Source organism: Crocodylus siamensis, chromosome 1, assembly GCF_052110815.1.
Source record: "Crocodylus siamensis isolate JL-2025a chromosome 1, ASM5211081v1, whole genome shotgun sequence".
In the NCBI taxonomy this organism is placed as follows: domain Eukaryota; kingdom Metazoa; phylum Chordata; order Crocodylia; family Crocodylidae; genus Crocodylus; species Crocodylus siamensis.
Genome location: NC_143395.1, coordinates 341849477 through 341921565, shown reverse-complemented (window position 1 = coordinate 341921565; position 72089 = coordinate 341849477). Strand labels below are relative to the sequence as shown.

Genomic DNA, 72089 nt, shown 5'->3' with positions numbered 1-72089 from the left:
GAGATAGATCTTTTATGTTTCTTGAAAGCTTTAGAGATAACATAGATCACTTTGTTTTATGGAAGTTAATAGTAACAAAAATGAAAAACTCCAGAATATGCTGCATTTAGCAAACAACAAAGATTGATAATAAGCCAGAAAATAATCCAGTTGTGCAAAACATTGAGAACTGATTAATGGGAATAAATGTAGTGTAGTCAGATATTGTAAGGTTTGTGAAAGGCCCAATGGGTTTGGACCTATTAAAATCAGGGAGACAAGGGGGGAAATTTGTTGGCCAATCATGGCACCAGCTACCATTTTTGTGTTTTCTTATGGCAAGCCCCTCCCCCCATGCCACCAATTGGCTGAGATGTCCCGGCACTGGCCCTGCCCCTAAACACTGATTGGCCAAAAAGGCTGCCTTCAGGTGGCCCCACTCCTGGCCACTGATTGGCCAAGAGGAATACCATTCATACAGTTGATGAATTGGCAGAGAGGGTGGGGCTGCACAATAGGTAGCCCTCTCAGCCAACCAGTGGTGGAGGGAGGAGAGGGCAGCTGCCATCATGATTACCTTTGTGTGCTGACAACCATGAGCATTTTATTTTCAGTATGTTGTTTAATTTTCCTTTCCAATTCTGCCAAAAATCATGGGGAGTGATGCTTTTCATGGAAACTGCCTCGAATTGTGTTTTCTGCAAAAAATGTTAATTTGCGATTTGAGTAGGTTCCTACCAATGGGTAAATAAGATGAAGTCCTTGAGCCTTCTGGAGCACAAAGACAAGAGTTTTGCCTGGCTGCTATGAAGACTGTAAAAAGGAGGGGAAGCTCCTTTGTGATTTCATACAGTCTCTGCACCATGAAGAGTATAGTGTAACAGAAGTGTGATGATTCAAAGAATACATCTAGGTAGACCTTAAGGATTCTGGTTGAAGTTAATAACTTGTTTTAATGAAAAATAATTCTATAATAGAATATTTCATCACATGTGGAATTCACTGTTTGCTGACAATAATTAGTTGTTAAACCATAGTGGTTGTCTACTCAGGTAGAAACACCTTCAGCAAGGGATTTACCAAAGCTTATGTCAAAATGGGGTTGCCATCCAGGAACTGAAAAATGCCCAAAGCCAGAAAATAAGTGTCATATATAGGTAGGGAACATATAAACTAGAAAAGATGTACAAAGGCATACAGAAAGCCTTGGACAGGACCAGGGAAGAGATTGGTATGTTTTCATAAATATGGGGAGGTCCCGTTTAATTGTGGGACCTACCAAATTCAGAAGACCTAGCTGATGCTGAAGAGCTATAGGTTTTACAGAGTAGTCTGGCAATACAGGAGAAGGACCCCGGACACCCAAATGACCCAACGAATGCTCCAGGGTGAAGAGAAAACTAAGGCAAAGAAATATTTGAGCATAGAGGTAGATTTATGCCTATTTAAACTTCCGTTTTTCTTTTGCTGCCTTAGTAAAGATGGATATGGATCAGAGTCCGCAACCAGGAGTCTGCAACCAGGTCATTTAAAGAACCAGCTGAATGACAGAGATACTGTATCAGCAGTTATTAGGCAAGACACATTTCCCAAGTGAGATTTTAGGTACATGCTTTCATTAAAAGGGGAATTATGTTGTAAATACGCAGCAAGTATTGCGCTTCTTTTTCCCCCCACAAATACTTCATTAGGCAGATGCTTTCCTGCAGTTCCCAAATGTTAATATCTCTAAGGTATAAACAGATGTTGTCAAATGAAGTGGATCAGCTGTAGCGGGATATATCCTTCCACAGCTGATCTGCTTCTCTGGGTGAAGCCAATTCATAGATTCATAGATTCATAGATGCTAGGGTCGGAAGGGACCTCAATAGATCATCGAGTCCGACCCCCTGCATAAGCAGGAAAGAGTGCTGGGCCTACATTACCCCAGCTAGATACACATCTAGCCTTCGCTTGAAGACCCCCAGGGTAGGGGAGAGCACCACCTCCCTTGGGAGCCCGTTCCAGACCTTGGCCACTCAAACTGTGAAGAAGTTCCTCCTAATATCCAATCTAAATCTGCTCTCTTCTAGCTTGTGGCCATTATTTCTTGTAACCCCCGGGGGGGCCTTGGTGAATAAATACTCACCAATTCCCTTCTGTGCCCCCCTGATGAACTTATAGGCAGCCACCAGGTCGCCTCTCAACCTTCTCTTGCGGAGGCTGAAAAGGTCCAGTTTCTCTAGTCTCTCCCCGTAGGGCTTGGCCTGCAGGCCCTTAACCATACGAGTGGCCCTTCTCTGGACCCTCTCCAGATTATCCGCATCCTTCGTGAAGTGCGGCGCCCAGAATTGCATGCAGTACTCCAGCTGCGGTCTGACCAGCGCCCGGTAGAGGGGAAGTATCACCTCCTTGGACCTATTTGTCATGCATCTGCTGATGCACGATAAAGTGCCATTGGCTTTTCTGATGGTTTCATCACACTGCCGACTCATGTTCATCTTGGAGTCCACTAGGACTCCAAGATCCCTTTCCACTTCCGTGCCACCCAGCAGGTCATTTCCTAGGCTGTAGGTGTGCTGGACATTTTTCCTCCCTAGATGCAGCACTTTGCATTTCTCCTTGTTGAACTGCATTCTGTTGTTTTCTGCCCACTTGTCTAACCTGTCCAGGTCTGCTTGCAGCTGCTCCCTGCCCTCCGGCATGTCCACTTCGCCCCATAGCTTAGTGTCATCTGCAAACTTGGACAGAGTACATTTCACTCCCTCATCCAAGTTGCTGATGAAGACATTAAAGAGTATCGGTCCAAGGACCGAGCCCTGCGGGACCCCACTGCCCACACCCCTCCAGGTCGAAACCGACCCATCCACCACGACTCTCTGGGTGCGACCCTCCAGCCAATTCTCCACCCACCGGACTGTGCAGTCATCCAAGCACAGCCCCTTAACTTGTTCACCAGTATGGGGTGGGATACCGTATCAAAGGCCTTCCTGAAGTCCAAGTATACGACATCCAGCCCTCCTCCTGCGTCGAGGCGTTTTGTAACCTGGTCATAAAAAGAGACTAGATTGGTCAGGCATGATCTGCCTGCCACGAACCCATGCTGGTTTCCCCTCAGCATAACTTGCCCTGCCGGGCTCTCACAAATGTGAGCCTTGATAATTTTTTCAAAGACTTTGCCAAGGATGGAGGTGAGACTAACTGGCCTATAGTTGCCCGGGTCCTCCTTCCTCCCCTTCTTGAAAATGGGAACCACATTGGCCCTTTTCCAGTCCTCCGGGACTTGACCCGTGCGCCACGAGCGTTCAAATATTCCCACCAGTGGCTCTGCAATGATGTCGGCCAGTGCCTTCAGTACCCTCGGATGGAGCTCATCCGGGCCTGCCGACTTAAAGGCATCCAGTTCTTCCAAGTGACCCTGCACCACCTCAGGGTCCACGCATGGAAGTCTGGTGCCTTGCTGCTGCCTCCCTACACTCCCAGTGAGAGACTTGTCATGCCTCTCGCTTAGGAACACTGAGGCGAAGAACCGTTGAGGAGTTCAGCCTTGTCCCCTCTGTCCGTCACCAATTGTTTCTGCCCATTTAGCAGAGGTCCTATTCCTCCCTGGGCCTTCCTTTTACTCCCTATATATCTAAAAAACAATTTCTTATTGTCTTTTACTTGGGTTGCCATCCTCAGCTCCATGGTAGCTTTGGCCTGTCTAACTGCCTCCCTACAAGCACGAGCAGAAGAGGTATATTCCTCTTTGGTGATCTCTCCCTGTTTCCACTTTTTATGTGCTCCCCTTTTGGCCCTTAGTCTGCCCTGGATTTCTCTGGTCAGCCAGGGAAGCCTCCTGGCCCCTTTCCCTCTTTTACCTCTCACGGGGATCGTCTCGCTTTGTGCTCGAAGGATAGTTTCCTTAAGGCACAGCCACCCTTCTTGGGCTCCCATCATTTCAAAACTACTACTCTGTAGTGCATCCTTCACTAATCGCCTGAGTTCACTGAAATCAGCTTTCCTAAAGTCCAGCACGTTCACCCTACTAGTTACCTTACCCACTCGACGCCTTATGTTGAATTGTATTTTTAGGTGATCACTGTCCCCCAGATGGCTACCGATCTGTAGGTCCCCTACTATGTCATCCCCCATTGCCAATACCAGATCCAGTAAGGCATTCCCCCTAGTGGGACCATGTACCTCCTGCGTCAGGTGGAGGTCCTGTACACAGGTTAGAAATCTGCGTGAGCGGTGGGACTTTGCTGTCTGTGTCTCCCAACAGATGTCCGGGTAGTTTAGGTCCCCCATGACCACTGCCTCTTTAGCTTTTATGGTCTCCGAGAGTTGCCTCAGGAGCCCCAAATCTATTTCTTCCCCTTGATGTGGGGGTCTGTAGCAGACCCCTACCACCAAATCCTTTTCTCCTTGCCCCCCATTTAGCCTAACCCACAGTCCTTCTACTTCCTCATCCTTTGATTCTGTCTTGATGAGGGTTGATGTATATTGCTCCTTAACATAGAGCGCAACCCCTCTCCCCTTTTTCCCCACCCTGTCCTTTCTGTACAATCTATAGCCCTCGATATGTACCGCCCAGTCATGGGATGAATCCCACCAGGTTTCCGTCAGCCCCACTAAGTCATAGGCATTTAGTGCAACCAGGAGCGCTAGTTCATCCTGCTTGTTCCCCATGCTCCTAGCATTAGTATATAGGCACTTGAGCCCTGCAACTGGTGCCTTTGCTGCCCCCCTGCTCCAAGTCCCAAAGGGCTCTTTGTCTCTTACCTTCTCGTTCCTTACCTGTGCCGTATTGCTGTCCACCCCCTGTCTTTCATGTTCCCAAAGCTCTCTTTCTTCAGGCTGGGCTGTCCTTGTTGGTGCCACCTGGTTTGGTGGTCCACAGCTTCCCCCGCCCTCATCTTCCCCTCCCCCCGACGAGCCTAGTTTAAAGCCCACGGGAGGAGATCCGCCAACCTGTAAGAAAACACACGCTTACCTTTGGGGGACAGGTGAAGCCCATCCCAGCTGAGCATGTCCCTCGTTGTAATGTGTGGGTCATTGTCCAGGAAGCCGAAGCCTGCCTCGAGACACCACTGCCAAAGCCGCCAGTTGGTCTCTCGGATGCAGTTCTCATGCCGTCTGCCGCGTCCGTTCACTGGTAGGATGGAAGAGAATACCACCTGTGCACCAAATTCCCTCAGCACGCTGCCGAGAGCCTGGTAGTCCGCCATCAGGTGATCGGGGGTTCTCCTGGCCGCATCATTAGTACCCACATGGACAAGGACCATGGGGTAGCAATCGGTGGGCTTGATCCTGGCCTGGATTACCTCCGTCACATCCCGAATCTTAGCTCCAGGCAGGCAGTAGACCTCTCGTGCTGAAGGGTCCTGGCGACAAATGGGCCCTTCCGCACCTCTCAGGATGGAATTGCCTATGACGAGCACGCGTCTCCTCCTCTTCTGGGTCTTCTCGGATCTCTTGATCTGTTTGGAGTGTGAAGAATGTGGCGTTTCTTTCTGCCCAAGGGTTTCCTCCTCCCTTTCCATCTCCTGCAGAGTCGCCAAGGCCTCGCACCTGTTCTCCAGTCGGACTGGAGAAGCTGGTACCTGCTCGCTGCGAGCTGCTCCGGTCCTGGCTGTGACAGTCTGCCACTCTGCTGTGGAGGTCCTTCCCTGGGCTGCTTCTTCCTTGGGTGCCTGGTCCTGCAGGGAAAGGAAATAAATGTCAATTTCCTCCTCCGCCTCCCTGATCCCCCTCAGCCTGTTAACCTCCTCCCGGAGCTCTGTCACCTGTGCCTCCAGAGCCCTAAGCCGGGCACCTGCCGGACAGGTGTGGGGGCTCCCAATCTCTGCCCCCCCCGGCCCTGCTGGGGATCCCCCGCAGGCCAGGAGGTAGGGGGACATCAGCTCCCCCATGGGCTCAGTCTGGGTGGAGGCCTCAGACCAGCCCCAGTTAGCCTTGTCCCCCCGGGCAGAGGCCCTAGCAGCACTCCTCGTAGACACCATTCTAAGCTGCTGTTTGTAGACCTGTGTGGTGTCTACGTCCTACCCGTACAGGAGTCCCACTCCTGGCCCTCCTGGCCCGCCCGCCGGCACGAATGCCTGTGCAAACGCTGGCGCGCTCTTACAGAGCGCGCCTGTTTGCGCACTCTGTTCATGCTGCGTGGCTCGGGAGCGCGGCTCCCTACCGGCTCAGCTATATGGGACCCGGGGGGCTTCCCCTCCGGATCTGGCTCAGCTGTGCCGAGGCCTTCCGCCCCACTTACCTTCGGGAGATCAGCTGCTGCTGCCCCCGCTGCCGATTCCTCTGCTGCTGCTGCTGCTGCTGCCGCCGCCACTGCCTCCGGTCAGAAGTTAGTTATGGGGCACACGTGCGTGCGGGACACACGTGTGCCTGATTCCTCTCCTTCCCGCTGCTGCTTCCCAAGTGAGGGAACTACGTCACCCTGCGGCTTTGAAACCTGCGGTTTGAATTACCCGCCCCCGCTCTAACGGCCAATCAGGCGCCCCGGTCTACCCGGAAGTGCCTGCCGGCAGTTCTGGCCCTTACGCTCCCCTGCTGGGGGGATCCGCTGCCGCCGAAGCCTGCTCCTTAAGGGTTAGCCCTGGGGGGGCTCGCTGGCCTGGGGGGACAGTCCCCTCCCTAGCCCTCCCTGTTTGCGCGCTCTGTTCGCGCTGTGCGGCTCAGGAGCGTGGCTCCCTACCGGCTCAGCTATATGGGACCCGGGGGGCTATGTCCTATTGTCCCACATTGGGCATGGGTCTGATCCTGTAGGACTATGTGCAATGTGTTCGCCATTTACAGAGTGGTGCTTTGGAGATGGTGCCTATACAGAAGTGCCTTGGAGATATGCAATGAAGGAAGCAAAAATGGTATGGATACATCATGAGAAGGGTGGAAACCCTTGCCAACGCCATAATGCAGGGCAGAGTGGAGGGAAAGAGAAAAAGTGGTAGACCCAAGAAGAGCTGGGGAACCAATATTAAGGATTGGATGGGGCTTCAATTGACAGAGTGCACAAAGCTGGCCAGAAGGGTGGAGTGGAGGAGTGACTGATGTTACAGCATCTAAGGTGCCCCAATGGTCACAGTGAACTTGAGAGGGAACTGACTTGACTTGTCTTGGAGAGTCCCAGGGGCTCATCTTTGTAAGAGGGGAAATCTGGGGTTTCCTGTGTGCAGAAATGAACCCCAGGTAATCTCCGGGGTGTATCTCTGTAAGCAGGAAATCTTGGCTTTCCCCACTTAGAGATATGCCTTGGAGATTCGCTGCAACATGTCTCCAAGTAAAGAATCCTGGCTTTCCCTACTTACAGAAATACACCTCGGAGATTCCCTGGGACATGTCTTTAAATGTGGAAACCCAGCTTGCTCTACTTACAGAGACACGTCCCGGAGAATCTCCAAGATGCATCTCTAATCGGAGAAAGCTGGGGTTCTGCGCTTGCAGAGGGACACCCAGGAGATTGTCCAGGGTGCATCTTTGTAAAAGAGGGAAGCTGAGCAGGTGTTTGTGGGGCTTGAAGGACCTGATCCTGCATGAGAATTTCTGAGATACACAGGATCAGACCCCTAAAGCTATGGAAGCAAACAGATATTTCATAATAAAGTGGCAGAAACAACTACCACTTTTGTCATGGCCACAAATTTGGGGCATTTGTGGTGTGACAAGGGGTATGGATGTCTGCTTGGCTTTTGTTCCACCATAAAAAATATTATGGTAGCACAAAGGCAATCTCTGTTTCCATCCTATGGTTTGTATTGCTGCTGGGAGAAGTGTGCCATGCCCAGCAGATGTTGATGTGCCCTATGAATTTCATTTTTAATTACTTTTTCTGAATATGGAATTGGTCACAGGAGTGAGACTAAGGCAATATCCCTCTAGCCCATTATGAATGGGCAGAATGAATTTTGCCATTACAGAGGCCTAGTTTGTATCTCCATATTAAGTTCTCAGATAAGTTTAATGGAAGCAAAGATTTCAGGATAGTACCCCATTTATTTTAAAGATATCTAAATATCTGCTGTGCTGATAAGAAGACAAATACTTGTTACTTGTGCCCTACTTAGATTCTGCAAATACATGCACAGATTAATCAGTACTGATCAGGCTACCTAACAAAGTAATTCATAAGGAAAGCTATTGTACTTGCATAAGGAATCATCTTTCTTCTTAGCATGAAAAATATAGATAGAAATATATACTTATTTCAGTACATCCCTAACAAACCCAAAACCTCTTTTTATTATTATACTTTTGAAATGTTATGTTGCTTAAGATGATTATCTCATAAAAGAGAATGGGAATGTAATGATCCTGTAGATAAGTGTTAGAAAGAAGATTTAAAACACATGGTACCAATCCTCGACTGGTGTAATCTGTATTGGATTTCCTTTGACAGAGGGATACCACTTTATATCATCTGAGAATCTGTGCCCTGAGGCCCAAGTCCAGTAAATTCAATGTAAATCTTTCCACTGATTTAAATGGATTTTACATCAGGCCCCTAATCTCTTCTAAAATGTACTATTGGTTATACTGCTGATATAATCCTACCAGTTGCAATATACATACCAACCTTGATGCTGATCCACAAATGATTTGTAATTTGAAGGACTGCAGTTTCATACCTGCTGTCTTTTTAATTCCATGAATTTAGTGTCGTGCATTTTTAATGGAATGATTATATCATGAACAAAGCATGTAGTATATTTTTCCTGTTTTTATGTTGATCTGCTATTTGTGGCAGATTTTAATTTCTCCCAATTTATGCCTCATCAAAATGATCACTTGTCATTGTCTGTAAGTATTCCATATTCACCATTGAAGTCACCTTGGTCAGCTGTGAAAGGTATTATGAGAGATACAACGTTTTTTCTATTCTCTATCTAAAGGTGCCTATACACATGCTCCAACACATTCATTCTAATTAGCATGCATCATAGCAGGCTTGATTAATTTAATTCTATTTGGAATGCTCCAGTGTGCTGCAGGATCATGTGTATTCAACATCCTGTGTTTCAAACTGGCAGTGGGGGCACTTTAACTAAAGCTCATTGAATAAGCTTTAGTTAAAACACCCCTGCTGCCATTTTGCGATGCAGGACACTGAATGTATGTGGCGCTGCGGCTGTCTCAGAGCACATGTATAGACACCCTTAGACTGCAACTCATACTGAAATAAATGGATGCTCTTTCAGTAAAACTAGAGCAGGTCACTACTCCTGAAAGGACAACCTGTGCTTTAGAATTTACCCTCATCTCTGGAAGTATAAATGCTAATATTTTTTTTTGCATAACCATGCACTAAATATGAACACAAACATGACATGAGCCATACAGCAGTCAGCCATTTAAAATAATTGAGAAAATATTTTCAGAAACATTTTGTTTTTGTTTTGCAGTATTCATCTTGGTCTAGTCAAGAACTTCCTTGGCTGACATTGTTCATTTATATTTAGCACTTTACCGGAAGATCTGCCCTGCCCTTCCCTTAAATACCTTTTCCATTTAACAAATGATTATTTTTATTTTGGCAGTCCAAGTTTTCCTTTTTGAACTGAATGATAGAGTTTGACTTGAAAATAAAACCTTGTCAAGTGAGTAGAAAGTGTTAGGAACTGTACTGACCCTGGAAAAAAATATGGACAAGGTGTGCTTGATAATGCAAGAACTTCTTTAATTAGACTGACATATGTGAGGATTCTCAAGATAATTACAGGGTCTGTTTCTTCCTTTTAAAAATGTAGACATGAAACTGAATGAGCAGAGTATTTAGTAGCACATTCTGCTGAGCAAAATGCCTTAGAGTGTTGACAGATTGTCAGTACTAAAGTTTTGCTACATTTGAGTGAATTCTGTAGTGAGTTTATTAAAGTGATTTAGTGCAGTGTGAACAAGTGTAGCATGTGTTCCACCCATTTTGATTAAAAACAAGGCAGAACACTGGAAACACGCCAGATTTTTTTTAAAGTAATCCATTCATATCTTTTTATGTATCTTCCACAAATAGATGCCTGTTTCATGAATGTTTAGCAGGGATCCTGGCTTTCTCTGATAAAAAATCCCCAATTTTTGGATTTAAAAAAGTAACCCAAAATCCACATTTTTCCGTGATTAAAATGAAATGCCACTAATATAGCTAGATCTAGATCTATTGCTATATCTATATCTATAACTATATCTACATCTAGATCTAGCTATATTAGTGGCACTTCATTTTAATCACAGAAGAATGTGGATTTTGAGCTACTTTTTAAAATCTGACAATTGGGGGGTTCTTTTTAGCAGAGAAAACCAGGATCCCTGATTTTTAGGCATGTTAAAAACAAACAAAAAATCAGTAATCAAGCAAACAGAAAGAGAAACCATGACTGGAGTTAAAAAAGAGTTAAAAAGTGAATATATCACAATAGCTTCTCATGAAGAGTTCCCTGAGGGAAAAAATAATGTTGCTGTACTGCGTCAGTAAAGCAAGGAGTTGTACACCCATGTAAGTGTTGATGAGGGCAAATGATAGCAATGATCAGCTTCATTGTTAAAATAACCCCACTAACTATAGCAGAGGACTGAAAGTAAATGGAATTAAAAATCCCCTGCAACTGTATCAGCAAATAACAAAATAGAAAACTAAAGCTTGGCTAATAGAAACCTGACTTTAGTTCAGTTGGATGGATACATTGTGAGTGGTTAGAGGTTCTGTCTGACAGGTTGTTTAGGCAATATAAGTTTTGATTCCACTGTATCAGTATAATCCAAATTGCCATTGCTGTTGCAAAGAACGAGGAGCCAATCTTGGCACTGTAACTGCCTTCTTTGGGCTAAAGCACATACTGTCAGGGCTGATACAATTATTTTTCTGTCCCTGAAGATGGCTGATTTCATTGGACCTCTCTTTCTCAGACACCCAATGTTTCTACTGTTACTACTCTTGGTAAACATATATTTTGATACATAATACAATAGTTTGCATTTGGTGCTTATGCTAGGTAAGTGTGGGCTTGTAGCTGAGCAGTGTCTCACTTTGCCCTAAAGATTTCTGTATGTTGAAGTTCTCCATTTGCTACTATAGCAACAAGTAATAGTATATTAGTACCATGACAGTGAAGTTTCCCACCTATTAGATTCCATGCATTTCAGGGCATTACCTATCCTGAGCTATACAAAATGCAAAGTCAAAGATGTATACATTCAATACAGGAAATCCTACATATTCCCTAGGTAACATTAGATTCCAATGCTAGCAAATTTTTGCTTGGTTTTTGTTACTGTTTTACATCACCACCAAATGGAAGTAAGGTTTCATGGGACTGCTGGCTTCCTAACTACATATGGAGATTCATAATAGATTGCAACTTCAAAAGAAAATTGTGTAATCCTATTGAGCAAAATACCTTGTGTGTAGTGCAGCTGCTTTGGGCAATGTGCTGGTATATCTTTGCCATGTAATCTATATAAATAGCCTGGGAAGGAACACTGAATGTTGGCAAGTGCAGAAGAGGCGAACAGCTGACAGCAGGGTTTATATGACACACATCCTGCTGCTAGGGGCATGGTCCTGGTGCTCCTATACCACGCTGATTTTATTTTAGCTCATAACTAGAGCTTGTCAGTATAGAGAGAAAAAGTAACACCAAGTGTAGGACTTAACTCTATGCTGTCTTTGCACAAAATTACCTGACTTGCATCCAGAGGATGTTTTAGCTATATGCAAAGATTTGGTTCAATATTCCAGTGGCCCCATCTTGGAGCACTGCACTGTGTTCTGGTTACTAATCTGTGTAGGCTGAGTCTCCCTTTCAGCATGCCAGATCTCTCTCAATGGTTTCTTATTTCCAGTAAAATCTGTAACAAACAGTTATGATGCATAGACTAATGGTTCTCAACCTTTTTAGATTCAGGGACAGCTCCTTGCTAGACCCAAGACACCTTTTGGGAAATGCCAGCTCTCAATTTCTACTCATTTCTTGAGTGTAAAAGAATATGGAGCAATTCTTCTTTTGCAAAGAAGTCAGAAAGACCACAATAGGTCAGAATGTTTTTCATACCATGGATTCCTATTTGACATCTCTGGGTCTATCTTGCAAATTTTGTGTAGGTGTTTGCACACCTTACAGGGCTAATATTGCATGGAACTCCAAAAAGACCCTTAAAAGAATCTGGTGGCACCCTGGTTGAGAATCACTGACATAAATGTACTTTCTGTATGTGAAATAGTGAACAGATCTTTTGTTATAAAAGAATAAGGTGTATATAATACCCTTATTCTGATATTGATATAGTATATGATCTCGGACAATATCCGTTCAGTAGTTCAGTTACTTTCACAACACACTTTGAGACCTTTGAATGAAAGGTAGCCTATAATGTACCTCTAAGTATCCAGTGATTAACACAATAAAAATATATATAATTAATACGTAAAGGCAAAGATCCACCACAGGTATTAGTGATTGATTAGAATGATATTCTGAATAGTCCCATTGATGTTAATCATGCCCCATGAGTATGAATGACAGAATATGGCCATTTATACTAGAAATACATAAATGCTAAGTATTACCATAAAAATCAGGGACATTTATAGCTAAAATCCTGTATTATAGGTTCATCAATGTTTATGATAGGAAAACATAAAATCAAAGAAATGTACTGCCAAAGACAAAATATACCATGCAAACTCTTATGAACTGGGCCCTAAAATTAAGCCTTATTATAAGCCTTATTATTTGCATCCTGTTGCTCCTAAATTTTTGAGTTCAGGTGATACATTTCATTTTCTGTAGTGCCTTTCCAGGCCTTTTTATTGTCCAAAATATAACATTCTGTTGTATTTTTTTAAACCTAGGTTGTTGAAATACAGACATAGCACAATAAAAATCTGTCAGCTCAGTTCAAGTCAGATAATGCCCTCAGTTGCTTTATTTCCCAGTATGTCACAAGCATCTGCTTTTTTTTTTTTGACAGAGGTGTCTGGGTCAGAATATGCCTGGCTCTCCGCTCACAGCAATTAAAATTATCTACTGCCCATGAGTAGACCTGGATGAAAGCATCAGCAAAAATGAATCCCCGAACCAACTAGGTCAAACTTCAATAGTACCTTGTGCTATCATTAAAGAAAATGTGGCATTAGAAGGAGAACTGCATTTTCCATAAGGAAGACAAGGAAAAAGGAGAAAAGTTCTGACCTCACTTTCAGGTGAGTCAACCAAAAAAATATTATCAGAGATAATACACCTGGCTGTTTCCATGCTAGAAGATAAATGCTATACAATGATAATGACAGCCGCAGCATCTGTGAAAAATGGAAAGAAGAGTGAAACAAATTAGGGATGATGGTAAGATAATTGTTAGCTCTCACCATCAAAATGATGAGGGTATTTTATCTTTGTAGTGGGATGGGCAGAAGAAAACACCAGCTAATAAAGACAACAAGCTAGGTGAAGGCAAAATTCTGCTTTCCACTAATTACTTTGCATTTTCAGTTTTTCACAGGTATCTCTCTCTGCTCATTTTCACTGGTAAAACTGAAGGCAAATTTTAGTTATAAATGTCTCTTCCATTGTGCTCTATCACATGTATGAATGTAGATTATAGGAATTAAGAATGTGGAAAACCCATTAATTTAGAGTTTTCCAGACTTTGGCCTATGGCTTGCTGTTGGCCCATGCAATGCTTAGGAAGGGCCTGCAGAGAAGCACTGGACTGAATGATGCTGGCTCCATTGCCTGCTAAATTCCATTAAAACAGCTAATATTACATTAATTACTTTCCTAATGTTCATATTTTATTACTGTAGTTGCCACAGGCTTAATGTGCAATCGCAAGTGAGTAGAGGTGGCCTCTGCAATTAAGAGTGGAAAGGAAGTGGTCCACAAATCAAGTTTTATATTAGCGCATGACCCCACATTAGGCACAAGTATGAGAATCCCAGAGCTAAATTGTCCTCTTGCCAATTAGGAACATTCTATGTATATTCATGTTTTATCTTGCCTGGCTTTAAAAATGTAAAAGGGTGGGAAAACTGGTTCCAAGTTACTTTTAAAAATGCCAATATTTATAACTTGTTACATCATTCCTTTTCTATACAGATCACTTCCTTAAACAATATTGCACTATTTGAACCTAACCCTAAATAATTATTAGCCAAAATTTTTCTATTAAAGTGATGTCACTGGAAACAAAAAGCCTTCGGAGACAAAAAATGTTTTCTTAAAATATAACTTCAACATGTAATTACTCTAATCAATGTTACAGCCTTAAATAAAATGATATAGAGCATGCACAGAATTTTGTGTAGCAGCCTGGAGGCTAGATGAATGAACCAAATGAATGATGAACCAAATGAATGATGAATGAACCAAAAAAAGTCTGGCAGTTCTGTTCTGGAAGAATATTTACCTCGATGGGAAAAATGGACATCTCAAAAGATTAGATTCTCCTCTGGAATTAATCATACTTCCTGTTCCCAGTCAGGTCCCTTTCTCCTGGTCCTTATGAGAACTAGGAAATGTAAAGATGTATTTCGTTCACATGTTAGGTAAAGATGCAGCATTCCTCATATCTAGATTAACCATCCCTAAGCACCCTAACTCATTTTATTGGGCCCAGTTCAGCAAAGCACTTAAAGTCAATGGCACTGGTCAAGTGCCTGAAGTTAATTAAGCATGAACTTTGCTGAATCAGGAACAGAGTTAATAATATTTGTGCACATAATCTGCTGCACATATGTGGTGCTAAAAGAATGACAGGTAGGAAGAATGATGATGGCATGGCAGTACTTATTTATATAGTGCTGGATGTAGGTGGACAGAAGCACTAGTGACTGGAGGGGAGTCTAGTTTCTATATGAAAATTAGTGGTTTTAGTTGTGAAACACTTTTAAAAAAAAGAAAAAAGTTTTTTTCTATTCGTTAATGTGGTTGGCTCCAGGATTGGTATTTTCTTTAAGGCCCTAATTCATAAGTATTTGATATATTTTAAAAGGCTTTATCTACATGACAGAATGGTATGGTAATGTTTTGAAATAAAAGGATAAAAATCCAAAACTTGTGGCCATGTACCACAGCTATGTGAGATATGATTGCCTGCAGATATGAACTGAAAAGGATATTGCACATTTGTTTAAAAATTGGACAGCGATCAAGGAATTCCTGGGTTCTACTCCAAGCTCTGACATTGACTAACTATGTCAATGTCCATTAGGAAAAGCATTTATTAATTTATCCTCATACAGACATTCAGTTTTTCCTGGGAGAATTGCTGCTCTCTCAGGAGAAACCATGAGTATAAAGATGTTGGGCATGTCCAGACAGGCAAGCACATGTGGTTTGTGGCACTACAGACTTTCCACTGCCACAAACTGTATTCCCAGAACATTAAAACATGCATGCAAGGGCAAAATGTGCCACTGGGATTTCCTGGTAGCTAAAATAAAAAATTGCTGAGAAAAAAAGTGGTGCAGTGCATGCTGCCAGAACAAACAGAGGCTCAGTCTTCCAGGAAAATACTCTGGTTGTTGGTCAGAGTATCCATGCTATTTTATTTGTTCCCCAGCTGCTCCAGCATGCTGGGAGCCAGGAGAAGTGGGGATAGGGCAGTTTTCTCAAAGTGGAACAATCTGTCCCTCAACAAATTGCACATACAGGGGCATGCACTGCGGTACAAAGTAGTGGCACAAACTTGTGCTGCTGCAAGCACACATATCCATACACTATATGGCCCTAGGGTTAAATTACTCCTGGGAGAGTTTCTGGGATTTTGTGAATGCTGTGGCTTTTCTCAGAAGAGAAAATAGGCCTCAAGTATCCCCCACTCAGGGCTGCCCAATGCACTATTGCTATTTGTCACCAGGCAAACTAGGGGAGCATGCTGAGCATGCTGAGATGTGTGTACAGGGACCCCTTCTAGCTGCACAGTGTCAGCACTGCAAGCTCTTCACTCTTCAGGGCTTCAGCATTTGAATGTCTGTATGTGCAACTCTGAGTAAGTTTTTCTACCAGGAGAACAAATCTGGGAGAATTCTTCCACAATATTTGAATGTGTGTACGCAGCCTTTGTGAGAATCCATACCCAGGAAAGATAAGGTCACTTACCTAAATATGGAAACAGATACCTAATTTTAATCATCTGCATTAAAAATGTTGGCTCTAATTTCATAGATGTAATGCTAAGGAAAGAGAAATGTATTACTTGGGAATGTTTGTCAGCAGAATCAGTATAACTGTTTTGTCTATCTGCTTCTACACAAGGATAAACGTCTACATTTCTGTACTTTAAGCCAAAATAATGGAGATAAAGAGTTAAAATTATACCTTGTTAAAAATCACTTAAAAATTTTAGTGCTTAAATGATTTTATGTTGTTTCCTTCAGATTTAAAATTACAGCAATGCATACTCAAATACAAGCAGACAGCTGAACCACTGCATCTGATGACATGTATTCCTGAGATACAAGTCTCTCCCAAACTTAAAAAAAGCCTAATATTGAGTCTGTCCACAGACTGAAGTATGCTTAAAGTTACAGTGGTTTAACTTTCACCTAGAGTGGAATAGAATGGATGTATGAAAGTTAAAACAGTTAGCTTTAAAGAACTAATTTTAAAGTGCATTTCCTGTTCATCTGTCCATACCCTCTGTTTGCTCATCTGTGTATTCACAAGGCTATTTAATGAGATAAGGTTTCCAAAGGAATACATCTGAAAATTTATGGGTATGAAATTAAAAAATAACTATAAAATAATGAAGCAAGCTTCAAATATAAGTGTAAGTAAATGTGTGGTCCATATGTAATATATCTTTCAAATTGTGCTCAACAGCATAGCAATGAAAAGGTGTGCACAGCATGGGAATTACAACTGTGCTTTTCTAGGCAAGATAGGAAAGCAGTTTGGGTAATCAGTCTGAGTGAATTAAATTCTGAAAAAAGGAGAACATGACACATTACTCAGGTTTGTATCTGATGAACACCCCTGCCTGCTCTAATCCATAATTATGTGAAATAATCACAATTACATGGAAGCGATAGAATATATAACTGAACTCAGAAAAAAGGATGTTTACCCAATTCATTGAATAAGTATCAAAATAATTTTAAAAAGTGCTATGTGAATTATTTCATTTAGTTTAACTCTAGCCAACACTCTTTACCAATAAAGGGAATAAAACTGAAGTGAATAGGTCAGTAGAAGTATGGTACCCTAATGCTGGGAATGCTGCCAGTGAATGTTGACAGATCACTGCTCTCTGGGGTCAGCACCATTTATGGTTTTATGGACCCAGCTATCACAGCCATAGAGCTACTGCTTGATTTTTCCCCAGCTTTCCCTTGGAAGAACAAACTATGTAACCCTTGACCTTCTGATCTGCCTGCATTTCATTTCATGTCTTTGATATCTGTCACACAGAAAAGAAAAAGCTGTTTGATACTTTAGAGTTTTTAGCTGGACTTGGAACAGCAATATTCAACTGCAGAATCAGAAGCAGTCCCTTATCAGTACTGTGTGAGAATCATGTGAGCTTATAGCTATAACCACATGTTAACAAGACCTGTCAGTACCTTGTTAGATGGTGAAAGAGCATTAAATATATTTATAAAAGTGCCCTGGAAGTATAATCATAAAGGGAAAAAAATCATCAGAATATGTTTTTTACTCTCATTTACTCTTTATATAATTTATTTCAATGTGATGATAATAGATATGTATAAAGTCATGAGGTATATATCATTATTATAGTTTATACTGTATTATTACTGACCAATGTCTACTACATTCTATACTATTCATAGTGTACTGCATACTATATTACACTCACACTAGTCTGCTGAGTAAAATAAAAAACTACCAATGGGATCATAATTCCATTTTCAAAATCTATTAGCAGACATTGATGCTCTTGAAAATATCGGTAGCACTAAACAATTGTATTGAAAAAGAAGAAAATGACATTCGGATGCATATGTTCTTTTCTGGGCAACATAACAAGCACTATGTCCCCAAAGAAGTACCTTATTTATTTGCATACCCCACATCTCTCAAATATGACACACATTTTGTTTTGTGAAGGCAGAATGAAAAAGACTTTTTGTTCTAAATAAACCATTTAGATTCAGTTCCCTCATTTAAGACATGCACCCCATTTTTATTGCTTTTTTTGGGAAAAAGGTGAGTGTGATATTTGAATAAATAATGTAATAGTTCCAATAAATAGCGCATGTCACCCAATTGACTAGTTTAATAGATTTCACAGATTTCATAGACATTAGGGCTGGAAGGGACCTCAGAAGATCACTGAGTCCAGCCCCCTGCCCCAGGGGCAAGAAGTCAGCTGGGGTCAAAGGATCCCAGGAAGATAAACATCCAAATACCTCTTAAAGGAGTCCAGAGTAGATGCTTGTGCTACCTCTGGAGGCAGACCTTGGGGGCTTGGACAGCAAAGAAGTTCTTCCTTATGTCCAGCCTGAAACGGTCTTGGGGGAGTTTGTAACAATTTGACTTTATCATCCCTGGGGTGCTCTGGGGAACAGGTGTTCCCCAAGGTCCTAATGTACACCCCTTATATACTTATAGGCTGCCACCAGATCACCCCTGAGCCTGCACTTTTCCAGGCTGAAGAGTCCCACGGCTCTCAGCCTCTCATCATAAGGCCCATTCTCCTGCTTTCTGATCATGTGCGTGGCTCTCCTCTGGACTCTCTCAAGCTTCTCCCCATTCTTTTTAAATTGTGGAGCCCAAAATTGGATGCAGTACTCCAGCTGTGGCCTCACCAAGGCCAAATACAACATGAGGATGACATCCCGGGATTTGCTTGAGAAGCATCTATGGAAGCAAGCCAGAGTTTTGCTCGCTTACCAGCTGTGACATTGCATTGGTGGCTCATATTCATCTTGTGGTCAATCATGAGCCCCAAGTCCCTTTCAGCTAAGGTACTAGTAAGTGTAGCACTGCCAAGCCTATAAGTGTGCTGCAGGTTTTTTTCCCCAAGGTGGAGTACCTTGCATTTTTTGGTGTTGAATGCCATCAGGCTTTCATCCACCCATTTTCTGATCTTGTCTAGGTCAGCCTGGATCACCATTCTATCCTTAGGAGTGGATGCTCTAGTTAAGATCTCACATTCAGGAGTTTGTGCTGTGACAGGGAGAACATCGATGAGAAATTTGGCTACTAGTTACATCAGTCTAACATTTTTTATTTCAGTAAGGCTGGACAAGTATATATGAAGGTAGAATTTGTCTCTATATGAGAATCCAAAATGTAATAGTGAAGCATGTGGAGAATTAAAAGTGTTATTGGACCAGGGGTGGGCAATTATTTGGGCCTGAAGGCCACATAGCAAGTTTTGATGAACTGTCATAGGCCAGGTCAGCACCCCCACTCCCCAGGAACAACTTGCCAAAACTCTCTATGTGGCTTTGGGAAGCAGTGTTCAGGCATGGGACAGGTGTGATCCACTCTCTGGATGCTCTGCCCTGTTGGGGGAGGTGTATGGGTGTGTATGGATGGGACATGTGCACATATAGGGGCTTCCTGGGAGGCATTTGGGGGTTAGGGGGGGGAGATCTGGGGTAGGGGGGAATACATGCAGCAGAGCTTGCCCACAGGTGGCTACTCATCATGCCAGGTGGAAGGTAGCTGGGAGCTGGAGCCAGAGCTTCATACACTGAGCAAGAGCCACCTGGCTGAAGCTTCCCCCTTGCACAAAGCAGTGTGGCAGGAGCAGCAGCAGGAGCAGCAGACACAGCTGGAGGCGAGGAGAGGTGAGGGGAGTACACACAGCTGGAGGTGAGGGGTGGACTTGCCTGGGCCCCAGCCAACATGCAGCTTCCAGCGGAGCTGTTCCTGGTGCAGCTGCAGCTGGTCTGGTGCTGCTGTGCTCCCCTTGCCTCCAGAGGCAGCTCCTCCTCCTGCTCCTGCCCCTGCTGCACCACTTTGGGCGGATGGGTTGAGGGGAAGCTTCAGCCTAGCATCTCCCACTGGTAGTGAGGTGAGCAGAGTAGCATCTGGCCAGCTTCAGCTACACCAGGAATGGCCCCACCAGAAGCTGGGGCCAGGCCAGTGAATGCTAGTGGTTGCACTGCCCTGGTGGGAGTGGATGGGTCCCAGCCCCATGCAAAGCACCACAAGGGCAGCTGTGGGCCAACTCCAGTCAGTTGGTGGGCTGAATTTGGCCTGTGGGCCATATTTTGTGCACCCCTGTATTAGAACATCTTTAAACTGCTAACAGACAGGTATGACATCCATTTTAGCATGCAATTTGATGATAAAACCATCTATTAGTACAGTACTTGACTATCTGGATCATGACATAATAACAATTGACCAAAGTATTGACTCCGCATGGTCATTTTATTGTAACATTGAAAAAGCGTACCCTACTAAAAATTTATGAATTAAGCACAACATGGGAATTTTGCAACTTAAAAGGTTTTCATGACAAGGTGAGACTTTTTTGCTGGTGCACACATTACTGCATTTTTCTGGTGCACACATTACTGCATTTTGTCAAGGAAACATCACTTATGCTTTGTAGATATTACACTTGTGCCTCCAAAGGGAAAGTGGAAGCTGAATGTCAAAGGGTAAATTCCATGACTTACGACAAGTTCTGATGGGCTGAATCTTGCACAGTCAGCAGCTTTCAGAATCCCAGCAGGAGCTGTTTGGGCAGGGGAAAGAGTGGCCTCAAGGCTGTCAGCTCAAGAGGAAAGCTTTGCAAATTTATGCTTAGAAATACTGGGAATTCTACACAAGGCACTTTACTGAATATTAGACTAATCTAATGCACAGTAAAGCAACATTGTCTACACATATGTGGCAATTACTGCGCTTTAGATTAGCCTAATGCACCATTTGCTAGTACTGATAGATACAGGTGCTAGAAAAAGGCACATTAAATTAATGCACCATACCACGCATGTAGACACTGACCAGGAGCAAATTGTTTCTGGTCAGCCTAAGCAGCAAGGGGACACATTGCTGCCTGGCTAAGCCAGGAGCTGAGGGAAGCTGTCCCTGGTTCCACGGGCAATGCCCAGCCCCATGGAGTTCAGGGTCGGCTGCAGCTGGTGCTCCCAGGAGAAGTGCGTGTGGGTCTGAGCCACCATCTGGGGACATGGTGGCTGTGGCACCCATACTGTACCTGTCCTTTCTTCTCCCAGGAGCTGTAGTTTCCCCCAGGAGCTGAGATCACAGTGGAGTGGGGCCTGGAGCTTCCCCAGCTGTGATTTCCCCTGGTAGGTGTGATCGCAGTGACAGTGGGGCCTGGGGCTTCCCTGCAGTGTGGGTCCTGCAGCTAAGGGGGAAGCACAGAGCAGCAGGAACAACACAGCAGCTCCAGGGCTGGGAACTACCCTTGCACTGCTGAGCAGCCAATCCTGTCCCCAGCTGGGCTGTCTGGGCCCCTGTTCCCCTGAAGTACCTGCTATAAGAGCAGAGCCCAGCCTGGCCTGTCATTAGCCATGCCTGGCTCTGGGACTTCTGCAGAGCAGGGCTCCTCACTGGTGTGGGCTGTTTGTGAGTCTCAGGTAGAAAGCAAGGAGCAGGCAGGCATGGGGATGCAGGGGCTGGGCACACCAGCAGTTGCTTACCTGTTGCCAAGAGCTCTGCAGATGCACTGGGCACAGCCCCACACTGGCGTGGTAACCACGCAGGAGGTGGCAGGGCCAAAGGATTAGATAGCCCAGAGTCCTAGACAAGGTTGCTCCTGTTAGGCGCAATTCTGTGCCCAACATAGGTGCATGTATAGATGCACTCCCGGGCAAAGTTTAACGAGTTTAAATTTACTGCTCATTACATTCAGGTGTATGAATTGCACATGTAGACTTGCCCACAGAAAACTAGTAGTAAAACTGGCTGAAATCCTTTTAACTACATATTTGGTGAGTTTGTTTCATTTTGGCAGGTGCAGGGAGAAATCTTAGCAGTCGGTGAATCTACATGGGACACTTTACTGCATATTAGACTAATCTAATTAACTGTGCAATAAAGTTTCACCGTCTGCATGTGCATAGCAATTACTGCACAGTAGATTTAGTCTAATATGCCCTCTTCTAGTATCTGTAGATACAAACACTCAAAATCAGTGCATTAAAACTAATGCACCAAAGCACATATGTAGATGCTGACCAGGAGCAAATTGCTCCTAATCAGCCTAAGCAGGAGGGGCCACAGGAGGCAGGAAGAGCTGTGCTGACTTGGTAGGATGCTGCCTGCCACCCATGTGGAGATTGGGAGCTTTTCCAATCTCCACAGGCCTTGGAGAGATGTCCCAGCAGCAAGGATAGCTCTCCCAGCCATGTGGATAATTGGGATAAGCCCAGGGAGCCAGAGCAGGGTAGAAGCAGCCCTAGATGGAACTGCTCCCATTTGGAACAAATTTGCTTCTGATGGGCACATGTTCAGATGTGTGCAGAAGCACAGTTTAATGTGCCTGTATTTTCTGTGTAGTAAATTCAGGTGCATTTATTGTATGTGTAGACATACCAAGTTTTTACAAGTTCAGTTTTGGAGATACAGGAAGACTAGTCCATGAGGAAAAAGGGAAAGCAGTAAAGTAGGAGGAGTAAAATGTCATCTGTCCCAGGTTTAATCATCTGCCCAAAGAAACAATAAGCCATTCTGCCCCAGCTTACATGATAGCACAAAGGGGAAAAAAATCAACATAAAATCCTGGTACTGGTTGTATTGGTATTGGTTGTATACACTTGAAACTTAATTTGGATTAAAATAGGGCAAGAATTCAAGGTGCAACAGCTTTTCCCTGAATAATTCCCACTATGTGAATCCTCTCGTTTCAGTGTAAATGTTCAAACGTGATAGGAATTACTCCATATTTAGACAATACTATCTTAACACAGAGTCTACAGTTGGGCAGAAAGACTGAGCAGAAAGCTTCCCTTTTTTGCTTATTGAATATACTTGTTCTCTAGAGAAGATGAAGATCTCATTTAGAATCCCCTCTGCAGTAATACAAAATCGGCGTGTTCTGATGCACCCACATATACAGTGTATCAACAAGATAAGGACTTGTTCCAGTTGGCTGATTTTTCTAGTGTTTGGCCGCTAGTTGTGGGCCCACATTAGTATGTGGGAAGCAGTCAGATGGCAGATTGTCAGTTTTAAAGACAGACGGTAACAGTGTTTTGCTAGCTGTACAGAGTTTTTCTGAAACTGACCATGCTAAGCACGGCTATAAAAGTTCCTCCAGTGGTGACACCCCACTCTTACAAAATCTATAAATACAATGTATAAGGGCATGTGTAAATGAAATGGGGGCCCTAAATTCAAGTGGTGGATTTCTAAAAACACCACTTCAATTTAGGGTGAAGTAAACCCCTGTGTCATGTACACCCATATCTTATCTGCCTCTCCAGCTGTGGGGAGGGGAGAGCAAGCTGCCAGCAGGTGGAGTGGCCCCTGGGCTCTGGGCTGCGGGGGGAGGGAGGGGGACTGGTGTTTCCCTCTACTGCAGCGGTGGCTCCCCCCAGGCAGCACCTGCCCACAGGCACCCCCTTGGGCAGTCCCAGGAGACACCACAGCTGCAGAGGGAAGGACTGGGCCCTGTGCAGCTCATGCAGGCATGTAGGCTCCATGGGGGAAAGAAAAAGATCAGGCTTGCTGCCTTTTTTTCCTTTGGTGGAGCCTGCCTTCCCAGGCTGCTGCCAGGCTGCCTGTACAGGCTGTTTGAACATCCCCTGAGCTGCACAGAGCCCAGTGCTTCAATCTGTGGCTGTAGGCCAGCAAACTAAAGCTCCTTGGAGGTATTTTAGTTTGCTGTGCCCCAAAGTCATTTAAGGCACATTACACCGCTGAATGTGCTACAGCAGCTGGAATTAATACATAATATGCTGCCTGTGCATGCAAACACCAACACCGTTAAAGTGGAGCAAAAGCATTTAACCTACTTTAAAGTGTTGTGCACATCTGCCCCTCGTTTTGTCTCCACATGCCCTAAATGCCTGTCTTCATGGATTGAACACCAATGTAAATTTATTATGTTGTATAACTAAGAAGATTTCCTTTGTCCCATACGCAACTTTTTATATCTCATACATTATCTGAAGTGGTAGATGTAGATAATAGATGTAGATAAAAGCTTAATAAAAGCTATTGCATAGAAAACATACTGAAGCAGTATTGAAAGAAAAATCAATCCCTTTGGTGGGTGGGAGGTCTGGAAAGTCATTTAAATCCTTTCATTCCTGATAACTAATAATAAGAATCCATTTACTGAAGTGGTAGAGGCCAGTGTTCAGTAACTGCAAACTGTAACAGAATAGGGAACAATATTCTCTGGGTTGGCCCTTACTGCCAAAAAAACAGGTGAGGTTTTTCTACAACAAGATAATTAATGTGTGATAATTATCATGCTATTAAATCATAGTGGAGGCAAGGCAGAAGTATTTTTATCACAATATAGCTAAGCAAGGGCATAAAGTATAAATTGTAGTTTTATTCAATAGAACTATATAAAAGTATAGATCTTTGTCTTCTCTGGGATTTTGCAGCAAGATAGGTAAAGCATATCAGTGATCAGTGATTCACTTGCTGTGAAAGTGCACATTTTTGGCGGTGAAGTTACATCCAAATTTCAACCTGAAACATGGGTTCTCCAACCTTTTCTTTCACTAGATGTGCAATACAGGGTTGATCAGTTCTAAGTAGAGATAAGATTCTCCATTGTTACAATAATGGATAAATCAGACTTGGGTACAGGGAACATAAGTAAGCTCTTTAAAATTTCCTTCTCTTCTGCAAACTTTACAGTTGCAAAAATGGCTTTGCTTTTTGCTGTTTTAACTTTAGTTTAAAATACAAAGACAGCATTTTAAATAGAGAAAATAAATTTACCAAGCTGCAAATTACCTTCTTCTTCCTCTAAACCCACCCCTTGAAGAAGGATTGAGAAAAAGAATTACATCAATTTTCCCTCTATTTAAGAAGATGGGAGGGGAGGTAACACCCACAAGAGTAAGGAATGGATATATTACATCAAACAGAGCATTAAAGTGCCACACAATTATCAGCAGGGATCCTGGTTTTCTCTAATAAAAAAATCTTCCCATTTTTCAGATTAAAAAAGTAACCCCAAACCCATATTTTTCCGTGATTAAAATGAAACACCACTATATATATGGTGGTCATGGGGAGACCCCCTTCCCACCCCAGTCAGTGACATTGGCCATGGGGGAATCCCCCACCTGTTGCTGACTGGTTGCTGTGGGGGCACATGGCCCCTCTGACTAAGGTGGCACCGGTTGCCTATGCAGGTCAGTATATGAAACAAGCCATATTACAGGATGATTTGAGACATTTGAGATACAGATGGAATGCAATATGTAGTTCATTTTGATCAGTGTACAAAAGGGGGTTGGAAAGTATAGGAACTTTGTAGCAGCCTAGAGGAATCTGCGTGGGGTTGTGCCAACTACCTTGTCACAAGTAAAAGTTCCTTAATGTCTTAGCTCCTTGGTAGGCCAAAACATATTAGGATTGTGCTTGTAGGCAATAAACCTGGCTGAATCTTTGCCACTGAACTAAGCCTGAGGTCATTTTTTAAGACAAGATTGGTGCTGGAAACTCTTGGCTGTGATTGCAGTTCTTGAGACTTCAGCACTGACAGCACATCAATAATACTTGAAGAAGACAGCAGCAACAGTAACACATGACAACTTATAATAACAGCTGATTTCTAGCCACCTAAGAAGTTAGTCTGGGGGCTACGTATATCACACTTGAATTTAGGCACCTGAATTCTGCCTAAGTCCTGTTTTAAGCACCTAAGTTTTTTGTGGATTTAGGCCTGAATGCCTGATTTGGCTTCCTTAAAAACAAGATAAAAGCAGTAAGTAGGACTATGTGCATTTTAAAATGTAACGTTTCCTATAATTTTTGCCAGTGTACCAGGGTAACCGTTCTGAAAAACAAAGTCCCCTCTTTATTCAGAGAATATATATAGCCCAGGTTTGCCATGACTAACATTTTATAAACATCCGCACATACAGCTGAACAAGCAAAACCTGAAGCCATGAATCCAGACAGGTAAAAGCTAGGCTGAAAAGCAAACAGTAACAACTCTTACTTTGCCATTAAGCTACTCTTAGTGCTGACCACAGGAGACAGGACAAATGTCTACTAGTGTTATGATAAAAGAAGTTAAAATTGATGATCACATCTTGTTCATACCCTCCTCTTCCTCATGTATTTTAGAAGCCACTGGCAACCTTCCCTAAGTCAGAAGCAGAGGCACAGCCAGTTCCTTCATCTCCCAGGGCAGAAGAAGGTGGTATGCTGACCACTGTAGACCAGGGGCGGTGAGGGGAAGGGAAGCCTTACTGCCTGGGCTCTCTGCTGCAGCTGTTGCAGGGTTGGGTGGCAGCAACCCAGTAACACGAGCTCTCCAAAAGCTGCATCTGCTGTTGGATGCAGGGCTGCACCTCTGCCCAGAGGTGGAGGGGAGCACCATTCTACTCATCCCACGTATACCCTGCCCCCTAGATATAGTGAAGTCCTGCATGTGGGTGTGTATGGTTATTTGCTATGGCAAAGACTCTAGGAGGGGTTTTGGTGGCCCCTTATAGTCAGAGCCTGGGCTACTGCCCCACTCACTCACTCTAGTTACGTTACTGGGTAGAAGTTGGGACTGGTATTTCCAAACACCGTTCAGTTTCAGCTGAAGCTATTAAATCATGAAAGAAACAAGTTCCCATTAGACCTGCCTCTCCTAACTGCAACACACCAACCTTGTTCATATCAAAAGTGGCCAAGTTTTAGACTTATAAGACAAAACTATTGCCTCTTGGAAGTCACTGGCAAAACTCCCTTTGGCCACTAGGCTAAGTCTTCACCTATAAATATATTAAGGCTTATTTTAAATATATTTATATAAATGCTTCAGCATTAAGAAATGGAAGGATTATTCTTGTGTATTTGCATTCAGTATGATCAGTGGGAGTAATTTTTCATCAACACCAGTGAGTACAAGCATATTAATGTGATGTTGCCATAAAGTCACCCACAAGTGTAGTATATATATTCTATTCAAGAAGCTGTCTGATCATTTTTGGTGTTTTATGATGAGATTCTCCCAAGCAAGTTTCTGGCAGAAACATTGCTGTGTAAGTACATTAGTGTTACTCTGGAGTCAGATTAAGGCAGCTGGAATAAAGCAAGTCCAAGAAGCAACATGTGTTTCCTTCCAGTGTGGATAAACAAAACATTACAGCAGTTATTTGTAAAGAAGGGTAAAACTGCTAGTAATGATTCAGGCAGGATAAATGAGAGCAATTTAGGCACACTGAGCTCTGGTGGAAGATTAGTGTACACTTTTCCCTTTCCCTCCATCCATCTGCAGGGCAACTGAGAAGAGTTTTTAAGAAGCTTTGGTTGACTTTCTGACAAATATAATGAAACACCTGTTAACTCAAATGTGGTATGGAAGACCTGGTAAAATGATTTTTTTTGTATTGCCAAACGTACTTCCTTTGGCTTGTGCTCAGCTTATGTGAAGCACATGGCAAACAAGTCACAGGTGGGGAAAACAGAATCAGGCCACCCTGAAGAACTTTAGGCAAGCCCTAAACTGAGTGTGGCAACAGGACAGCTCTGTGACAGTCTGAGGAAAACTGGGATGGAATATGTACTGCATAAAAAGCAAGGACCCAAAAAAGAACACCTGATATCAAAAGCTTGTCGCAATTATATAGTTGGTCCAGTAAAAGATATGACAGAAAACCTTGACTTCTTGTATTTTTCCTAGGCCATCCTAGCTACTACAACACTCCAATCCTACTATAAGTTGTAAGGGCTTTTGACATTGCCGTTCTTCTGGAGAGCACTGTTCTATCTCTCTTTAATGAAGAGGCGAAATACCTGTCCTTTGAATAAGGCTGCCATTAGGGGATTCAAGACTGTATCATCAACTTCCAGATGATGTTCAAGGTACAGATTTTTGCTGCTTTTGCTCAGTGAATAGGGACCTTCTTGTAGAGGGGCTTCTGTGACTGCAATTGTCTGGCCTTGGCTTCAAATCCAGGGCCTTAGCCTATCCAAGAGAGCTACTTATCCCAGTCTGTCACCACCCCAAACAAGCAGCTAAGTGGACATAGGGTGTCAGAACTTTCCATCAGGGCCTACCCACGCACACACTCCCTGCCACCAGAGGGTGGGCAACGCTTCAGTTGAATCTGTGCCTCTTCCGGTAAGAACGCTTGACCTGGAAGAAGAAGTGTCCAGGCAACAGGGCTCAACCTGTACTCAGGCTGCTTTGCCTTTGGCTTATGCCTCTGCCAGCTTCCTGATTGATTCTCTGGCTACCCGATCTGGCTCGCACATGGACCCTGAGTTTGGCCTGACCCTTTAGCCCCTTAACCCAATTCCTGGTTTAATCCCTTGGTTGCCTGACCCAGCTGGTCTTCAGACCCTGCATTCTGCCTGACTCTCTGGATCTTTGACTTGGCTTCTTAGATAGATCTCCGAGCTTCTGGCTTCCTACACTAAGAGAAATAGAGGACATAAAGGCATCCGGTTTCATATCAACAGAAGACAACCAGACTGTCCTCTATGTTGGCCACTCTACCCATGATAGTAATATACATTATAGCGAACAGTCTGAAAAGTATTCAGAGAAAACATTTCAGAGAAGAAGCCATACCCATGTCAGAGACCATCATCTCACAGACCTGTTAGTCACAAGAGAAGTCAGCACTATAAAATACTTGTTTGTTCCCTATGCTTTCCATGTGCAACTACAAATAGAGAGAGAGAGGTAGTTAACCATGTTAGTCTGAAGTTAGACAGAAGGCAGGGCAGTACGGCATCTTAGAGAATAACATATTAGTTTTAGATGAGTTAGTCTATAAGGTGCTACACTGCCCTGCTTTCTGCCTATGTACAACTATGAGAGCCATCTCCTACTTTCTGGCAATCACTCCAGCTGGAGCCAATTGGAGTCTTCCAGACAAAAGGCAGGCAGGATATTTGTTTCATATTAAGTAAATTTTGGCTTCCTCTGGCTTTCATAGGACAAGCAAAAGAACTTTTAGGTTAAAGAAAAGTGTTCTGAACCTGAAATTAGATCCAAGAAGGCAGACCCTTTAAATTCAGTGGGCTTCTGCTTGACACCAGTAGAGCTTGGAATCATAGAATCACAGAATCAATGAGTCGGAAGGGACCTAGACAGATCATCGAGTCCGACCCCCTGCCATGGGCAGGAATGAGCACTGGGGGTGGCAGGAGTCATAAGACCCCAGCCAGGTGCCTATCCAGTCTCCTCTTGAAGATCTCCAGGGAAGGTGAGAGCACCATGGAGGCCCCCAACCATATGAGTAGCCCTCCTCTGGACCCTCTCCAGGTTCTCCACGTCCCTCTTGAAGTGCGGCGCCCAGAACTGGACACAGTACTCCAGCTGCAGCCTGACCAGCGCCGCATAGATGGGGAGCAAGACCTCTCTGGACCTGTTAGTGATGCCCCTGTTGATGCATGTCAGGTTGCGGTTGGCTCTGCCTATTGCTTCATCACATAGGTGACTCATATTCATCCTGAAGTCAATCATGACTCTAAGATCCCTCTCTGCCTCTTTAGCTCAAGAAAAGGCTAAAGAATGCAAGGCTAAAGGAAAGGCTAAAGAATGCAAGATCAGGCCCCAAATTAGTAATTCAGTGAAAAGAAGCAAGAATCTAATGTTTGGGAATATCTTCCATGTGATTGATTTGATAATTATTCATCACACCTAGCATGGATTATTTCAGGGTATTTTATTGATGGAATTTATTAAAGCATTAAATTTTAAACAGTACTCTGAAAGATAGTATCATTTAGAGAAGGAACCCAGAATGGGGGATAAAATCCTTCAAAGGTGGCAGAAAAAATAATGGCATTTTAGATGGAAAAATGGTACTTGTTAGCGCACTGTTGATGCATCAGTATTTTAGCTGTAGACCCTTATTTCCAAGGCTGTTACAACAATTCACTACAGATGAAATTGTATTACCAGACTTTTGGATCTATTGAAGTGTAATCAGTCAGTGAAACATTAGAAAAAACCTTTCTCCAACAGCATGTCCCAGAAGAAAAATAGCCCATGCCTGCTAAAAATTCCTCTGCTCTCAATGCTTTTCCCATCTAATACTTCTATGATCCTATATTTATGAAAAACCTCCTCCATACAGGAGAGCTGTGGATGCAGTCATCCCTAAGTGTGCCTCTTTCCCAAGTTAATGATGAGATGATGGGAAGAGCAGCATAAGCAGTAAATCTTCTGGGAGTACACCTCCCCTGCCTCTACAGCCTGAAGCTGGTACACGTAGGGCCTTTGCCAAGCGCCACTATGGGCCACAATGGGAATATTCACACCTGCAGCAAAACTATGTTGGTTCACAGCAAGGAGGTAATATGTCTTCCATCTAACACACAAGTTATGCCCTGGTGTAAATGGACACAATTTCAGAGAAGTCAGAGTTTAGCCTAGTTAAACTAAGTTACAGCAGTTTATATTGTATAGATTTTATGGGCACATAGGTCTGACTGAGCAACCTCAGTGCCCATGGCAGACACTGGGACCTCACTGGAGAAACTTAGCACTACATTGGGTAAAACCCATATCTGTAGAAGCTACATGTTCCAGTTGTGAGGCAAATGTGCAATTAATTTGAATTAACGCACACGAAGAGTGATACCTGGATATGAAATAACCTGCAGCGATCAAGCCTTTGCTATATGGATGAACTTCAGTTTTCAGTTTCATTCCAGATAATGGGAGATAGAGTTAAAAATGTTCTTCTAACACCCTAGAATGCTGATGGTGTTTATGATAAGGAAGTGGCAAAATAATTTCTGCTAAACTCTAATGAGTTTCCTAGCTTCCTCTATTCTCTGATAACATGTCGACAGGTCTGTCTTCAAGGTGCAAAGGAATCTGAAAATCCTATATACTAAGAGCTACTTATAATAAGGCAAAGGAATTTCTTTTCTACTTTGGAGCAAAAACACATACTAAGGAATGATACAAAATAAGGTAGTTCTGTATTACAGATATTATTATCTATAATGTCATACAAGCTAGAGGGCTTTGGGGGGGAAGGAATAATTCCAACTATTACTTCAGGTTTTTTAATGGAATAGATTTGTGAAATGTAAAGGGCTCAGTTTATTTTTTTTATGATTTTATGGCATTTCCTCAAGAACTCAACTTTCTCTTAAAAAATGTATGGCACTTTCAACAATGTACTGAAGTTCGGCACAGCTTCATGTTTCATTATCTGGATTGCCAGCAAGCTTATAAGCATAGTTTTTTCTGGAGCAAGTTCAAGTTGGGTTGGTTGAATTGCAGCACATAATATCTGGTTAACCTAAAGTCACATGCTATTTCCTCATACTTCCTGATTGGCTCAACTCAGAAGAGGCCATTTTTGTTCATGCTATGTCCCTAAAAGGTCCCAAAGGGGCCAACAGACCCAAACTAGCATACACTGAAGAGATAGGTACTCTGTTTTGACATCAGAAAGCAATGGATAAGCTTACAGATTACTTTTCCCCAAGAAAACAATGCTAGATGGGAAAGGGAAGGTGATCGGGGTAGCGGAGTGGATAAGGAACAACCTTTGGAAAAGAAGAACCTTCCTAAAACATCCAACTCTATATCAAGGTTCCAATTTAAAAACCATTTTTGTCCCAGCTCTGTTTTAAGTCTCTCAACCACAGCTGTCCTTATGTACAAGTCATCATCTTACAGCTGGAAGACAGCAGCAAAATTTTTCTTTTGGCTCCCATTTATTTAATTTAATTCCTCCACTCCAGGTGGCACTAATATAAAGTTATCTCTTAGCAGCAAACCTACCCAGAGGAACTGGGGAAACACTGCACCTTTTGAATTTTCCTGTAACCATGTACCCAGGAGTAGGATTTCCTCTGACAGGCTTTAGCTTTTAGAATAGTTTTAAGTAATGAGCTCCTTATAGCTTGAAGAGGCCTTGAGCAGTTAAGGACAATCTTCAGCTAATTTAATGGTGCTCAGTGTTCCAACTTACTTTTCAATGTATCATCCCCAAACACCCATAATTTTAATCTTGCTGAACAGTTTTACTTCCCTGTTCATTATTTAGTGACGAGACAGAAGTAAGACCCGTTCCTAGCTTCAGCTCTTTTAGCTAAGTGAGCTCAGATATTTCATTTGCAACATAGGAGCAAAGTATATTTTTTCCTCCAAAACATGAAATGCTATAGTGACTAGGCTGAGACAGTTGAAAGTTTTAAAGGAATTACCTTTGAGATGAGAACAAGCATAACATTTCACCCCAAAATCAAGTTAGGAGAGCTATTAGGAACTGAAAATGGAGAATATGAACAGATATCTGAACTCAAGCTTAAGTGTAACAACTGGTGGCTGTGGCCACTATACATGTAAAGCAAACAGCATCATAGGAAAGTAGGGCTGAAAGAGAACCTCACAAAGCTATCTGGTCCATCCACTTGCTCAAGGCAGGATCATTCCCAACTAAACCATTCCAGGCAAGTGTCTGTCTAACCTGCTCTTGAAAATGGAGATCCCACAGTTTCTGTAGGTAGCCTGTTCCAGTGTTTGAACACCCTCCTAGTCAGGAAGTTCCTTTTAATCTCCACATTAAATTTCTCATGCTTCATCTTGAGGTCATTGCTTCTAGTCCTGTCCCTTATGGCCACAGAAAAATGTCCATCTCCCCTCATCTCTGTAAATCCCCTTCAGGTATTTGAAGATTGTTATTAAATCCCTCTTCACCCTCCTCTTCTCAGAATAACCCTACTTCTTTCAGCCTTTCCTCAGAAGTCTTGCCTTTCAGGCCCCTAATCAGTTTTGCTGCTCTGAACTGGACTAGTTCCTGATACAGTTGTTTTAGAACTTGAATTCCAGGGTGGCACTATAGCAGTGTTACATCCTATATAGCAGAGTGTCCAGCCCCCGCTGGTCTAACTCCTGGAAGAGTAAATTCAGGCTGTAACTTTGTAACACAGTGTACTGCTCCTAGACTGCTGCCTATGGGCTGAAAAACCTACTTTTCTATATCTTTCTCTGGTGAGCAGGGTGGTTCTGATAAATGCAGAATCTATGCCATCAGTTCCTGAAAAAAATCTCAATTTTTTTTATTTTTGAAAATTAATTTCCATTACCTTGGGACTCTGCCCAGTGGCTGCACAGTGAAACGAAGAAAACATTGGTCATTTTCCCTTCCAATAGAGAAGAAGTTATAGATCAAATCAGTTTCATTTTGCTGTTGCTTGAGAATCTGTGAGTAGTAGCCCAGGCACTGGAATTGTTATACTCAGACTTACCAGCTGGTCCAAATTATCCCCGATCTTCTGCAGTATCCCTTGGCTGATAAATATAAGCCTTTGGCTAGTAAGTGTCTGATCTGTGTTTTATAGGCTTGGCTATGCCCATCAAGTATTAATACAGATCATGACAGTGGGTGCATCTACATGTGCAATTAATATGCAGAAATAAACTTTGGCACAGTTTATGCCAGAGCACAGCATATATATGTGCGCTCGGACCACAGCAATTTGAGCCGAGGTGGAACAGCCCTGGGTGGGCAGCAGACTGGGTGGGGGAGGAGGGTCAGCCCCAGGCACTAGGTCATGGAATTGGTAGAGGGGCTGGCTGGGGTACAAGAGCGCTCAAAGAGCAGAGCTGTGTGGCTAGGCAACAGTCCCCAACAGTACTATCTTACAGCAGTGAAAATTAGTTTGCTGCAGTCTAAAAGCATTGCACGTGTAGACTGTAACACTTTACACCACAGCAAATTAATCTACTGTGCAGTTAAGTGCACATGTAGATGCACCCAGAGTGTTTAAGGCAAACATCGCATTGTAGGAACCATCCAGATAGTGCAGATTACTCCTTCGGAGTTAGGTTGTTTATAACATTGTTTTAAAAAGGTGTGATTTCTCAATTCATAGTAAATGTACTGTATTCTTTGATTCCCCCTGGATTAACCAAAGCAGCAACCTGCATTCTAAATTCAAAGTCATCAGCAACACAAGTATGCTGTGATTAAAAATTACAACACCAATATCCTAAACTAGATTTTAATAGGTATTGTGATAAGAAAAGAGGCATTATTGGATTACCAGGCTTGAATTAATTTTCATTATCTTTCCTTCTTTCAATTAATTGTCCCTCCCCACCTCACCCCCGAGTCTTTCCTCCCTTCTTGTTCAGAGAATCCAACAAGACCTTATGGGCATTAGTGGAGAGGAAGGATAAATGGAATATAATGTTGGAGCAACAATTTACTTAAATGACTGAAGCCACATAAAGCTCTAAGTTAAAGAAATAAATTTGTCTTCTAAATTAATTGGAGACATTAGGAGAGAAAGTGCAAAAGGCCTGGAGAATGCACCTTTGTGATCAGCCTTATCTTTTAAATCTTAGGCATTATACCCAGTGTTAACCAATCCTTAAACAATTCAATGTAACCTCACTGTGCAGAGGTTGCAGAAGTCATATTTTTGAAGTCTGCCAGCAGGAAAAGAAAAATCTTTAAAGAAAAATGGAAAGACATAAGAGGAAACGGAAGGGAAATGCAAATATTTGGCTCATAGATTTTATAGACAGGAAATCACTGGATTATCTTGTCTGCCCTCTTGCACATTACAGGCCATTAAGCATCATTTAGATTCCTTCTAAGAAGCTAAAATAGTTTAGTAACACAAAATATTTTAGTCTTTAAAGAACAAAAATGTAAGCCATAGCCAGAGAACAGGAGAGACCAGGGGTTCCTAATGCCTGAGGTCCTTGCAGTGTCAAGGAACCAATTAGGTGAGATATTTCCAAATGATACTTGTAGCAGACTGGGTTCCTATAGATGTTCAGGGAGCCAGTTCTGATGCACTGGAAACCCAGCATGTCGGAGCTGACTCAATTAATCAAGTCTGCTGGAGCATGGAAATAAACGCACTCCAGCAGAATCTGGCATCACATGTATCAACATCCCTGTGCTGAAAAATGGCAGCGGGATGCTTTGAACTAAAGCTAGTTAGATGAGCTTCAGTTCAACGTGCCCCACCATCATTTTTGATATACATGACACTCAGGTGCTTTAAATTAGAGCGACTCCCGGAACATGTGTAAAAATGCCAATTGTGTCCTGCAGTGCAAATGCTCCTAAAAGGTGGTACCCAATCTAACAAAATATCCCTTCCTGGTCCCAAATCATTGTAGCATTTAGTATATAAGGAAGGCATGTCTCAGGCATCTCAGTACCACTCTAGAACACTGGCCCACTTTTAAAATCCCATCTCCAACCTTATAAATCCCTGATGCTTCACAGAAAAGCAAGTGTCCAAAACTAAATTATGCATTAGTTAAAAAAAAAAAAATCCTTCCAGGTCCCTGCAGGTGACTGGTTAAATCTCATGCTTCAAAGCTTAATTACAAATACCAGCATAAAATGGAACTGTGGATGATATGGACATGTTCAGATGGAAGGGAGATAAACAGCAGGATTCACAGATTAGTGGTTAGTGCAGGACCACTGAAAAAATAACGTATCAAAGACCCAGAGTGAAAACAAAGCAAAAGATTAGGAAAAGAATTAGTTCATGACTTAAATGATGGAAACCAAACCAACCCCCCCCCCCCCCCACACACACACACACTAAAACCCCCAGGTTTGGGTGTCATAGCCACTTTTCCTCTCACAACTACAAGAAATGTTCAGTTCGTATTACTTATTTCCTCTATTACACACATGCAGGAGCATTCAACCCCTGGTCCATAGGCCAGATCTGGCCCAGATTCATATCATCTAGCCCACAGGGCTCTCCATGGACCTGAAATTTGGCAGTGAAGGTGTGGTGGCTGTGGTAATTGTGGTTTCCCTGCTGCTAAATTTCTGGACCCATGAGGAGCGGGTTAGATAGTGTGACCCTGCCTGCTAGATTGGGTGTGTGGGTGGGGTGGCATGAGGTAGGATCTGGGTGCACAGGACCTAATTCAGGTGGTGTGAGGTGGAATCTAGGCATTCAGGGCCAATCCAGGAATCATGGGACTAGATGCAGACATGCAGGACAGATCCAGGAGGCATGAGGCCAAATTTAGGTGTGCAAGGCCCACTCTGGGCGGCATGGGGCTGGATCTGGGTGTGCACCAGGGGTGGATTGATGCATGGGCCCATGAGGCCCAGGCCCAGGGGGCCCTGCCAATCAGGTGGGCAGCGCACACCTCTTCCCCTCCTGTGTGGCCAGGCCAGGGCCAGGGGCTAAGGACAGTTTTGGGACTCCCTGCAGATGGCTGTGACTTGCTGGGGCTATCTGCTGCCAGGAGGCCCCATGGATAGCCATGCTCCCGCTCCCCACTGTCTGTGGGAGGCCACTGACACCAGCACTGCTGGGACAGGTTGGAACAGGACAGGGAATGGCAGAGGGGCAGGTGGGCAGCCAAGGGCAGTAAAGAGCCCATGCCCCCCATTTGGCTGGCCCCAGCACTGGTCCTGGCTCCAGCTCATCCCATGGTGCTGCATGATACCCACTGGGTAGAGGGGCCAGGCTGAGCAGGGGCCAGGGCTGCCTTCACTTCAGTGACACTTGCACCCCCTGGCTCACCCCAGACATGCCAAGGAGGTTGGGCAGGCCAGGTGCAGCTTCTTTGGTGGAGGAAACATGCCCTCATCTGGTTGGGGGTCTCCAATTTTCTGTTTTCCCAAGGCCCCAATAAATCTTAATCTACCACTGTGCAGGGCCTAATCTGGGCACCAAGTCTGCAGATCCAGAACTTGGGGTCAAAAGGTTGAGTACCATTGCACTAGTAGCTTGAAACTACTATTGTATATCAAGTTGTGTCATCTGTCTAATGTAACAAAGAAGACCATGCCCAGAGAGCTGACAGTTTTACAGTAAAATCCTACCTGCACTGAAGTCTGTGGCAGGATTCCTCTCAAGTATCCATCAAGAGGCAACAGATGGAAAACTGGAGAGCTCAGCAGCAAAACAGAAATCTCATTTTACTACTTGCCTAAGAAATACTAGTTAGGAAGAAACTGTCATAGCATTCTTCTCAAGCTTACAGTGGGCAAATTTGCATATAACGATGCTTAGAATAGCTCCCAAATCCCAGACATGAACATCTGTGAGCTGAGAGATTCAGATTTAGTTCTAAATGAGAGATTTACAGCTTAAAGTGTTGGCTCTTAATGAACACTAATTCAGGGAACATCTATAGTTTGTGGGGCATTGGAGGTCAGACTCTCACAATGGTCCCTTCTGGTAACATCACCAATAGCTCATTGGACCCATCCCTGAAAGAGAACAGGGATTTTCAATTCCCATTGATTTAAATGAGGAGAATTTTTATCAATCTCTCTCAGGAAGCTTCTGGCTCATCACTGGATGAGACTCGTGTTACTAAATATTAGACATAGAGTATATTTGCCTTTGTCACACAGAACCTGAGCAAAGTGACTTTTTTGCCAATTTAGTGCTTGAGGATTTCTGAATTATCCACCTCTAAAATCTAGAGCCAAGACACAAGGCTGCAGTGGAGTTCTTTATGGCTGCTTCTCAGTAACAGCTAAGGACCCTCTACCTAAGAGCACTGGATCTGTGCAATTGGATCTGTGCTCCATTCAATGATAACACTGGCTTCACCCCAAAAGTTTGCATCAGGGTCATCTTCCTTCCTACTGGGTTAGTTGAATGAGTTATATTTTTCAGCAGCCAATTTGCTTATACCTTACCACCATTCAGTGGCAGTGCATAGGCAGTGCACAGGGGTGTACGTGGATCCCCTGACTGGCTGCATTCACTGCTCAGGTGATAGCAAGGGGGGCAGGTGGGAGTGCCAGTGCTCCTCCTGTGAATGTCAGCTAGGGAGCGGGGGCACCGTCGGTGGGATTGGCCATGGGGGGACTGCCCCCCTAGTCAGCAAGATTGGCCATGGAGGGACACCCCTTCCCAGTCACTAACTGGTCACTGAGGGGGCACATGCCCCCCCGACTGAGGTAGCACTAGTCGCTCATTCCACCACTCTCTGCAGTGTTTAAACTACAAGAGCCAGGAGAAGCTCTTCCTCTGACCTAAATTAAGGTGGCCCCAACTACACCTTCCCTTTGCAGAATTATTATAAAAAATCTACCCATTGTATGTTTGCAGGGGAACTATGCTGTTGCTTAGGCTAATACATTTCTCACCAGAACCTGTCACACAGTGGATTTCCCCAAAACAGCAAACCTTCTGAACTTTGCCCCAGCTCAGTTTAAACAAATTCAGTTTAAGCAGATTATTGGGGTGAAGCCAGTATTATCAGGTAATGAAGCACCATAGATATTAAGATAAAAAAAAATACAGAACTTCTTGGGAGACTGAAAAGCATGCAGTGTCTGCTTACTCCCTCAAAACAGATATGTACACACAGTAGGAATTGTCAAGAAAACTATGTATGTGTTATCAGTAGGGGATCAAGCAGCAGATCAGAGTGTAATGCCACAGGTCATATTTTTCAGTGGTGAAGCACCCCAGGGCTGTGGTAAGTGTTATTCACCTGAGTAAAAAAATGACTTGATCCAACGTACAGAATTGAATCACATTATAGAACTGAAACAAGGACTGGAAACACCTGTGTATAGTCTTGTTTCTACAGCTGTTATAACGATTTTCTGAGATGGGTGAACACAATTGTATGATAGGCTGAAACCAGGGTTGCAACAAATAACTGATTTGATTCAGTTTCTGCACAAATCCACTGACACAGAAGATATCTGTTTCTGCCAAGGATTTCTCCAAGCAATACAAATGACAAAACCCTAGCTATGTGATGGAACTGCTCTTCAGATATATTGAACAATCATAGCCTATAGGCTTACCCTGGGTATGAGGATAGTCCTGTATTATTTGAAATATGTACTATAAAATTAGTGAACACTTAAGTGAAAAACCAATCCTCAAAATATCACACAAAGAGCTACCCTAGAATTATATGTAAAATAAACCAGTGAAGGACAATGTGGATAGATATCTGTCTATCCAGTGGAACCTCAGACGACCCTATGCTCAGGGTGTAAAGCACAAAGGTATCATTCCTTCAGGTGAGATACCTGCATATTGTGACTTATTCCAACCTTCTGAACCTTTTGGGACTTAAATATTAGGCATAATTTTCAAATTAGGATTTCTTGTAGGTTTCACTGTCCTACAAGGCCAAACATAGTTCGACAACCAGCTATCTGTTAGTGTTCCAACATCTCTTCTTCTAGTACCAAAGGAACCCCCAAATGGAGAAGCAAAACAAAGAAAACAAAATAACACATTTAAAGGTACAATTTTAAAGGTTCAGAAGGGTACTGTGCAATCATTTCAGTGAAAGAGTCTGCTGTATTTTATCTCAGTGGGTTCTACCAAATATTGTGCTGTAGGAATCTGGTGCTCAGGTGGTGTCAATGACGAAAGTTTCATTAAAATAAAAAGACATGTGTTACCTCACATCATCTGAAGATTTGGCCCAGGGTCCATAGTTCCTCTAAATCTACAAAATCTAATTTTATATCCTCATCTTTTTAGCAACAGGGACTCAAACTGTGCCCAAACATCAACAGAAAACATGAAGTTATAAAGAAGGATATGGTTTGATTGTTAGCAAGGCTAGGCACAGACAGTCAAAAAGCCTGGGGCGGAATTGATTCAATCTTTGCAGATTTTTGTAAACTGCTGAGATTGAACCAATAAGAAAATGAACTGACATTTGCTTTTCAAAAGTGAAAGGCAGCCAGACCCATACCAGGCACCAGGGGGCACTAAAACACATTTCCAAGCCTGCTGACCACTGCAGAGGGCCAGGACGTGTGATTTCCCCAGCTACACACCCTCTTTAGCTGCTAGTCAGCTGCCATCCCCCATGCCAAAGGAGGGGGAGTGGTGGAACCCCCCCCCTCCACCAGACCCCCAGCTGGGGTCTCACTAGCACTGGAGAAGGGGGAGGAGGGAAACCTCTTTTCTTCTCTCCCCATGCCCAGAGCTGGTCCCCCTGGTGCCGCAGCTTTACTGGAGCTGGCCTAATAGGGTCAGAGCATTGCAGCTGCCCAGTGCCTCCTGGCCAGAGCTGCAACATGGCACCTCATGCTAACCTGGGAGCCGAGCCCAGCCACCCCCGCCCCAAGCTCCCTGTGGGCATCACGAGTCCACCCCTCCTCCCCCTAGCTGACCATCAGCCTTGCCTGGCACAGCCTCTGTGGCTGCCAGCCTTCTCCACCAGCCAGGCTGAGAAACAGGATAACAGTGTCATTGACGTATGAGGAGGAAGGGGGCTCACATCGTTAGCTGCAGCTCCACTGCCCCAGACTGTCCTGCAGTGCAGGGCTCCCCAATGAGAACATCCCACAGACCAGCAGGTCCTGGCACAGGCAAAGACAAGCACTCTGTGGTCCTGTCCAGGATGTTTGCTGAGAGCAGCTGGCTTGGCAGGGAGCTCACTGGGGACTTCTACTGCCTGAGTGCCTGGGCTCTGGGCCGACCTGAGGATGCTCCATTGTGGGGAGGGTGCAGCCTACAGTGAGAGCTTTACTTCTCTTACCCGAGCTGGGGTGATTCCCTGGCCATGCCCTCTCCCCAGCCTGTAGGCCAGCTGAGGTGGGGGGAGGGGAGGAATGCCCACCCCATGCTTGCTGAAGGGGGGAAGCCAGCAGCAGGAGCTTTACTCCCCCACATCAGCTGGGAGCTCCCCAGTGAAGGAGGAGGTGGGAGAATCTGTCCCACTCCTGGCTGCTAGGGATGGAAAAGTCCCTGTTGGCAGCTGGGGGCAGGGCCAGACCTACTCCACTGGAACAGAGAGCACAGCCCTGGGCTGAAAAGCATGCTGGGTTGCTAGGGGACTCTGATTTATCTTAAACAAGGAAAGAGTCTGGGACAGAAGCTCCATATACCGATTTAACCCAAATCAGTTAAGTCTGATACTACATTTAACCAGGTTTATGTCAAACCGGTTTCAGCCATTTTGAAACTGGTTTATGTGCACTGAACTTCTGTTCTGTTATAGATTTAAACTAGTTTCTGGTCACTTACAGTTTATGTGTAACTTATGAACCTAGCCCAGAAGACAATTGTATAATTACTATAAATCATAGAAAATTAGGGTAGGAAGGGACATCGGGAGGTCATCTAATATAACCCCCAATTAGTTCTCAGCTTTCTTAAGATAGAAAGTTTACATAAAGACTTCCACATGGGAATTCAAGAAATAGGACTTCCTTCAGTAGTACATGAAGGATGGCTATGCAAAAGTGTATATTTTTTCAGTGATAAAACTCACAGGGAAGATATTGAAGTCCATGGTCTGAAACCAAAGCCAATACAGAGCTCTCTACCATGGTCTGTTGGTGAACAAGAGAGAAAATAGACAGTGGAATAAGCTTTTGTCTTTTCTTGCTACTACATATTGTTCATCAGGAAGGAGCATGCAAGAGCTGTTTCATAAGTTGTTTGCCTAGAATGGCAGATAGACAGAAGGTCCTTTGGGAGAAGCTCTAGATTACATTAATTGAGAAACAGGGAATAGCATGACTTAAAAGAGCTTTACATCAAACTTTCTATATCAAGATCCTCCAGTGATGTTACCAAAATCATACATAAACTGAATTGTTTGGACAATGAGCCTGAATAAAAGAAAATTAGGGAGATAAGAGGGAGTCTTATATTCTTTGTGACAAGGAGTGTTAGGTCCTTGTCCTGATGGGAAGGATTCTGTTCAAGTATCCTACTATGCCATTTATTGCCCCTCCACTGAGGACTGAAGAAGCAGAGGTGACAGTGGAAAGGTTGCTCTTTGTTGAAGCTGCAGAAGGCAACTGTGGAGATGAGTAACTTCCAGTGACGGCCCTTCAACCCATTAGCAGTAAAGCTGGAATCATTCTAGCTGGCTTGGGTGGTAGAGTTACAGCACCAAATTATTCATGTTTCAATCCTTTAGAGGCAGAAGCCAGGCAGGTCCAACTGTATTCCCAAGACTATGGAACTATGGCATATGCTGACACCCAACAATGTCTGGTGCACAGCAGGGAGGAGTGGAGGATGTTTGCTTATCAGACCAGTTTGCTTATACCAGTAGAGATAAAGGGGGTTGCTGTTTTACTTATTATTCATAGATATATGAGTCTGTGTATGTCTGTGCTTGCCAATAAAGAAGTGCTACTTATTAAAGAGGTCCCAAGAGGCACATAAGTATTTAACGTTTCCCAGGTTTCTGTCAATGGCATTTGTCAATTTTAAGGTTTTTAAAGCTGCCAAAGGCACCTGGCAGAAAAGTACAGATACATGAGATTTTCTCAGCATTGCAAGTGTTGTTGATTATGATGATGATTTGAGTTACTTCATTGAACTGTAAGTCCTTCATAGCAGGAACTCTCTTATACCATGTTCTGGAAAGCACTGGGTATTTTCCTGGCATTTATTAACTAGGAAAAATAAGGAATAAAGCTCTAAGGAGGTTGGGTGCATGCTTCCTCCTTATTTGTTTTTAAAAGCCCACCTTCCAAACAGTACAAGGAGAGGAGGAAGGCTCTATAAAGGACTGTGAGATGGATTCCTGCAGAGAGACTGATTTTCTTTCTGTTAAGAGCTACTTGGCACACTGGACCATCCCAGTAAACCTTGCCTGGTGCTAAACTACAGACCCCTCTAAATTACAGAGTCGCCATTTCATCTTTTCTTTCTAGAGGGAGAGACTATAGTTCACTGCTAGTCTATCACCATCAGTAAACTACTGTTTGCCTTCAAATGGCTCAGACTTAACTGATGACCAAGTAGAAGGGTAGTAGAACCAATGCTGCAATGACCTTCCCACACATTTGCTCCAGGGAAGCACTAAGTGGATGCAGCTAGCTCATGATAATTCCAACATGTGTGCACACAAAGGGCATCTATACTTGTTCTCCAGGTGTGGGGAGGGGGGCACTTTAATTAGAGATGCTGATATACAAGATGCTCTCGGCACTTTAACTAGAGTGACTCTGAAAGCTGCTCTAATTAAAGCACCGGGAGCATCTCGTATATCAGCACCCCCACACTTCAAAATGGTAGTGGGGGGGCTTTATCTACAGCTCATCGAACAAGCTTTAGATAAAGTGCCCCACCACTATTTTGTAATGCAAGGGTGCTGATACATGAGATGCAGTGGCTGGCTGGAGCAGAATTGATTAATCAAGTCTGCAGATTAATCAAGTCTGCTCCAACATGCTGTAATTACAGTGCACCAGAGCAGCCTTCATGCTTGTGTATAGGCACTCAAAGTCCTGATGGCCCACACAGGACATAGATGTTTAGGCACTATCTAGCTTTTAGTCCTTTAAATACTTTACTAGATCACACAAAGAGACTCTGTTAATAAAATACATTTCTTTGCTTTTCATAATATATATATATATATATATATATATATGTATATGTGTATATATACATATAAATGAAATGCTGATCCATATGGGGAAATGAAACACCAACAGGGCTTTATACTCACTATAGCAAAGAAAAAGCTTTTACTCACAATTTGGAGATGTATTGATATTGTTTGATGTCTCCTTTATAAAAACATATATGTTAATAAAAGATTCTCCCCTTTTAAGCACACTGAAGCTAATTTCTCATCTGAGAGGCTGTAAATTACTTTTAGAGGTTAATTGTAATGCAAATCTTCTCATCATGGGGTTCCAACATCCAGAGAAACGAGAAAACATTCCTCTTTTCCAGTGGCAGAGGCACACAGAGGACACCTTTCTCCTAACACTGCTCTGTTAGGGATTATGTGCCAGATGTTTTCTCAAATGTATTCCACATTAAATGCAAGAAACCTGCATTCATGCAATGGTAAGGTTGCACAATTAAAATGTAAAGAAGTCAAGAAATGTAAATGTTAAAACTCCTGCAGTAACATTAAAGGGTCCATTTTGCACATACCTATATTTGATGTTACATATTTAGAAATGTAGAATGGTTTTTGCATCTGTAGGATTGGTTCTTGTCCATATGAGTAGCCCCATTGAAGCCTGTGAGTAAGATTTCAGTACTGACCTTAAACAGCAAGCTAGAATTAAGGACATCCACAAGGGGAAAACATAGAATAGTAAACACTATGGATGAGACTATATTTCATTGTAACCTTCTTTTGTACTTACAGGCTTCAGCTTTAACTACAGCAGTTGCTAACAGCAAACACTAAACATGTTTGTTTTTTAGCTTCAGAATAGATTCAACTTAGGCACATCCCCCTCTAACGGTCTTGAGTCACCAGTAGCTCTGCCCATGAACAAGCCATCAAAATTCACCAAGAGATGGACTGATGAATGAAGGGTCTTCCCTGTGCCTCATGGGGTATCTAAGAGACATGGTGTACCCATCAGACTGGAGCTTTGGGGACAACACTATTTTAAAGTCTGTTGCAGAGTACACTGTGGTGCAGAAGCCACTGGCAGTATGAAATCTAAACCCGTAGACTCTTTCTTTACATTGGGGTACACAGGAATGAGGTGCATAAGTTATACCCTGCATGGAGTGAGTGAGATGAGAGGTAATGTCTGTGTACTCCTTCTCTCTCAGGCAATGAATAGAATGAGGAGGCTCTTAAGGGATTAGGACCACATTATTAACATTATAGGGATTTGCAAAGCATTGCCCAGCACTTCACCTGGTCCTATTATTACATGAAAGAACATAAGAAGAACAGTATACTGGCCATGAAAGAAAAGTAGACAGAATTTGTCAGCCGTATGGATTTCTGCATTTGCTTCTAAGTAATATATTCTCAAAAAATCTTAAATATTAAGAGATGTCCATAAATGTGAAGCCTGTTGTACTGAATTAACTACAAGATTTAAAATGACAATGTTTAATTTGTATATTACTGTTTCTTTAGTAATAACATATATTGTGTCCTTTTCATCTTGCCTATTTGAACCATGAATGGTCTTCAGGTATTGATATATAAAATGTTGACTGCTAAATGCAATGGAAAATTCAAACTGAAATAAAATACGGGAAGACAACTAATTTACCAATTTATGGTCTCCCTACAAAGTGGCACCTTCCAGATTGGAGGGTGGATAGGCAATATGGATTTTTGTGGATGGGCAATATGGGATTTTCTTGACCTTTTCAGGGTCTCACCCACCACTACACAGCTCTCTTTTCCAGGTCATTAGGGATATACACACATATCTTCAAAAACAATCATGAAATAGGCCCCAAGTGTTTCCCTGCTGTGAGTGTCCCAGGCACAGGATGAGGAAGTGTATGCATGAACCAAGGGGTACACAACCCACTAGCCCCTGCTGCTGCTGCTGGCCATAGTGCCCCTGGTGCACCTGTGACTACAGCTGTGTGAAATTTCGCCAACGCTGTTGTGACTTATTTCTAACATGTAACAACAAAATCAAAATAAAACAAAGGGCTTTGAAACAGCCTTGAAACTAAACAAGGGGCAGTTGAAAAGTTTCAGAAATTTTGAAACGTTTCAAGTTTCAAAGCTGAAGCTGGGCTTTCTGCAAGGAAACAGAAAGTAAGGAGAGAGAGGTGGAAGAGGCAGGAAGGACTGCTCTGATATTGACTGCATAGCTAGCCAGTGACTGATCCTTCCCTGAGGTCCCTTTCAATCCCAGTGCCCTGGAGGAGGCATGAAAAAACAGCATAAAAAGCAGCATTGTTTGAACTGGGCTGCTTTCTGCCTTGGGGTCAGTTACTGAGCTGTCTTTCAGCAGCTCAGCAGCATCAGACAACAAAGGATACCATTCATTTCCTACTTGCTAGCCTAGCAAGTGGGATTCATAAATACCTTTTTATTTCATTCTATACCCTTTTATTTTATTGTTATATTCATTGATTCCTTTCAATTTATTCCGCCCCCAAAATCCCCTTTTTGTTTTGTTAGTCTATTTTGATTCTTTTCAAATCTGTGCTTTCTCTCACAGTGTGCATTCCATTCACTGTGCAGGGAAACACAGCAAAATTATATTGCATATTATAATATAGAATTTATATAGGAAAATACACACCTACATTTATATATTTTTAATGTATTTATAACATAAATACATACATAGAAACATACATACATTATATACATACATACACATACAATTATTTTATCTACATGTATTACATAAATCAGATAACATTACAGAAGAAGAGACAGATATTCCAGCACACCAAGGCACAAACAAAACACTATGAAACACACCATGAAACTTTCTGGAAAGGCAGCTGTCAAGCCTTCAAGGAGGGGTGGAAGAGGGGGTAGAGGGAAAGCTGTAAGTTCCTGTCCCCCAAACTGAGATGCAGCCTCTTTGCTACAACAAGCAGGCATGAGGCTTCCAGTAGTTCTGCAGGCAGCAAGGAGAGGGGAGCAGTGCCACTGCCACTGCCTGTGCCTGAATCTGCCTCCCCTCCAAAAGCACCAGCTATAACTGCCCCCACTACCACCATGACAACAAGTAGCAGCACCACCATAACGGTCTCTTTCACCCCCATTTCACTTCTCATGCTGAGCCTTCCAGTGCCAGAGGAAGAGCTGGAGCTGGAGCTGGATCTGAGTGCCATAGCAAGGGAAATTCTGGGGAAAGAGAGTGAAACATCTGAGTTTGTGCTCCACACCCCATCAAGTTTCCCCTAGAGCCAGGTCTCCTTCCCCACAAGGCACTTCAGAGGGGGCTGAGGTAGAGGGTGTGGAGGCAAGCAGCTCAACTGAATCCACTCCTCCTGTTGCTGCCTGCTGAGGAGGGAAAAAGTGCAGCATCCACATATGCACCTACACCATAGAAGTGAGTAGGTAGTGTGCTCTGGGAACATTTTGAGCTGTCAGATGATCCCACATATGCTATCTGCCCTCACTGCCAAGCCAAAACCAGCTGGGGCAAGGAAATGAAACACATGAGCACCATGGGGATGCTGATCCATCTCCACAGGCATCACCCCCTTGCTCCTCCTCAGCCTGACACCAGTGGGAGCATGCCAAAAAAGAAGTCCACCTTTCACTCCAAAGCCCCTGTCCCCCCAAAGCAGAGGAAGGCCACCCTGGAACAGTGGGGGAAAAGTAGTCAGAAAGTGGGGTGCATTGCAAAGATGAGTGAGATCAGTCAGAACATTAGGGAGATGCTTGCTGTAGATGGCGAGCCCTTAGTTGAGTGGCCAGGGTTCAGGCTGCTCATGGCGCTTATGGCCCTATCATACCAAGTGCCCACATGCACCACCTTCAGCAGGACGGTGGTACCTTTCCTGGATGAGGCATGCAGGGAATACTTGAGGGGGAGGCTGCACAAGGCAGGTCTGCAGGTGGCCTTACACGTCACCTCAGACATCTGGAGCAGCCGGGGTGAAGATCATTACTTTTCCCTCATAGGGTGCTGGTGCAACCAGTCAGGTCATTGGTGAGCACTCCTTCAAGCTGAGGTGATGGATGAGTCCTACATGGCAACAGAGATCATGGGGACCATGAACCTCTTGGTGCAGGGGTGGCTCACCCATGGGTTCATGGTCACTGACAATGAAGCCAATATGGTCAAGGCTATCCATGATGCCAACTTTGTTGGCATCTTCTGTGTGGCACACATGTTTCACCTCATTGTCAGGGATGCCTTGGAGGGGGATAGGGCTGCTGGTGATGGTGCTAGCACCACCAGCAAGCTCATTTCCAAATGCAGGACGGTGGCAGGCAACTCAGTGGAACTCCACATACCTGATGCTTGAGAGACTGGTGGAGCAACAGAAGGCCATCCATGAGGTGGCCTTGCTTGGGGAAATTGGGATCATTGGACCCCTTAACAGCTGAGTGGGATACCATCTTCCAGATCTTGGGGGTCCTTGAGCCCTTCCTCGAGGCCACTGAGACTCTCAGGAGTGGTGATGCCCTCCTTAGCCAGGTGATCCCTGTAGTAAGGGAACTTTAGAACCAAATGGAGAGCTTCCAGGGGATCAGTGTTCCTGGCTGTGACAAGCTACTGTCACCAGACATGCAGGCACTGGTAAGGCAGCTGAAGGAGGGTATCAGGAAATGGCTTGAGTCTTTGCAGTCCAGTATGGTCCATGTGTGACCTGAGGGTGAAGGGCAGCATATGCAGCAGCCAAAGCCTGAATCAGTGGATGGAAGTGCTGGTGAAGAAAGTGAGGGAGGCAGAATGGCCGAGGAGGGGGGATGTGGAAGAGGGGGATCCACTATCCTATGCCAGCATGCCATATACCAGCTAGTCTCCTCCTCCACCACTGATGCTACCAATGTGGGCCAAGGGCATGGCTTCCATGGTGGGTTCAGAAGCACCAGACTCCCCCATCAGGTAAGTAGTACTCAGGCCTTGGTAGCTGCCTATCTCATTGAAGATATGGAACCACTGCTGTGTAACCCCTTGACCTACAGGGCAAGCCACAGCCAGATGTGACCGGATCTGGCCACAGTTGCCCAGGAACACCTGTCCTGTCCACCAACCAGTGTTCCAAGTGAGAGGGTGTTCAGCATTGGTCGTGATCCAGTGACATCCCACCACACCTCCTTGGATCCTGGTTTGGTAGAGCAGCTGGTGTTCCTCAAGGTGAACCTCCTACTGTTGGGGTTCCCCAAGCTCCAGCTGCAGATGGAGTGAATATCCTCCTCCTCACTCTGTCTGCATCTATTTCCTTTTTTCATTTTTTAAAAACCATTTAATGCCCCAGTCTCAGAGCTGGAGGAAACACTCACTGCATCACCAGCCAGCAGGGAAAAAACATTTCCCTGCTAAGCTTCCATGCCAGGATGACCATGGAGGTATGGCATGGCTCCCATGATGGCCTTCTGTCCCAGTGCTGGGGCTATGGGGAAGGAGGAGGCCCAGGGTTCTGGGCATGACCACTAAAACTGCACTCTGCCAGTATCAGGAGGCCTAGTGGGACTGCCAGTGGTGTGGCAGCCTCAGAAAATGCCAGGACCAGGAATCTCCCTGGTGAAAGGCAGGTAGGAGGTGTCATAACCTCCAGATACCACATGCATGCACACAGTCCTGGCTGGGGAAAGCCCAGACCCGTCATGTCTTTGACAGGCCTGAGGCTTCCTGGTTGCAGTAGAGTTGTGAGGCACCAGGTGAGCTCAGCTTAGCTGCTTGGGATGCCCGATTTTGGGTTGAAAAACCCATTGTCAGGCTGAGAAAGCACCTGCAGTTGGTGTGTGTGTGTGTGCTGTTCCTGGATGGAAGGAATCATAAAGAAGCCAGAGGCTAGTGTTCAATGCAGGCAAGAAAGCCAGTCAGCGAAAATGTAAATGGAGGTGTCAGGAGGTGAGGGACAGGCTGGGGTGGGGGAGGAAGGGGGATGTAGCAGCACAGGTAAAAGTGGAGAGGTACCTGGGGAGTCAGCTGTCTGGCAGGTTGTAGTATACCAGAATTCCACTGTCTATACTGAGTCCATAAATTTCTGTACCTAGGAGGTAGATGAAGTCAGCTCATAGGCTCGTATGTGAAGAGTGGTTTGTAAATTCCCTTTGAGGATCAGGCCTGGGAAATTGGAGACAGATGGTGTTCTGTTCTAGTCTTTAATAGATTTTTGGTGTGCGTTCATGCTGGGGATACTATGGTGGGGGTCTACTACAGACCCCCTACTCAGAGTCAAGACCTTGACCAGAATTCATTGTCAGGGATTGTTCACCAGGGAATTGGCTGAGGCCACATGATCCCAGTTTATGGTTGTCATGGGAGACTTTAACTTCCCAGACATCTTACGGGAGGGGTACTCGACCAAATCCAAGAGGTCGCAAAGCTTTCTCTCATTTGTGAGAGGATGACTTCTATCTGAAACAGGAAGTCTATGGGCCAACAAGAGGTAAAGCACTGCTTGACCTCATACTGGCAACTGGGGATGACCTAATCAGTGACCTAACAATCAAAAGGAAGCTGGGTGACAGTGACCATGAGCTGATCACCTTGACCATCCACCGTAAAGCTGGCAAGTCAGTCAATAATACAGAAGTCCTCGACTTCAGGAAAGCTGACTTTGACAAGCTAAAGAGGCTTGTCAGAGAGGCCCTAAAAGGCCACAACTCAATGGTGAGGGGAGTTCAGGGCTAGTGGTTGCTCCTCAAGGGAGCAATCCTGGATGCGCAAGCAAAGTCCATCCTGTCTCAGAGGAAAGGCAGCAAAAGGGTACAGCAGCCCCCTTGGCTCTCCAGGGAACTGGCGGATCTCCTACATCTTAAAAGGAAGACCTACAAAGGATGGAGGACTGGACTGCCACCAAGGAGGAATACTCTGCTGTGGTCCGGACCTACAGAGAGCAAATCAGAAAAGCAAAGGCTGTGATGGAACTCCAGCTAGCTACAAATATCAAGGAAAATATGTGGGGAGCCGGAAGGAAAGCAAGGGCATCATTGGACCTCTGCTAAACCAGATGGGGCAACTGACAACTGATGCCCAGGAAAAAGCAAATTTGCTAATTGGGTACTTTGCATCAGTTTTTCACCAGTCCCAATGGACGGCCCTGCCCACTATGGGTCAGGCAGTCCCAAGTGAGGGAGATTCCTTGCCCTCCATCGAAGCTGACCTCATGAAGGAACACCTTGACAGGCTGGATACCTTCAAGTCAGCCGGCCCTGATGGGTTACACCCAAGGGTACTCAGGGAGCTGGCAAGTGTCATAGATCAGCCCCTGGCATGGATCTTTGAAAGCCTTTGGAGTTCTGCTGAAGTGTCTGATGATTGGAAGAGGGCCAATGTCATGCCTATCTTCAAGAAAGGGAAAAAGTAGATCCGGCAAACTACAGGCCCGTCAGCCTGACCTTTATCTTGGAAGGTCTTGGAAAAGATTATCAAAGAGGCCATCCTTAACAGACTAGCTGAAGGCAATATCCTGAGGGATACCCAGCATGGGTTTGTTGTGGGTAGGTCTTGCCTGACCAATCTCATTTCCTTTTATGACCAGGTGACTTATTACCTGGACAAGGGGAAAGAGATCAACATTGTATATCTTGACTTTAAAAAAGCCTTAGATATGGTATCCCATGATCACCTCTTGGCTAAACTGGCAAACTGTGGTCTCGATCTCACCATGATCCACTGGCTGGTGAATTGGCTCCGCGGTAGGACCCAGAGGGTGGTGGTCAATGGGAGCCAATCATCTTGGTGCGCTGTGACCAGTGGGGTCTCTCAAGGCTCTGTCCTAGGGCCTATACTATTTAACATATTCATCAATGATGTGGACATTGGTGTCAGAAGCGGACTGGCCAAGTTTGCCGATGACACCAAACTCTGGGGTAAAGTATCCACACCTGATGACAGGAGGGTGATCCAGGTGGATCTTGACAGGCTCAGCAAAAGGGCAGATGAGAACCTGATGGTGTTCAACACCGAAAAATGCAAGGTTTTCCACCTTGGGAGGAAAAACCTGCAACATGCTTATAGCCTCGGCAGTGCTATGCTGGTTAACACTACAAACAAAAGGAACTTGGGGGTCATGATTGACCACAAGATGAACATGAGCCTTCAGTGTGATGCTGCAGCTAGTAAAGCAACCAAAATGCTGGCATGCATCCATAGATGCTTCTCCAGTAAATCCCAGGACATCATTCTCCCCTTGTACTCGGCCTTAGTGAGGCCGCAGCTGGAGTACTGCGTCCAGTTTTGGGCTCCACAATTCAAAAAGGATGTGGAGAAGCTTGAGAGAGACCAGAGGAGAGCCACGCGCATGATCAGAGGTCAGGAAAACAGATCTTACGATGACAGGCTGAGAGCCACGGGACTCTTTAGCCTGGAAAAGCGCAGGCTCAGGGGTGATCTGATGGCCACCTATAAGTTTATCAGGGGTGAACACCAGGATCTGGGGGAACGTCTGTTCACCAGAGCGCCCCAAGGGATGACGAGGTTGAATGGTCACAAACTCCCGCAAGACCGTTTCAGGCTGGACATAAGAAAGAATTTCTTCACTGTCCGAGCCCCCAAGGTCTGGAACAGTCTGCCAGCGGAGGTGGTTCAAGCACCTACATTGAACAGCTTCAAGAGTAAATTGGATGCTTATCTTGCTGGGATCCTATGACCCCAGCTGACTTCCTGCCCTTTGGGCAGAGGGCTGGACTCGATGATCTCCCGAGGTCCCTTCCAGCCCTAATGTCTATGAAATCTATGAAACTTTTATGTGGCACTGGTGCACTGACTAGTCATGCCCAGGCTCCTGGATATGGCCTGACAGCCCCTCATGAACATGCACATTGGAGTGCCCGTCCCACATGAACTGCCTCAGCACCTCAGCTTCACTCCACAGCACCACTAGGTCCCCAGTCTTCTCCAGTGGCCAGCTGGGGCCTTGGGAGGTGGTGTGTGGCATTGGGGCGAGCATCAGCATGGCACCCGTGATGGCCTTCTGGGCTTCTGTGAAGCTGTCCCAGTACTGTTGACCATAGACAGCTGCCTGCAGTGCCCAGCCCAGGGGCACAGCATGGGACTAACAGCTATGCAGTGAGGTGGTGCCAGGCAGTACCTGCAGGGTCTGGGTAGGCTGAAGGGAGTCATCTGTGGCCAGATGGAGCTGGACCTGGTGGTCAGGAGCGTGCTGCAGCTGGGACTACGCACTGGCAGGCCTCCCAGCCTTGGGGCCGTGGGGCCATGGGGCCCTGGGGCAGAACTGAGGCTGGTCCCCTAGTGGCAGGGCTGACCAGGAGGAAATTTGCTCCCGGTCAGCATATACACAGCATCTACATGTGTAACTGTGCACGAACTACTTGCAGTTAAATTTGCTACTTGCATTTGCAGTTAGTAAATTTACTCATGAGTAGAGCAGTTTCCTGCACAGTAAGCATGTGCACGTGTAGTCACACACACTTACTGCACAGTAAACTGCTCTACTGAGCAGTAAAGTGTGTCATGTAGATGCGCTCTCAAGGTGATGCAAAGATGGACTCCTTGACTTTTGCTGAAGTCACTCAGAACTGCACATGAAGTATGAGGACCCAACTATACATATCATGTTACAGGGCCTGAGTCTGAGTAATTTGATGCTTCCTATTTGTGTACAACCTACTGTAGGTTCTGTTAATGATTTCAATGTGTAAAAAAGTTCACCTCCCCTCTCCTCTTTATAAGTAAATGAACAAAGAAATTGAATACAAACCTGGTTTTGCAACTTTATAATTGAGCTGTTAGGGTCTATAAAGTTGGGAAACACAGTTAAAGTTTTTATAAAAACAGCAACTTAATCACTTTCCAGAAAAGTGGAATTGCATATTGTTTTAAGCAATGCCATACGGCCAGAGCTACAGTCAGCAGAGCAGCTTGAGCTGAAATTCCTTCAGTATCAAAGAAAAGTGGCTACTAACTGAGGGTTCTCCCTAAAGACTCTTCAGCTCTGGAATTTGCTCACTGATTCTTCCCTCCCTCTCCCCCAACAGCCAAAAATTGCCTGAATTCATTAACCTTTAGGGCATGTTGCAAAACCCATCAATTTCCCCTGAGTTCTGGAGACGGGAGAGAATCATGAATATGGTTGGTGCTGGGAGAAGGTAAGATTGTTTCAGCTGTTATTGCCTGGCTGTTACTGACTTAGGGTCATGTGGAAATGTTGGAATTATAACATTAAAGTTGTGCTAATCATTATGTTTAGATGAAGTCAAGGGTGCCTAGAGCAATTGATAGATCTTTTAATTTTGAACATATTGAAAGAAATAATAAAATACTAATAACTTCAGTGTTTGGAAACATATCTCCAATGTGTTTCAGGTGATATGGGAATATTAAATATAGATTTCCTGACTTCTGTGAGTCTAAAATATCAACTTGAATGCTGCATAATGTAATTTTTACATCGAGTATACCATGTCATTCTAAAAATAATTATGAAGAAAGATGCATTATTAAATATCTAGCAGGAAAAATAATATACAAAGTATTTTTCTTGGGTTTGGTCCATCAGAACTCAATTTTCTTTTAGCCCTAGCTTAGGCCAAAAAAACTGAGCTGACAAAAGCTTTATCAGAACAATTTTTATGATTCCCTACTTAGTTAAGTTGACAAGCACAAATATGTAATGTCATGGCTAATTTAGTACTTTCCTCCAACAGTAGTACAAACAAAATTGTAGTTTGTCTTATAAAACTGCTTATATTTTACAAATCTGGAGAGAAACAGTTTATTTTAGAAAAAAAGAAAAGAAAAAGGATTTATTCTAATTCTTAATGGGATGAAACTGGAAAAAATTGTATCCCATTTTTTCCTTTATTTTTAAATTAAAGCCTTGATCAAAACTCACACGCTAATTCTGTTTTTCTTATAAAAATGTATTTATCTTCCTTTTGTCAAAAACTAATACACTAGAGCTGTCTTGGGAAAAGCAGTTATGAATATCAGATAGTGAGTGTGTAACCCATTGTTTGTAAATTGAAGGCATGTCTTCGTGAGATGCTTAAGTGTGCAGTAGTGTAGTTTACTGCACATTAAGTACACATATCTAAACATACACATGCTTACTGCACAGTAAAAAATGTGTAATCATGAGTAAATTTGCTACCTGCAATTGCAAGTAGCAGATTTACTTGCAGTTAGTTACTGCGCAGTAACACACGTGTAGACATGACCCAGTAGCAAGTTAGCTCTCATGTCAGCCCTGCTACTAGGGAGCTGGCCTGACTAGCCCCAGGACTCGAGGCTGGAAGCCTCTGCTGCCCCAGGGCTGGGCTGCCTTTATGGCAGCCCCTGCTTCAGGCTTTCAAAAGTCTCCAGGCACTCAGAGCCCTGGGGCACACCAGCAGGGAGTCTGAGGGCACTCCAGGCCCCTGTGTTCCCCCTGGCCAGCCACAGGTCAGCTGCCCTAGTCTGCCTGCACCCCAACACCATTGCCTGGCACTGCACTGCCACGTGGCTACCAGTCCCAAGGCTTCATCTAGGCCTGCAGGCTGCTGCAGGCTCCAGCCAGACCTGCCAGCTGCCAGGCCCAGCTGCAGGCAGCTTCTGGATGCTAAGGCCAGCTCTACCTACCTATAGACCACATCCAGCAGCCTGAGCTTGCAGGTGCTATGGGGCATTGCTTCTGCTGCACAGCTGCCAGTCCCATTCTGGGTTCTTGTGCAGGGTGGTGCAGGCAGCTATCCAGGCCCAGCAGCACAGGAACAGCTGCACAGGGGGCCCAAAGAGTTGACACAGGACCTACAATGGTGTCCTTCACATCCGTGACCATGCCCACACCCGTGCCCACCACTTGGGGCCCTAACTGGTCCATGGAGGAGACTGGTGACCTTTTGGCACTATGGGGCAAGGCAGAGGTGCAGGGATACAGCACCACTTCCAGTGGGGTTGGCACTTGAATGCCCATGTCAGGAGCACAGGCATGACTGGTCAGCATGGAAGTGCCACATAAAGGTCAAGGCCTTGCTGGCACAGTGGGTTTCCATTACACCACAATCATCAGCTTGGGAGTCCCTATAAGTCCATGCCCTTTATGTGGCAATTGATGGACATACTTGCACCCTGGGACCAGGGCCACAATAATGCTGTCTATAGCAGCACAGGTGGTCTGTCTGAGCCCCCACCCCAGCCTGGCACCCCCATCACTGGGAGATGGTCCCTTGGGCATCCAGCAGCCTGTCCCACTAAGCTCCTTGGCTGTACCCTCCACCAGAAGCTTGGGGAGCCAGGGTCAAAGCCCCACCAGTCACTCAGCCACTGTGCCCCACCATCCAAGGACACTGCCTGAAGCTGCACTCTATTGTCGACAGCCATGACTGCTCAGAGCCACCAGTCATGACAGCCCTAGCCATATGGTAAACCCAGGGTCCTCCCTACCCCTGCCCCCAGGTTTCCACCCCACCCCCACAACATGCAGGGAGACAGGAGACTGTGCCAAACTTTATTGAGCAGCCCATGCCCCCACAGTTAGGTAGGTACAGGTCTCTCACATGCAGTGATGTCCTTCTCAGCTGTGAGGGGCAGGGACATGTAGTACAGTCACAAGTAGCCCTCCAGGTGGAAGCAGAGGTTGCAGAGCAGCCTGGGCTTTCCCCCTGTTCCATCATAGCTCAGTGTCCCATACCAGGTGCACAGGTATACATCGGGCACCATGGCCATCAGCAGCTGTAAGGCCTAGTGCAGCAGGCAGCCTTTGGTCCATGGAAGCAGCTGCTTGTGCACTGCCTGGGGCATACACAGAAGGGACATGCTCTGGGCAGAGCAGCGGTGCAGGGAGGAGAGAGATTGGCCCTGGGGTGCATCCTCAGAGAGGCCTCCTGTGGAGACAGCAGGGGTGTAGGCAGGTCCTCTTCCCAGTCATCTGGGAGCCCTGCACACCCTGATCCTGGGCACTGTGGGCTATGTGGCAGTGCAGCAGGGTGGTTGGCCTGCCAGAGGGGGCAGGGTGTGGGATCTCAATCCATAGCCGCAAGTGCTGTTAGGAGCCAGGCCTGTCCTGCACTGGTGGGAATGGGGTAGGGGAGGCAGGCTGCCTACAACCAGCACCCAGTGGCCCGCTGGACCCAAGGAAGTAAGCAGGGAGAGGGGCCTCAGCAGATGGCTGCCTGGCTAGCATGGTCTCTGATCACCTGTGCATGCCTGACCCCCAATCTGAAGCCAGGCACCACAGAACGCCTGTACAAAGTATCTTATCTCTGAAATGTTGCAAACTCTCACAAACTTCTGTCTCATGGCTCTACAGGACCTGCAGCTGCACTCACAGAAGAGGTCACTCTTGGCAGGTGGGATGAGGCCTCAGGGTTGCTCCTGCCCACAGCTGGAGCCCTACAGATGTGCTGAATCCGTCAGAGGAGGACCCTGACAGGATCCTCCTCCTGGACCACCTGGTCATGGCATCAGAGGACCAGCTGGGGGATGCTGGGACATGGCAGGTGGAGGACATGGCCCACCAGGACAGATGGTGGCCAGAGGACATGGCCCACCAGGACAGGTAGTGGGCTCAGGACATCACCCACAAGGAGGTCACAAGGAGGAGGGGGCATGAGGAGGCCCAGTGCGAGGAAGCATGGGACCGGGTAGACCAGGAATTCTGGGTGCAGCTCCTGACCCTGGAGCATGAATGGGTGGAGGCTCCGTGAAAACAGACACCATCCTGGCCTAGGCAGTGAAGACCATGGAGAACCACTGGGTGCTGGACACTGTTCTGGCCCTGATGGTCACCTTTGTGCTACCCAGCCCCGATCCTACCCCACCTGTCCCCTGGCAGTCCCCTGCTACTTAACAGCAGGCCTCCACCTGGGCCTGGGAAGAGGTCTTGCACTGCCTTCTGGCCTAGCCCTCATCCTGGGTCTGGCACCACCCACAAAGCCTTCCTCACCTGGGCCCAGCCCCATCACTTGCCCTGCTTCCATGTGAGTGCAGAGCTGGAACTGTCTGCAGTGGGGCAAGGATCCATGCCAGCCCTGCTGGCCTTGGACACTGGCTTCTGGAGGGGAAGCCACCTGGTCAAGCCCCTGTCCATCACATTTGCTGCAGCATCTGGACCTGTTGGTGGGCAGCCAGAGACACTGAGGTAAGCTCAGGGCAGGAAACCCTATCACCATCACTTGGGTGTTCTTCATGTAGAGCATAGTGTCCCCCAGCACATTCTGGAGGGTGCCACACACCTCCAGGACAGCCTCCCTAGTGGTGGCCTTGCCCACACCAAACATGTGACTGAGGTACCATAGGCTGGCAGGCATAGCCAGGTTCAGCAGGGTGAGGGCCAGCTGGGTGTCCATAAGGAGGGGTGGCCACATGCCAGTGTGCTGCTGCTCCAGGTGGAGTCAGAACTGCTTCAGGGGGTCCCTGAAAGTGGCCTGGGTCATGCAGAAGGCCTCTAGCCACTGCTCAATATCCCAAGTGTGCTGGATGATGTGCTGCCTAGAGGTGGCAGGGATGGAGGTCCAGAAGGGCAATGGTGGCCTTGGTGGTGGCATCCTGGAGCCTGTCTTCAGTATCCCTGTTGGGGTCTGGCCAGGCAGATGGGGTGGAGGTGAAAGGTGCGTGGCAGTGGCCCTGATGCAGTGCACATAGGCGGGCAGGTAGCCATTGTGCATGAGGGAGCTAGGAGGAGTGAGATAGTCATGTGCCAGGGAGCGGTCATCACATACAGCCAGCAGGACCAGCAGAGTGGCCAGGACAAACCTGTGGTGCTGGTCATCACTGCCAGTGGCAGTGGCTGAAGCATCCATATCATGGGGAGGCAGAAATGGTGAGGAGAGCACTGCCATCTGCTGGGCATGCTGCTCCTGGCCAGGGAAGTGGCTGGCCAGAGAGCAGCAAGCAGGGCTGCCTTTTGAAAAAGGCTGCTAGCAAATCTGCTCCCACTTCCTTGAATGCATAGATGCTTGCCTGGCACTATTTACTCATGAGTAATTCATTCATGAGTAAACTGGTGCCTCATCAAATACATGTACAGACATGCCTAGATGGGTTGAAACTATAGCCCAGATTTGTTAAATCACTTTAAGCACACACATAAACCCATCACTAGCATTAATCCCATGCTTAACATTAATATAATAATGTGCTTCAGTACATTGTCAGAACAGAAGTTTGCTTTGGACCTTGAAGTAAAAAACGATGACCACCTGATCTTAGCTCCATGGCTTATGAAAGTTAGTGGTGTCCATCCAGTTCCTAGTCTACAACCCACAGAGCCCTACCAGAAGTGACACTAACTAGCTAGATTTCTGGTTGGAAATACTCTTATTGTTAAAAATTGCTTTTCCCAAAAAGGTCTGGCACATGCCAAAAGCAGCCTGTAAAGAATCTTGCGTTGTCATGACCCATACTGTAACAGTCTGCTTGTTCTGTGGATAAACCAAAGTCTGTCATTGATAGTCCTGAAAGTCTGGCTCTTTCATACAAAAATTTACTTTTTAACAAGTAACAAACCAAAGGAAATTTAATTATTATATTAAATCTGTATTTAAGCACCAGACTAAAATAATTTACATCAAACAAAGTACTGAATATCCATTGCATGTTCATTCATGTTATTCCTAACCATGCTAAATGGTTTCCATTTTCACAAATTTTATGCTAGCAGCGAACTATGGGATATTGTATTTATTCTCAGAGTGTTTCTATATACTTCTCTGCAAAAATTAAGAGCTGTGGCCCATCTGGTATAAATTAAACCCACGCATACTTTCCCTGTGGCAAATACTAAAAACAATACACACAATTTCCCCAACCCTAACCATGTACCTGAGGGTTGCTTAGTCAGCACATACAACATATTGTAGTTGTGTAAGCCCAGCAAGATGATTGTCTGGCTTCCATGATGCCTTGAAACAGATTCACAAATGATAAAAGGAGACAGTGGGTGTGTCTACATGTGTTCAACTGTGCAGTTGCTACTGTGCAGTCATTTAGTAGTTGCTAAAGCAAGTACTAAAATGATTGTGCAGTAACTGCTGTTACTGTGCAATCCCAGTGGTGAATGGGCTATTTCCGACCCTACCCATTGCTGGGTCATTTCCAACCCAGCTTGTTGCTACTGCACAGTAGTGTCAGCATCACAGTTCATGCTGGTCGATGGTATATCACCACAGCAATGAGCTACAGCATTGTAGCTTGTCACTGTGCTAACAGCCTCTTCTGTAGATGTGCCCAGTGAACAGCTGAAGAAGCACTTGTAAATTGCTTCATTTCTTCCCTTCTCATCAACAGGCTGTGGATAACTGTGTTCAAAGTTTTAGCAACAAAAAATGCAAATTACCAAAATCTGTTACTAGTTTACTAATTCCAATACTATGTCACATCATAAAGTAATCTCTACATTTAGTAAAAGTTGTATAAACTTTGTTAATGACCTTAAGGAAAAAAATTGAACACATATAGAATGCAAGAGTGCTTGAGAAAACTTGTTGGTTCTGAATTTGCAGCTTTTTTGATTGTGGGGTTTGATTTAAGTCAAATCACCAAAGAATTTACTTTTGACATTAAGAACTGGGAAGCATCACCATATAAAAACAAAAAATATTTAACAAACAAACAAAAAAACATCCTGGAGAACCTATGGATCTAATGCCAGTCTACCAGTCATCTGAGCACCATGATGTGTATCATAATGAGGAAGCTGCAACAAGGCAAATGCTCACCTAAGTAAAAACTCCAAGTTTACCCCTTAACAATTGGCTATGAAGTCATACAAAGCATCCTCAAGCCTCGCTATTTCTAAAAAATCCTTTGTGTTTTTCAGCCTTAGTTTAGCTATAAACTCTGGGGACACCAAAGCTTCTGTATCAATGCAGCTATGCCCATTTCTATTTAAATGAAAATCAAGTACTTAGTGTTTGTCTTATTACTATTATTAATCATTTTTGTTTAGTAGCCTTGAGGCTCTGTTGTGCTTTGGCACTGTAAGAGTGTAGCAAATAAATGGTACACATCCCAATTAACATTTTTCATAGTTCAAATCACCATTTGTGGAGCTGAAACAAGACCCACTCTCATGGAAACCGTTATTCATATCCAACTAAAGTACTCCAAGATGATCAGAACCTACATTCTTTTATACCCTTTAATGGGGGAAAATCCCTCTAGGTTATATTTCAAGATGTATGTTTCCTTAATACTAACATACCTCCTTTTATTTGGGTTCCTAGAGTGGTGAAACACATCACCAAATCTACTACAATAAATGTGTCATCAGTTATCATGGTGACAGTCTCTTAATTGAAGACCAGAAGATAAATTAAAGCAAAACAAATGAGTTGATGATTTCATGTCATAATTTCTAAAACAGTTAAAGCTGCTACATGTTACTGAGATAAACATATTGAGCTCCAAATCATTTCTTGGTGTTTTGTGTCTCTCTTAGGGTTCATAGGGAACTAGGGCTGGAGGAAACCTCATGAGGTCATGTATTCCAGCCCCCTTGCTCAAGGCAGGATTATCCCTGCCTAAGCCATCGCAGTCAAGTGTTTGAATAATAAGTATTCATGAAAATTTCCTCCTAAATTATGTTTCCAAATAATGTTTGTAATAGGAGTTGCACAATATATTCTTCTTCTCCAGGGCTAGGGACAGAAATTGCACATAAACCAGTTTATGTGATCAGAAACTGGTTTAAACCTGTAACAGAACAGAAGTTCAGTGGCACATAAACCAGTTTCAAAATGGCTGAAACTGGTTTAAGATAAACCTGGTTCAATGTAGTATCAGACTTAACTGATTTGGGTCAAACCAGTTTTACAGAACTTCTGTCCCAGACCCCTTCCTGGTTTAAACTAAAGCAGAGTCCCCTAGGCTGGGCTGTGCTGTCTGCTCCAGAGAACATGGCTAGCTCTGCCCCTGTGCTCTCTAGCCCCTGTGCTCTCTAGCATCATGGTGTGGTGGGGCCAGATGCTGCCCCAGCATGGTCCCTTAGGGTGAAGGGGACAGGGAAGGGGCTTACTTCTTCCTTCCCTCCCCCCTGCCTCCAGGGCCCCAGCCAGGATCCAGTGGCAGGGGTGGGGGCATGGCCAGATACCAGCTGTCATGGTGAAGGGGATGGGGAGGGGGTTTATTTCACCCCTGCCAGTTCTTTAACAACTGCATGTCAAACCACTGCCTGCACAGCAAATCTAACGAACACTTTGTTAAAATGTTAATCCAAGAGCCATCAAAACTGCAGTATAAGGCTAACAACTTTGATTGTTTCTCAATTATTAATCCACCTACCTAGCTGAATGTGTTTTGCTATCCAGAGACTTCTTAAGGAGACGACTCCATCCCCTCCACCTCTGGCAGAGACTAAGGCAACAGTTGATAAAAGGAGGGGGAGGGGGAGAGGAAGGCGGGGTGTGATCCTCAGCTCCCCCAGTCTATGGGGGAGGGGAAGAGGCTGGGGAACTGGGCTGGTCCCCTGCCATCTGTGAGCACAGAGTCAAGCCCTGCAGGACCAGACTGAGAGGTAGGAGGTGTTGGCAAAGACCTGTTACAATCATCCCATGTATTTGCTGGAGACGGAGCTCAGGGAACAGGAGAGGGTCACAGACAGCTTCAACTGGTATGACCAAAGAATGCAAAGAACTACATTTACATTATACAGCAGCATCTGTAAACGATGGGGGGACTGGAATACCTAAGCAACATCTTTCTGAATACCTGGCTGTAAGGAGACACTGTGCCCTCAGGATTACTTAAGACTAAATGCAAGGCTTTCTCTTGTCTTTTTGGTTTGTTACATTATATTTAAGTTAGACTCAGCTGTGTGAGCTCTTACTGTGGTTTGCTGGGCTGTATCTTAGCTTAGGCAAAGGTTTTGTTTTTCTGTCATGTGCTTGAGGTTGCACAGTGTTGCATTCAATTCAAGCTTGCTTCAGAGAAAGGACTGTTATTGTTCAAGCTTTTATGAATTCAATGCTACTATCTTTTTCCCCACTTCTCCTCCTCAGCGGCTGCCCCCCCTCTCCCTCGAGTGGGTGGGGGGTGAAGCCTGGCAGGCACTATGCCGCCACCCAGGCAGACCCAGACTGGAGACCCCTGTGGGCCAGGAAGGGGATTTAAACGCCCACCCTCCAGTGTGCTAGCCCCTGGGTGTGCCTGAACACAGCCCCGTGCTCCAGCAGGGAGGGGTGAGAGCCTTGGAGGGCTTTCTCTCTTCCCTGCCCTTTGGCAGTGCCTGGCAGTCATGCCCTAGTGCCCCCCAGCTTCTGGCTTGAACCACTGCAGGCATGTGGCTGCATTTCCTGAATCAAAAGTGAATGCATGTTCATTTGCTAATCGGTTCAATCTGCGTAGTTTAGACTAACCTGAAAAGACTGAATCAATTCAGCCTCGGGTTTTTTGACTGTCTATACCTAGCCTATCAATGCAGCTACAGTAGCATTTTCTGAATTAAATATCTCTACTTTTAACTTAGAAAGAGTAATTGGTTAGTAGATTCCTAGTGGCGGCCCTAAAAACACATTGGCAAGATTTTAATCTCTGAGGAGTTTAGCGTAGTTACTTTGGATGACAGAGGTATAATTGAGATCAACGTCTGGCTTGCATAATATAAAAGAGACAAAGGGATCCTCTGACTAGATTCTGCAGTTTTTTTGTAAGGAGGGGTCTAAGAGATCAGCTGGCACTGCTGTGATAATGAAACTGTTCAGAAGGTCTTGGGGAGATAGCAGACATTTTACATGCAGAGAGCTGAACTACAGTTTTCAGGAATGAGCTTATACAAAGGCACAGAGGGAAGATACAAACTTTCTTTGCTCTGTTATTTTAAGCCTTTGGGAACATAATTTGGGTGCTGACTTCTGTTATCTTTACTTCTGTTCAGGAGTACCTTCCTCATTAATCGCCCCATTAATTTCATCAGGACTGTTTGCTAAGTTAAGGTATAATACTGATTAGTGTGAGGAAGGCTAACAGAATCTAACCCTTAAAACATGTTTTCTTTCTTTTTTTTCTCCTTTTTCAGGCTTGGATTATTCTAACAAGTTTTGGGTTTTTTTTCATTTCCGGATCATCACATTAGAGCAGAAAGGCTTAGATGACCTCCTGAAACTTGAACCAAGGACTCCAGCTAAGATATAACAGGAGGACATTCTCCTGTGAAGGCAATTATGATACTTTCAAGTGCAGCCCACATAAAGCATCTACCGACATCACAGCAGAAGTAGCATCATATCTTTCAAAATCTTGTCTTGTGGCATTCACTGTGTTTCTCAGCAGCTTGATAATCTTTCATCTTAAAGAATAAAGTTTCGAGCCCTTCTGCTTCCAAAGATAGCCTTTGCTCAGTAAATCAATTTAGTACTGTCTTATTTTCTGTCCTCCCAGACAGACTTTAATGCAGAACCCAGGGGCATGCTGTGTACGTACTTCCTTTACTCCTGTTGAAGAATGAAAAACCTTCCAAGTCCAATATTAACCCTTTTATACAGGCATTAAACAAGTTTATCCAAAACAGAACTGCCCAGTTGAAATATCAGAAAGGTAAGCAATTTAGCAACACATTAGGGCAGCAAGCACAGGTACACAAGGGTTTTGCACATGGAGATACCCCGAGACAGAATGGTAGGCGTAGTCTGTTAACATTTTTTCCAGACCTTAGCTGTTACCTCAAATACAAGTAAAAAGCAGCCCAAGAAGAACAGTGACTGTGTTCAAACACAAGGTGTGTGCACCCCCTACTAAAGACTCTTCCAGCTTAGCAGAAACCTACCACAGCTGTAAGCACGTGCAATTAGAGCTGAGATTAAAGGTGCTACTCTGCTACAAAAGTACTGGGTGAATCTACATGTGCTATTAATATGCAGCTATAAAATCTGGTGCGTATCGCACGGGAGTTTATTGCTCCAGGCATGCTGTTTGAATATGCCCCGAAGACCACCACGTCTTGAACTGGGTCAGAGCAGCCCCAGCTGGCAGAGGGTCTGGTGGGGGTCAGTCTGCCAGCCCAGGTCTGATCTAACATGGCTCAATGTGCTGCAGAGGGGCTGGATGGAGCACAAGGGTGCTCCAGTGTGGGACTAGCCACCAGGCAGCCCCTACACTGAAGCGCCCTCATGTCCCAGCCACCTGAGTCAACAACTACATGTGTGTTGCTGCACACAAAAAAAACTCCACAGCAGGTTAGTACTTGTAAATACAAGTACTAGCCTGCTACATAGTTTATTAGTTTTCTGTGGCCTAATAGGGCCGCATGTATAGATGCTGAGATCTTTACCGCCAAGCTAATTAGGCAACTGCACAGTAAATCTCTCTTGTAGCTGTTCCCACTGTGATGGATAGAGTTAAACTTTATTGAAATTGGGGAGGTATAAACAGAACCATTTACTGAAGATCGGCATTAAGGGCCTATTTATGGAAAGGGGAAGCTAAAACAATAGGGGCTTCCAACCAAAATACAGACACATATGAGACTGCCCTGTGGGTAGAGACATTTCATTGAGGTGCCTTTGCTTGAGTAGAGAGGTGCATGAAAGCAACAGGGGTGGGGGCAGGGCAGACCCACAGAAAGAAACAATAAAAGCAGTAAAGAAGCATCAAAAATAACGAGATTGATAAACTGATGAAAAAAGAAGAAGCTAAGTGTGTTAAATGCTGACCAAGAGGCTTAGAACCATGAACAAATAAGCTCTCCCCTGCTGTTTGATTCTTTCTGTATTCAAAGAACCTTTTTATATTTACAAACAGGATTGCCTTAGAGAAGCCTGAGACCACCATTCTCATTTCCCTCCCAGTGAAAATACACCCCACAGTAGCAAAAGTTTTGGCTAATCTTTCAGATTAAAAAAAGAAAAAGTCACAGACATCACAGCTCAAGGACATCAGTTTATGACTTGTCTAACATGCAGCAAAAAACTGAATTGTTTTAAACTATGCAAATTCTAGGGAAGGAGTTCCTAAAATGTGTAATTTTTTTTTACCATGATTGTCTGAAAATATTTTCTTTCTTAAACTATCAACTCTTGACTGACCTTAAAGTCCTTAAAATAAGGAAAATCTAGATGTCCCTCTGCATAGGAAAACCCATGTAATAAGGATAAAACGATAGGATTTTCCATTTAGGAACTTCAAGTCTATTAATTTCAGTGAGGAGACTACACAAAGTACAAGTTTGACTTTCCAAACAGTGATGAAGCAGAAGACTGGTCTTTTCATACGGATGAAATTTGGGTTCTAGTGAAATTAATAAGAGTTCTCTCATTGACTCTTTTGTTTGCAAGAACTCTGGGGTCAAGGTCTTGCTTTCCTGTTCATTTGTAGGGAACCCAATATGCTAGCAATATTACACAAACAACAATAATAGTAAAAAGTATCTTCCAGAAAGTTGTCACCTTCCTTCACTGTCCTTATTTCTAAGGCCCTTCTACATGTACAGGTAAAGGAACAAATGGATCAAATGCATGAGCCATATAATCATGTCATGTGCATGGCTGGGGGCATGATTGTGGGATTGTGTATTAGATTCCATTGTGCCTTGTTGCTAGTGCCAGGGGGAGTCTGACCCTGGGCTTCCCCTTGTACCAGCAAGATACAAGCTCCTGCTGCTAGCAGCCTCCTCAGTTGAGGGGCTCTCAGCTATAGAGATGTGTCATCGTCCCCGTCCCCCACCCCCACCCCACAAGGCTGGCAGATGCAGCTGCTGTGATCTCCCAGCCCAGCAGTGTGAAGCCTCTAGGGGTGGGAGACCACAGCCACCCCGATCTCTCAACCCCAGGGGCTCCACACATCTCCAGGGTTAGAAGATTGCAGCTGTGCTCTGGGGTTGCCAGGCCCCAACTGGGTCCTGGCAGCTGTGGGACTCTGGGTCCCTGTGCTGCTGGGACTGAGAATCGGCAGCTGCTGGGCCTGAGTCTTCCCTCGGATGCAGGACTCCCAGCCCTGGCCAGGCACGGTGCATCCCTGCTACTAGGAGCCCTGTTGACTGGCGGGGCTCCCAGACACAGGGGAGACCCTGATGCACATGCAAATTAGAGCTCAGTAACAACCAACTATAAAATTAAACAAGTTCAGGGTCTAACTTCATAGCTGGCTGCAGCTTTTTATGGCATGATAGGTACTTTGCATGTGTAGTTGCTTTCAAGGTAATTCAGCCATAAACCAGTTAACCGTGCAATACCTGTAAAGTGTAGAGGGGGCCTAACGCTCAAACTTGAGGAGCGTGATCTTTAAGGCTAGGTACTGACATTCAAAACGCCCCAGGCAGAACTGATCTAAGTTATGCAGTGTTCTGTAAGCAGCATAGTTTAGATCAGTAGCGAACAGAACATACCTATGCCCTTTGGGGTGGGAATGGGGAAAATCCTAAACCGGGTTCCACCATTTTTAAACCAGTCTATGTGTGTTGGACTTCTTGCCTGTTATGGGTATAGATTTGTCTCATCACTTATACTGGTAAAAGTGTAATGTCTGTACTGTGCCCCTAAGCCACCTCCAACTACAGGTACAACTAGTGTTCAGAACTGTTACCATTTTACCATTGACGTCTAGATTGTACGTGAAAAGTAGGTCGTTAACTCCATGTTAGCATTGTTACTCCAAACTAACTAGACATGCTTGTGAAATTCAGGCTCTTAAAGTGTTTTGATGATCTTTTGTTATTCTTTTATGTCTAACCTCTTAAATATTTCTTAGAAAACCAATTGAAATTCCAAGTGTTGTTCGGGGATTCTCTCTGTTCTTTCCCCCTTTCTCACTGTCTTAGTTTCCTTTTGAAAAACAAATTTAAAAAAAAACCCGAACAACTGAATAGCACTGACATGGGTGACAAGATGCTTTTACCTTTCAGCAGCAATGTCAACACCAAGCTTTCTAAAAAGACTCGCCTATCCCACTTACATGGCAGCAAGATTTTTTATACACTGTATTTTAAGGTTTGCTCCTGGCTGTCAGATTATGTGTACATTCAGGCTCACAATATAAATGAATGTACGATACAAGCTGCAGAAAACTCATGCTTTGAAGGTCTGTTCACTTGCTACCACAACCAAGTTTCCCAGAGGGGCAAAACAGTTGGATGTAGCTCTACTCAAGGGTTAAATTAACATGTGCTTCCAGATACAGTACTTGCCCTAAGGGAAAACATGTACAAAAAATGAAACAAACACAAATATCCATTATTGTACACATCTGCCTTTGAGAATTTAAAAAAAAAATCCTTGTTCTCTACTAACATCAGAAGGCTTTGGACTCTTTCCAAGCATAACAGTTATACAGAGGGAACAGTCTAAAATATGGTTTTTAAACAATTAAATAAGAACAAAGAGTTTGGCAAAGTACCATTTACTTTGCACTTCATACCCTTTTGCCAGCTCCTGTTAGAATAATAAACACACAGCCCAAATGCCAGACTGTCAAAAATATTGTCCAGTGGGGACATCTAGCTTCCTGGCATATTCTGCAGAGAATTGTTTTGGTGGCTTTGGAGTTACCGCATTGCCTCTCACATTATTAAGTGGCTGCAGTGGCCTGTATGAGTAGGTTTTGTCCTTTATTTTTAAAAGTTCCTTTAAAATTATTTATATATGTGTTTTAGTCTGAGCTTAAGGTGCAAGGCAAATCTTTCATGAAGTAAATCCACAAAACTACTCAAACATACTTTCAAGTCTGCTTTGGAATATCAATTAAAGGAATCTTCCTCCAGGGAAAGGGAAAACACAGATGAAAAACATGGCAACTCAGTGTATATACTGCAACAAAATCTAAGCAAACCCAGTTAACATACCAGGTTAGTGATAACTACCAGTTTCACTGAATGGGTAGCCCTCTGGGTAATCCAACTCCCTGGTCACCACAACTTTGGTACTGAGGTTTCCTTTGGATAATCTCCCAACACAGAATATCATCCCAGGATGGGGAAAACCCAGAGCAAGACAAAATCCTTGGTCAATATCCCTGCTTCTTGAGAACTTGCCCCCATCTCTATATCAAAATATTTATCCTTTTACTTGGGTCCAAATTTCATTACCCAACTGTAGTTCATCTCCTTTGCCTTCATGCCAATTCTTCCTGCAATTCCTAGGTCCTTTGTTACATAGTTAGAATAATTATCAAATCAAAAAAGTAAATGATTGAATTATAGATGATACACATGGATTTGACACAAACTGGATCCCCTCTGAACCAACAGAGGGCTCCATCCCTCTGGACCTTTCTAGGCAATGGGCCTAGAATGGTCCATTTACCAATTAATGTAAATGATGTTTGTCAGAGGTGATCAACATATATCACTGCATGTTGTATTTTGAGTGTAGTGTTATTTGCATATGTAAATAATGTGAATATTATTTGGTAGCAACATTACTTGTAGTTCCCCTGCTACCAAGTTTCTGGCCTGGTGGATAGCTCCACAGGTCAGATGACATGGCTCTACATGCCTGATCATGCCAGTATTTTCAGGGACATGAGGCCAGATCCAGTGTGTGAGTTTGGGCCATGCATGGTGTTGGGATGACCTGGCAGATCACGAAGGATCTTGGTTTTCTCTGATTTAAAAAATCCCCAATTTTCAGTTAAAAAACCCAACTGCCAAAACCATATTTTTCCATGATTTAAATGAAACACCACTATGTAAATACAGGAAACCCTTGCTATTCACAGGTTTGGCATTTGCGGTTTCAAATATTTTCAAATGCTGAATCTGCATTTTAAATACACTTTATACACTTATAGGAGCTCCTTGGGAGCTCTGTGCTTGCTGCTGCCAGGGTCCCGCCACCACCATCATGCTCCCACCATTGCCACCGGAGCCATGCCCCACCACCAGCCACTGGGGGCACTGTGTTCATGAACGCAGTGCTTTATTCGTGGATTTTGCCTTTCGCGGGGGATACAAGAACATATTCCCCATGAATGGCAAGGGTCGCCTGTATTTACATGTTAGTGATGTTTCATGTAAATCATGGAAAAATGTAGATTTGGGGTTAGTTTTTTTTCACTGAAAACTGGGGACTTTTTTAAATCAGAGAAAACCAGGATCCCTGCAGCTCACATGCAGCTCTGTGCACCACTTCTGGCTCATGGACTGACTCTTCACAATTCATTTTGCCCACAGGGCCAAAAGGTTGAGCACTACTGGTGTATGTGGATGAACAGAATTCAGTTCCCAGCCTCCCAAGGTTTAACTCTGTTCTATTCAAGTCACTATAAAACTCCCATTACATTTAATTATGAATCATCCATCCCATAAGGTATCCCATCAATCCCTTAAGGTTCCAATCCTCGTTGGCAGGCTGCTGGCATCTGGAGAGTTGCCATGATTCCCATAGTTTGCTCACCTTGACCATAGTGTAGGATTGTGATATTACTTCCCCTTCCAGGTGAACAGAAGTAACATAGAGTCAGAACTCTTGTTCTAGCCACTGAAGTGATGAGCTACAGTTTTGGATATCCATGGACCACATATCTGTTGGTTAAAAAGGTGGCATTTGACGTATTTCAGCACACAAAACTCGAAACTGCAGTACCACAGGATAAATTGCAGTACTTAACTAACTGGTTCTTTTCAAAGTACAGATCCTCCACTCAGGTAATGGTAAGTATGTAGAACAGTGACTTACAACTGAATTGGTTAAAGGTGATGTTTTGAAACATGATAATTTAATTGTGATCGCTGAGTTTTGTATAGAAAATCACTAAATGCTATTGTAAAAGCTGTCTGCCTTCTATTGTTTCACTGTAGAACTTTTTAATATGTCCTTCTTCCCTTCCTGCTTAGCTTCTTTCTGTAAAATTGATTAATCAGTATACATATCCTCAATACTACTATTTATTTTAAACCACAGAACAAATATATCCTAGTACTTCTTCGTATTTGCAATGCATACACTGAATACACCAATTAATGGGGTTATTCAATCTAATGTCCACATTTAGTTATGTAAAATAACTGGCAAGTTTCAGCAGCATAACTGTAATTCTCATTTATTCTTTTATGTTCAGTCCCCTTTATTCTACTTCCAGTGATCCCAGTCTAGGAAAGGCCTGGACTTAGTGGACACATATACATGAGATTCTTTACTGCAATGTAACATAGTTTACTAAGCAGTAAGCATGTATGTCTAACATGTACACATGCTTACTGCACGGTAATTTTCACTAATCATGAGTAAATTTGTTACCTGAAAATGCAAGTAACAAATTTTCTCACAATTAATAATGGCACAGTAGCGCTAGTGTAGATGCCTGACTGGAAGTAAATCTGCTCCCAGTCCACTAGCCACCAGAGGGTGGGAGATTGCTCCCTGCCCCCGGGAACTGCTCCAGCAGCAGGGAGCTCCAACTATGTCCCCCTGTCCTGGCAACAGGGAGCTCTAAGCCCCCACCTCTGAGATTGCAGTCGGGGAGCAGAGGGCTGGGAGACCCTTATCTCCCAGCACCAGCTCTGTGGTCATGGAGCTAGCACTGGGAGACCCATATCTTCCAGTCTGAGCTCCAGACTGTGGAGTTCCCTGCTGACAGGGGCTATGGAACCTGTTCCCCCCACCAGCTCTGTGGTTGTGGAGCTAAGTGGAGCACCGACTCCCCAGCCCCATGTCCCAATTGGGTGATTGAGGCACAGGCTCGGAAAGAGTTGCAGGGGTGGGGTAGGTCCCAGCCCCCTGCCCCAATCTGCTGGTAGGGCAGCTATCAGTGAGCCCCTCCCTTGAAGCTCTTTCCAAGTTCCCTGCTCCTGACTGGGGAGCTGGAGCCAGGAGCTCCTGGCTTCTCAGGCATGGGGACATTACCCCTGCCCCAGCAGCATGCAGCCCATGGGGATAAGGTGTAATGTCCCAGCCCTGCCAGTGCTCCCAGTGATCCCTACCAGCCCCTGGGCTGGCAGCCAGGGGGAGCCTAGAGCTCCCTCTAGTGGTGACTGGGGCCCATTGCAGGGCCCCAGGAAGCAGGAGCAGTTTGCAGGCATTAGCAGCAAATCTGCTCCCATTTCTTTGCATGTGTAGATGCCTTCCCAGGAGTATTTACTCACAATTAAACTGATTTCAGATCAAATGCATGTGTAGATGTGCCCAGTATGGCAGGATTTTTGAGGCCTGATCCTGAAACAGAGATAAGGGTGGTCTTGACAATCCCAGGTAGTCATGCTGACTGCTAGGCATTGTGTTTAGCAGTAAACATGCCATTAATTTCCTTTAGCTGCAGATTGGATGGCTGATGTATTCTGAACTGTCACTATGCTCTGGTAGTGATAGGGAAAGAAGATAAAAGGAGACTGCTAGCTGTAAAGAACTAAGATATGGTAAGGGTAAGATCTTGGCCCTACTGAAGTCAGTGGCAAAACAGGCCCAGCATTTCATGTGAGTTATGCAAGAACTATAATACCGATTTCCTTAGGTATCAAGAATATGGAACTAGTGTGCCTTTCTAGGAAATAAATCATTTGGGTTTCAAAAAGAGGAAAACAATACCTTATAAGATTCATTATGTAGAAGATTAACATAATTCTCAATTAAGCTATAAAAATAATCATATAGCATTCTCCTAGCTCCAAATTGCCATGCCAGGTAGAGATCTCCAGCCATGCAGGTCTAGAAGCTCTGAATGAGGCCTTCATTAGTGAGAGAACAGATGGGTTCTGTTGGCTCTAATTTATCCATTGGTAGCTGAAAAGGAAAATGGCACTCCATAAAAGCAATAGTTAGCAGATCCCATGAGTACAATACTAATTTCCATGTAATATTCTGCAGGCAAGAAAGTAGAACCACAGAACAGAATGGCTTAGAAAATCAATATATTATATAGCCACAAAAGAGATTATAAACTAATGTTTCCCCTTCCTGGGAGTTTTCAATAAGGCAAGCTAGACTGCCATTATTAATGATTAATTTATTCGTTA

At 44.5% G+C, this 72089-nt stretch overlaps 2 long non-coding RNA genes across 2 annotated transcripts; one reads left to right on the top strand and one right to left on the bottom strand.

Annotated features, from left to right (window-relative positions):
* Window positions 1–4887: 4887 nt before the first annotated feature.
* Window positions 4888–6340, bottom strand: LOC149874906 (uncharacterized). Its single transcript, XR_016439981.1, has 4 exons — window positions 6203–6340; window positions 5512–5639; window positions 5265–5420; window positions 4888–5092 (listed from the first exon to the last, which is right to left on the bottom strand). It is a non-coding gene; the product is annotated as an uncharacterized LOC149874906 (long non-coding RNA).
* Window positions 6341–53149: 46809 nt separating this feature from the next.
* LOC149874905 (uncharacterized) lies at window positions 53150–63423 on the top strand. Its single transcript, XR_016439980.1, has 3 exons — window positions 53150–53382; window positions 56523–57353; window positions 63228–63423. It is a non-coding gene; the product is annotated as an uncharacterized LOC149874905 (long non-coding RNA).
* The last annotated feature ends 8666 nt before the right edge of the window (window positions 63424–72089 follow it).